The sequence below is a fragment of the Ischnura elegans genome, chromosome 9 (genome assembly GCF_921293095.1).
Source record: "Ischnura elegans chromosome 9, ioIscEleg1.1, whole genome shotgun sequence".
NCBI classification, from domain to species: Eukaryota; Metazoa; Arthropoda; class Insecta; order Odonata; family Coenagrionidae; genus Ischnura; species Ischnura elegans.
Window position 1 is genome coordinate 76889365 of NC_060254.1, and position 60948 is coordinate 76950312.

The 60948-nt window shown below is 35.9% G+C and overlaps 3 protein-coding genes and 1 long non-coding RNA gene across 6 annotated transcripts in view; 1 reads left to right on the forward strand and 3 right to left on the reverse strand.

Annotated features, from left to right (window-relative positions):
- LOC124164960 (diacylglycerol kinase beta) overlaps positions 1-10519 on the forward strand; it is a 651622-nt gene extending 641103 nt beyond the window's left edge. Inside the window, exon 21 of the mRNA XM_046542198.1 lies at positions 1-10519. This exon is cut by the window's left edge and continues 2497 nt beyond it. The gene's annotated coding sequence lies outside the window, so the exon portion shown is untranslated.
- A 5646-nt stretch (positions 10520-16165) lies between these two features.
- LOC124165256 (WASH complex subunit 1) lies at positions 16166-32632 on the reverse strand. Of its 2 annotated transcripts, XR_006866180.1 has the most exons (10): positions 32397-32632; positions 31853-32088; positions 29627-29764; positions 29402-29547; positions 27487-27704; positions 26182-26546; positions 23662-23793; positions 21376-21447; positions 18064-18317; positions 16166-16411 (listed from the first exon to the last, which is right to left on the reverse strand). XR_006866180.1 is itself a non-coding variant. In XM_046542577.1 (9 exons), exons 2-9 carry the CDS (start codon positions 32084-32086, stop codon positions 18153-18155), a joined length of 1470 nt encoding a protein of 489 aa, XP_046398533.1. In that variant the 5' UTR covers positions 32087-32088; positions 32397-32632; the 3' UTR covers positions 16166-18152. The 2 variants fall into 2 exon arrangements, 1 of the variants encoding a protein (XP_046398533.1); XM_046542577.1 differs by having other exon boundaries at positions 16166-18317.
- A 1976-nt stretch (positions 32633-34608) lies between these two features.
- On the reverse strand, positions 34609-57371 carry LOC124165255 (ATP-dependent RNA helicase dbp2-like). Of its 2 annotated transcripts, XM_046542574.1 has the most exons (13): positions 57161-57371; positions 53914-54162; positions 51725-51850; positions 51501-51612; positions 50655-50843; positions 50374-50553; positions 49830-50002; positions 49574-49684; positions 49417-49478; positions 49093-49152; positions 37815-38054; positions 37265-37478; positions 34609-36983 (listed from the first exon to the last, which is right to left on the reverse strand). In XM_046542574.1, coding segments are annotated over exons 1-13 (2565 nt in total). In that variant the 5' UTR covers positions 57163-57371; the 3' UTR covers positions 34609-36136. The 2 variants fall into 2 exon arrangements, with proteins under 2 accessions (XP_046398530.1, XP_046398531.1); XM_046542575.1 differs by lacking the exon at positions 53914-54162 and having other exon boundaries at positions 57161-57370.
- LOC124165257 lies at positions 39093-41594 on the reverse strand. The gene is made up of 2 exons (XR_006866181.1): positions 41558-41594; positions 39093-41513 (listed from the first exon to the last, which is right to left on the reverse strand). It is a non-coding gene; the product is annotated as an uncharacterized LOC124165257 (long non-coding RNA).
- Positions 57372-60948: the final 3577 nt, after the last annotated feature.

The following is a 60948-nucleotide window of genomic DNA, read 5'->3' on the forward strand; positions in this document are numbered from 1 at the left end:
GGTTGACTAATGACAAGACACACCACAAGCATTAGGCTGGCAGAAGACTTCCTTTGCTTTTTCTTGCACAGAGTGAGCTACATATTAAAAAGCAATGCATCCTAGGACTTATTTAATCTATTCCTCTTTTGGGTGTAGTTTATTTGGTTAGTTTGGCAATTCTCGCAACCTACTGACCTATTTCCCCAGCAAACTATTCATAATTTTACTTTTACAGAAAAATTGCTCTTTTTCTGTGAAATGGTATTTAAAAAAACATACAAATAGTCTCTCTACAAGAGAAGAATGCCAAAATAGGTTTTCTTGTCCATAAGTTGTAGAATCCACATGTAAGAGGCTTCATCCTAACATAAAATTTGAACCTTGGGGAATGTACAACCATCCAATCGTGAGAAGTCTCTATAGAGGCTTGACTGCAACCAATTTTGATTCCATGATCTTGGTAGAGATTTTAGAAATTCGAACTTCCACCAATTCACTTGCATCAACTCTATCACTGATTGGAAGCAAGAAAAACTCTTTTGCATCGCACCAATGAACAATGTCATGACAAAGAGCTAAAACAATCAAAGTGGGTTTTCTATATCCTTTTACCCCCTGGGTGCATTTAATTTACTGCCTATCCAGTCAACAATAATTCACTTCATTTGAGTACAGATTGTTGTAGATGAGTATACGTGCAGTCATACATGAGTTTTTTTTAAACGAGTATATATATATATATAAGCAGTCATCTCCGACAAAGTGAATGTACCAATCATCATTTGGAAAAGTAATTAGCAATCGTGAATGCAATGCTTAGGGTTTGGGGATTGGACAGGGTATTTACACAATATGCAGAACAAGATAAAAAAACTAAGAGCAAGAGAAAACTGTGGGGTAAGCAAACCATGAATGATAGCCTAACTTGAGAAAAGTGTAGGACACTCACTCGAAAGGTTTTTTTTTCTTTTCTTCGGTTATAAGACTATTGTAGGTTAAAATCAGGTAGCTTAATTCCAAATGTGACAATTACAATGAGTAAAAAATACACAAACAATTAAAATGAAATACTACAACTGCAAAAAATAATTAAACATTAGCAATACTTTTTCTTGGGATTTGAATTCAGTCTCTCTAGATTTCTTCATCCCATCTCGCCTGGTCATTTGACAATACTTGAAAGCACAAAATACGCATGCGAAAGACCTAGTCTCATGGATTTCAAGAAACACATAAAGTTGGCGGGCTCTCATAGCTGGTTCACTCTCTACCTCTCTGTATATACATTCCTTAAATTTCCATCAGAAATTATTCTCAATTTTCATTGAATAAGTTCAACTCTTATCCTATAAGCCTGTCAATCAAAGCACAAATTTCTATAACAATATGAAACAATGCCAAGCTAAATCCATTTCCTTGCTTCGGAAATGTAGAATGGCTAAGTTTTCTTGTAGATAATGGTCAGAAAATGTCATTTGACCATTCTAATTTTTCTGAGATTACATATACAATTAAATATTAATCAATCATGTGAATATAAAGTAGGAAGTAGATATCATTATAGTAATGCCGATTATATGGGCATCACAAACTTTGTCTATGCCTGAGAAAATTATTTCAACCTAAAAATAGGCTTACTGCATCCATTAACAAATTAAGCTCAGTCGACTGCAAGCTGATTGTGCTCCATAGTGATGCAGGAGAATGTCTAATGTACTCCATGTTAAAGGTAGAAAAAACATTGGCAAAGTTATTACAGCAAATCAGCCTAATACGATCATGTGTATTTGCATGTGGGTCTGATTTGTATATAAAATGCCTCTATCAAAAATAACACAAAGAAAGTGCTTTGTAAAACCCCAATAAAAGCCAACAACCTTTTAGTTCCTAAAATATAAAAGCTATCCTGAAATATGATATTCAAGTGAAAAACACACAATTAAGGAATATGTTTCACAATATGACATGAAACAGTCAAATCACTGCTGTATAAATTGTAACAAGTAAAAAAAAGCATAAAAAATACTATTTTTAATGGGAAAGGAACTTGTCTAAATTCCCTATACTTCAAGCTACCCTGCGGGATAAATTATTGAAACAAGACTAACATATCTGTGAACAACCAGTATATCTAAGAGTTTTATTTAGTGTCACACTTCACATTTAAAATTTGAGCAAATCCTAATTGTATCGATTTATTTTTTTAAGTTATTGGCTTTTTTTATTTAGTTTATTGGCTATTCAACTAATATTCAATCCAAAAGATGCACATTATGATTTATAAATTTTTAAAATTAAAAGTTTGGTGAACCTAAGTCAAATAAATCCTTGTGATTGAAAATAGTAAAAAATTTCGTATTTCCCACCTAGTTTTCAATCTCTTCAGCCTTAAGTTTCCGCTTTCTCTCCTTAATAAGACATTCCAGCACATTAGCTCTGATTCAGTCTCTTACATTAGGTAGCCCATCACCTGCTATCATTCTTGCAAAAGCTCAGGAGTCGAAGAATTAAAGTGTGGAGGAATAGCAACAGTTTTGGGAAGTTGGGGGACTTACCATGAGTGGCAGATATTTTAAATAATTCGCACAACAGAAGTAGGAGAAACTAAAATTTGGGAGCCTACGCAGAAAGTAGGGCCTAGAAATTACTAAATTTCATACACTGCAGTCAGTATACCGCTGTCCGAGTGAATTTAGAAGCATCCAAAACTGAGGAGGAAAAAAATTAAACAGTATCCCTTAAAAGCTCATTCACCTAATCTGCACATGAACCTGAAAGTTTGCCTTGGCAAATGAAAGAGGAGAATTTATTTATTTATTTAGTCCAAAAACAGCACGAGGCCAATTACAGAGGACATGCCTCTTCATAAGCCAATGTTATGTAAAATTTTCATATTCAGTGTAAGGGAGCCATTTTCTTTCCTTTGCAGTAACTTGTACTTTCCCAGAAATCTCTTAAAATCAGAACATGATTCTATAAAGTAAGCAGTAAGCAGATTCTATAAAGTAAAGCAGTTTAAAAGAGGATAGATCATTGCCTACACCACAAGAGAGTAGTAATGAATTTTCCCACACTAACATTTTTTACTAGGTGGAAAATGATAAACCCCACTTACAAGGCTGAAAATTTTTGTTCAATACCTTTAATCTTTGAAAAAATGATAATTTATAAAATAGATGCATCAAATTTAATGCCTTTCAAGTTAATTAATTTTATCATACAAAAAAGCATTTTGCGAGGGAAATTTTATTCCTCAAAAACCAGAACCATGGCCTTGCAGTACAGAATTCTGGCACTAATTAGTTAACTCATGGTTGCAGAATTTTTCCAAGTCAGCTAGAGCCAGGCTGAGATATGAAATTTGCTACCATTAATATCAATGGACCTACCCAGATTTGATTCTAAAACCAAAAGACATCGGCCTCACTTCACTTGCTCATTGACTTCGACTATGGGCTGAAAATGACTGATACTGTTCGATTTTCGCTGAATACAAATAGACATCAAATGATGTTGGATGACTCAAAAATTTATGTAAAGGTAGTTTAAAGTATGATTATGGCACCTAACAATAATGAGAGGGATGCTGATTTAACTGTAGATCAAAGATGAATGATCAGTGAAATCGATAATCTTAGGGTGCAAACGTGGGTGACTTGGTCAAGGTTCACAGCTGGCTACAGTGTGGTTGTTTATAATCAATTGTGTAATGCCACTAGGAGTTAACAAATATTAGCAGATATATAACTGGAAAATGTAGGATTTATTTTGGTTTGGCCGCTCACCACATAAATTATTTGTTCCCTAAACTCTTCTAATAAAATAAGTGTTCCTACACAAAAGCATATTTGACATGACTTAAATTTTTATATCACATCTGATTTGTACCTTTCATTTTATTTCTTTCTCCAGCATCTTTTCCACAGCTTTCCATTTATACCTGAATGAAAATGAAGAAAATAAAATTCTATAGAAAAATAATTTCCAAACTAACCAGAACCCCCAGCAACAAATTAATTCTATGAAAAATAAATGACAACAGCCTCAGAAAAGGAAAATACCGGGCCACATTTTTCTTTTGAAAGTTAGCATCTATCAACCAATTGCTATTGCTACTGCAACAAGTATTTCCTTTCAAGATACTTGACACAGTAGTTATCAAACTAAAAGTCTCCAGAAGATAGGGATTTTTAGCTTAAATAATACATTACATGGAACACCCCTCTCCATTATACCTATACAAGGCTGGTCATGACATTGAAGCACCGAACTTAAACTTGGTTTAAGAGGTAAAAATGCTATTCTTTTCCTTAATGCAGAAAATTATTTTTGATGATAGAATGGTGTTGATAAACTTTGGTTTGTGACCTCCAGAGATTTTCTTGTCTCAAAAAAAATACAATCAATGATCAATGGGGTGCATTGAGAATACATGTACTGTTTCCATTGATCACTATTCCGACTCATTCAGCGGCCTCTTGATTTAGAAGGCAGAAAATGAACTTCTAACAGCTTATGGCTGAATCCAATACTAATGAGCTTTAACCGGATACAGTTGATATAGAATCGAGGTGTTAAAAAAACACTTGAAGTATGTACAGGCTAGTGGTTCACCTCAAGAGAATTAGGGAGGTGAAATAAAATCCTGTTAACTGGAACCAATGTTATTGCAAAAAAAATGTTTATTTTATAAAATGTCCAAGATTGGACTTCCTGATGCAGCGGATATATTTGATAGCAGGTATAATTTTGGGTATCGTAGATGGATATCATATTGACAATACACATTTTTTTAATGAATATTCAGATGTCTCTCAATAGGCAGCCATATAATGCTTGTTAATCATATTTGAGTATGTAACATTTTGTCTGGTCTGAATAGACATCATAATTAACCTGCCAGATGATTATATTTTTAAATATCTGTTGCTAATGTTTTCTTAGGTAATAACACCATTTTAAGCAAGATGTGGAGGTGACAGTCAATTAATCTAAATCCATGCCTATTACTGATCGAGGAGGAGATACTAAGTATTTTAATGTTGGATAAAATTTGGAAGTGCATCACTGTTAAAATAAACTATTCTCATTGTTGACAATGGTAAAAGGGCATTGATCCTAAATGAAAACATACCTTCTGATTAAAAATTTAAATTAAAAATAAATCCTTGAAAACTGCAGACTCGAGTACATAAATGCCTGCACTATTTCCTTGAATAGACTCCTAGAGAAGTATTATTCCATGATTTTATCATGATGACCAATTGAAAAACTACATTCCCTTCATTGCATAGTAGGTTGTTTTCAGTCTGGAGCATGAAATTACATTCTATTTATCTGTCATTCTTAAGATTTTTGCTGTTGATAACTCATGTGTGTGAATTTTGTAGATGTTAAATATATATATATATATGTATTGTGTGAAAGGCATAGATTTTTAAAAAATTGATCTGCTAACTACAGCTATAAGATTGAAACAATGTGTACTTAAAACTTAGAACCCTATGTTTAATGAACCAAAATGAAAAGCCATCCTTGCTGTTAGCACCATGCTAAGTCGTCCAACTACTTAAAGAGCTTTATGCTACAACAGTAGTGCGCCATAGTGAGAATGGTCAATTTTCTCATACGGTAAAATCCAAAATATCATAATTTTTTTAGTAAATAAATTATTTATGTACTAATATACAATAAGCACAACATATTTAGATTTTTTCTCTGACTAGGCATTTTGATATAATATTTTTACAAAACTGAAAGAATGACTCAACATAGTTACTACATTGGAATCGCTATCATTTCAAGTACCAACTGAAAACTTAGTTACTGGGATCTACTGGGATAGATGTTCATTACATTAAATTAGACACTTACTATGAATTTTTCATTGAATTGCAATGCCTTTCTTAATGCATTTTAACTGAAACCTGAGAGGGACTTTCTCATTTTGAAACAACATATTTATATGCTGGTATTGTATATAGATAATAAATAACACCAAATAGGCAAAAAATAAGCCTTTGTGCAATTTTGAAGTTTTTAATACTTCATATATACTTATATTAAGGGTAAATATTTTTTTCCTACGAGTACATATAGTAACATACATTATAAATTTTATTAACAGTTGAAATTTGATGAAACTCGATATTAATGTGATTTTTGCACAGATTTATTGCATATGTAAATCAAACATTTTTGTACTCCAGCAAAAAATGTTTTTAAGAATGCATAATTTGCTGAAAGGCATTCCATTAAGGCAACATATCATAGTAGCCTACGTGTAAATATGTGTACATCTTGTTAATACAGTCATTATAGAGAAGTCAAAATCTGTTAGATTTTCTATGTCATAGAAGCTTTTGATGCCAAATCACATCAATTGGTAACTAATTAAATTGATTCACATTTTAACATCCACTTTAACTTATAAATTAAGAATATAATGTGCCATTTAATTTATTTGATAATTATTATTTATATTAAAATTTTTATGAAAAAAATGTATGCCTAATTTAAACTTTGTGGGGCAATGTAAGCAAGAACAAATAAACCATTAGGGCTGAGATTAAAATATGAATGAACATAAAATTCAACTTCAATGCCCATAGTGATAATGAATTCACAAACTCATGTATAATGTTGGATAAGCCTTAAATGAATTTATTAGATGATCAAAACAGCATCATAAAATGCAGATGAAGTTAAGCATTACTAAAATTCGACGAAAATCACGGTTTTCATAAAAAATCTCCATTAAATATCAGTATTAGTCTCGCCAAACTTCTTTCTATACATACAAGAACTAGTGCACTGGTTACATTAATCAATAGCTTCAAAAAAATACCAAACTAATAACTGAGATCATACAGCCTAGCCACAGAGGGTGCTCCAAACTCCCACCTCAACAAAATTTTTATGAGATACAGTACTTCTTAACTTCCCTCCCCCAAACCCTCGATATACATCCTAACTTGAAAAAATTGCCATAGGTAACTTACATAATAGGTAACTAGGTAGGCATAAATACAATTTCAAAACAACTTACTCAACATTAAAGATACAGTTTCCGGCATACTTCAGTGGAGATCTTTGATATTTAACATAAAGAAAGCATTTGTCTGTCTCCACAATTCTTTGTTTCTGCCGACCCACGTTCTGGCACATAATGCCACCTTGAAAATGGCATTACGTGCCGAAACCTGGGTCAGTAGATATAAAGAAGTGTGGAAATATATGTACAAGTACTTTCATTATGTTAACCTTACTCAACAACAACTTGCCTAAAACTAGCCAAATTCGATAACATTACTTATCAGAGTAAACAAATTTTACACATACTAAACATAGTCAATGCCATAGTTAATGCCTCAAAGTGTTTATTCAAGGACAAGAGTTCACAAAGAAAAAAGATGTTGTGTTTGTGTTCATTAACCATATACAGCCAAAGCTTGAATGAAAAGAAAATAATAATGGAAAAATATGATCAAGTAGCAATGACTATATGACCCACTTAGGATGCCAAGAGGCAGTCAAGTACCCAGAGAGGACTTTTGGGGGGGGGGGGTGCTTGGAAGGTATGAGAGTTGCCTATGTATATTGATATTTTTTTGCCAAATAGCATGCATTAGAAAACCATACATTTCAATTAGTCAGCTTTATTTCATCTGCATATTACTGAAAGTTAAATGCATCATTTGTTAACGGCAGAAATTATGAAATGTACAATATCAAAACATGGAGCATCGCAGAATAGATGCCTCTGGGCTAGTTGCTTCCCTAACAGATGTATTGCAGGTGGTTGCCATGGAAGAAAAAATTTTAGAGAAGCTAAAATCCCCTCATCTGGCTCTGAGCCTGCCACAAAAGGAAGATAGAGGCATTTATCATTGGACAGTGGTAAATAACTCAGTTTAATGGCCGATAGAAAAAATACCAACCAAAAGTCAAACTCACCATTCAAATAATGTAATTTTGATCATAACAAAGGGAGAAGATATTACCATTATTTCAGAAGCAATAAAACATGTTTGGAAAAACAAAGGTTATGATATTCCATAACCTAATGGCCATAGCCAGGCAGAAAGATTCATAATTTTTGCTGAAATTTCATTAAAAATATGTATAACAGATCAGCAAATACTGCTACTGAGTCTTAACAAATAGAAAAATGAAATAACTGGTCTGTCACGCAGACAAAAACACAGTATAGTGAAGCCGTGAGTGTCACAGAAAGTATGGTCATCCATATTCATTTTCTCCTGAAATATTTTCATTCTTATAGCTTTAAAAATTAGCAATATCAGTGCATTAACATCTCAAACATAATGCGTACTTCTGGCTAAGAATCAGGCCAGAAGAAACAAAACAGTGCACCATACATAACTGATACCCGAGAGAATAGGACATCAGGCCAAAAATTTTTTGACCATGCTCAACGTTGCAACTTAGCCCTGATTCAAATTTATGATTAATACATTCACCACCACGTGAGTGTCCATTTTCTGTCCACAGCAATTTGTGGACATGGTAGTTGTTTCGGCCTATCAATGTTTTATTTTGAATGAGATAACAGAAGCATATTTCAATATGCATGGACTTGCAAAAGTAACATGAACTGTGATTGTGTGTGGATGATGCTTTGCTTATATGTATATGTTTAGATTGATGTTTAGTATGAAGAGTGCTACAGATCTTTCACCTGCACCCACAACCCAAAGGCAAAGAAATCAATCAAACGTTCTATTTCGTGCTCATATGAATGATTAAGAGAAAGCTATTTCCTATGATGTGGCTGATATTTGGCCTTATATGTTGTCACATTTGTATGCTAGTAGTATAGTCTGAAAATTAAAATAAAATAAATACTGAGAGAGTATGAAAATAATGAGCATATTGAGAGGTAAAATACTGAACATGTGCCTCTAGGTAACTAGTCATGTGAACTACCTAGGGACGCCACCAAAAAATCATCTTCATTTTGTAAATAATTTCCTAATACTCAACAACATATTCCCGGCCAAAGAGGAATTCCCACGGAAATGATTTGAAAAACCATCATGCCAGTCAAATTTGTAATTCTTGAGTATTTATGAAACAATACACCTAACATTCGACTGGTACATGTTGAAATACTAATGCTGCTGTTGGTTGCAGTGTGCTATAAGAATAATTTCTTTAATAAACAAAACAAACAGAACATTGTTATTAATAAAAGAAATGTAACCAGCAAATTAAAAAAATGGAAATAATTAAAACTATTGCACAGGAAAATTTCTGTACCTCCTTCACAAATCTCAACTCTTTGGTAAAAGCTTTAACAAGTCTTCAGGAGAGGCTTCCAGCTATGTAAATAAATGAGAATAAGTGGTAGCCTCTTGCATTAATAGTTACCGTAGCCAATTTTTCTGTGCAAATGTTCTTCCAATCTACATAGATGCCTGAAAATGTTTTCAATTTTAATTATGGATGGGAAAAAATTATATATGAACTAATTTCCATATACTATAAATACCACCATGCAACTCCTAAAGGACTGAAGTATTTCCCACTATGCTTTTGATCAGGCTATAACATCATAATCATTATGGCCACGTAAAACTCCAAAATGCAATTCAATAATTCAAATGCAATCCAAATTATAAAATAAATGTTTCAAGAATACAAGAATGAGAATACAATAAAAATTGTCGCATAAAACCTACAAAAACTCAAATTTGATGATTTTTCATTTAAGAGGACATACATTTAGAAGCAGTTGGGAGATGATACACGCGTGGTAATTATATTATTTTCTTGGCTAGGGTGCTGGCTTACCATCCCAAGAGCCACAGTCTAATCCAGAAGAGGTGAATATTTTCATTTGTAGTCTTGGAAACGGGTAGGATTAGCAGAGCATTTGAAAGTGGAAAACTCAATAAACCAAATGACACATGTGACCCAAAACACTGAAGGATGTTTTATTATAAGTAAGCTCACTCCAATGCCGAATTTTTCTCTTCCTCTTTTTCATTGCTTGGATGATATATAAGCTACCCTACTTGCCCAAACTAAGTTGCAAAAATGACCGTCATTATGATGCTAGTTCTACAAACGCTCACCAACATCAGAAAGTAAATGAATGAGGCAACAACTTAGCTTAAGGATTGAGAGATGGTGGATGAGTATTCCACAGGATCATTAACATACAATCTGATAACTATCTTGAATTTATAAGAGCATACTCTCTGTGATCCCTTATTATACCCTGTTCTCCAAGGAAATTGCAACATGCACCCTGTGTAAGTTTTCAACCCATATCGATTTCACAGTACTCATATTTTCAAAACAGGTTGATATCTAGTCAAAATGTTTGCCATGGCCTTTTAAAATAATAAAAAACATATAATTATCATTTTTCAGGTAGTTGGACCATATTTTTAGCTAGAGAGATACACGTTATCATGAATACTGGCATAAAAAGAAAACAAAAAACCACTAACATGCCCATTTTTCATCAATTTGATGACTTCACACACAGTTCTCCAGAGATAGCAATTATATTGTTTGCAACCCACAACACAAATTTACCTTTTTTTTCATTGCTTCTCAGGCACATTTATAAAAAAACTGAAACTGGAAATGTAGAGGTTACACTTGGGATGTGACATTATGAATAAGAAAATGCACACCGAAGACAATTTAAATAAAACTACAGGAGCAGAAGCACATCACCCAACATCACAAACTTCTCCTGGACAATAAATGTATGAAGAGCCATGCATGTATTTAATACGAAGAGTGGAACATTACTGGCACACTCTTAACTACAGTTTTCATAAATTCAGACACTACTCAAGTTATGGTACTACTAATATAGAAATAGTAGACCCATGACTCAAGTAAAGGTAATAAAAAGATTTATCTTACCTAATCGAATCTAATAGAAAAGAAATATCTTGAATTAAATATCATTTTCTAAATACAGGCTGAGTTTATTTTTTTCATGATTTGTAACTTTGGAATAGGGTGGTTTCCTATTATTTTTTTATTGCCTTAATCGAAAGATTATTACTCCTGGAGTACGTATTTCACACTTTTAGATTTTTAAATGATAATATCTATTTTTCGCGATTAAATGAAAAGTGAAAATTTTCAAGCGCGCGAAAACGCGACGCGTTAGTAGGAATGATGGGAAATCTCTCCGTACGTCGTATTTCTGGTTCCCCCTCCGCCCGGTGAGGTGACCTTGAGGCGAGGCTTAGCGCTGATACGTCGCAGGCTGCCAGCGGGTAGCCTAGTGCCCTGCCGCCTGGTAGCGCTTGGCTTAAATAAGGATTATTAATACCTTATCAAACGAGGAAAACTTTCCGACCTTAGCCAGTTTTAATAAGTGATTATTAAGACATGTTTCCCTGAGCTCTGCGCCTCATGCATGCATTGGTAACCTCAGACGATGTATAACTCCTATCTTCTCCTATAGAAACTAGGTCCCTGTGACGTCACGTGGAGTGGCATCGCATGGGCGCCAATCTGGCCCTTTTCAAATGAGGATAAAAATGGACCATTGCCATTCGTCTAAACCGGCATTTATAAAACGAAATAATTTGTATATTATGAATACACTAATGGTGGGTAACGAATCGCAATTATTGCCTTTTGTTTTCTTTGATGAAGGAAACTACCCTATTACCACTGGATTAAGAATATCTATTTCATGTAAAATACCAAAATATGTTGCTTGGGTCAATCCCTTACACTTGTACTTAAACTATGTATACAAAATATAATGAATTGTAAAGAATTATCGGTATGAAATTTTAATTTGTGTAAGTGAACCAAGAATGACTATACATGAAGCCTTCCACTTACACCAATTTACTACTTCGAAAATCACTACGTTCGCCGACAGTTGGAAAGTGATCAGTGAAAGTTTGAAATAGAACTCAAAAATGAGTGTGAAACAGTAAATACGTCCAAACAGTCACAACTGGAACAACGATGCCTTTAATATGAGGCAACAAATCCTTAGTGTTAAACAATGTGTCACTGTGCAATTGTTGTACGCCCTGCTCAGGTGGTTGGTGCACTTTTGATGACTGCATAGAAACTTAACAGTTGAGGATATGAAGAAAGGTTTTCTCGAGGAAGACAGAATAAACCAATTCACTACAATGGGCCAAGATGTTCATCTTGTTGTGCGGTGAAATTTTTTGTCTCAGTCAATGATATTCCTTAACAAAATTTGTTATGTATCATGTGAAAAATATTTGTGCATCAATAAATATACATTACTGATGTTACTCTTCTTTCTATATTCACTCTCTAATGCCAAAGGTCTTAGAATAAAGCCTCCAAGTGAAGGTACCTGCCACCTATACAGTAGTGTTAAAGGACATGAAGGGGGATTTTCAAAAAATATCAGGGATAATGAAGCCTGAATTTTGGCGGAAGGCAAACCTCACAAAAAACTGCATGCAGTTACCGTATGTACAGCAGACAGTACAGCCACCTCTTAATTACTGCCCTCCAATCATGAGGCTTACTGATTATTCAAGGAATTTTCTACTTCCTGCACATGCAATTTTTAAGAATATCCTGAAGGGAAGAACAATGAAACTCAATAAAAGATCGAATTATCTCACCAAAATGTGCCCAAATGGGTCGGTAAATATGTATATGTATTCCAAACATTTTCCACATTACAATGTAAAACTCCCATGTTCCAGCCACATTTATTATATTCTCAATTATTCATGTTCTTTGATCATGCAGGACTCGCCTAACATTCATTAGTACAGATAATGGAGAGTTTACAGGGCTTCAATCAGCTCTGATTCAGTTTCATGCTGGCAACATACATTGGTGAACGTGGAGTGGCATCAGGGTAAAGTTGCACAGCTGTATTCTACTCAGGTATGGCAAGTGAAACAAAACAAAAATATTTCATTTCAACCCAGAGGGAAACGAAAATATGAGGCCTACGTTTAGTATTGTCCCCACACAAAATTAAAATCACCAAGGAGTTTTAGTTTTGACCCCAGACGAAACTTTACTCCCAGGAACTTAATTAAATTAAACAAAACTCCGCTGCTCATAGTTAAGTTTTGATCCAAGAAGTTGAGTGGAGGGGGAAAAGAGGGAATAGTTTCGACCCCTTTCCTGATGGAATATAAAGAGGTTAAAACGTTGAGCTTAAAAATCGAATGGCCAGTTTGCATTCATCATTCTCCTGTTTGTGGTAAAAAAATATGAGTGCCCCATGCATCTAGTGGCAGTAGGCTGAACCTCTACTCCATTCAACTATACTTTGTACTTGGTGTGTGGGTCGAAACTGAACTTTTTGAACGTGAAGCACATGGTCCCTGTGGTGCGAAACATTATCTGTGTTTCGTTTCGTCCCAGAGTTTAGTTTAGTTTTGACCTGAAGTAATTTTGACTGCGATTTCATTTCGACCCTGAGTTTAGCTCCCCGGGTTTAATTCTTTTTCGTTTTGTTTCTAGATTTCACTCCCGGGAACAAAACTATTGAAATTTTACTGATGTTGACTTCTGTTTAGTTTCGATTGTGATCCCTGATTCTACCTATCTCTCTTTTTATATTTTCTCCGTGTAAAAAATATAAAACAATTTACCGTTTGATATCAAATGTCTTCCACCTACACCATTCAAGAATGCTTTGAAGAAATATTTAATGGAAAACAACTACTATAGCCTGAAGGATTTCATGTTGGGCTCTGAGTAATCTTTGCCCATCAGCCACAAAAATTGTAACTTTTCCTTTAAACTGTAAAAATTGTAAATATTATATCACTTCATTTAATTGTAACTATGTATTACTTTATTTTGACGACTTCCAATGTCACCGGAACATATGTGATCTCTAGGAACAATAAAAATTATTATGTATTATTATTATTATTACTACCTCTCTGGTATCTCACTCACATGGATGTTACAGCAGTAAGGTAAAGACAATAACTACTGTCAGCTAATATGAAGCACTCTGGGGGTCATAAGGTAAGATGAGTTCCTGAGTGCAGGATGGGGAAACTATAGGATCGAAAAGTCTTAACGTACTAGGGCTAGATCATAGCATTCCATAAAGGCACAAAGCCAGAAATTTTCATTAGGGCACTTGGGTGGGATGCAGGTTGCCTGCAATATTTTGTTGTTAATAAATGCAATGTTAAATCGAATGCATCTGAAAACCATACTTTTTATTACATCAGTTATAAGATTTCTCCGAATATAGTCCCCTCCCAATTTGAGGCTTCAGTTTTGGGAAAAAGTTTTAAAAATGCGTCTGAATATAGTCCCCCCCTTTAATTTTACCACATGCATTTTTGAAAAAAAAAAGGATGGACTATATTCAGATAAATACGGTATATTTTGAATGCATGATTTTAAAATTTAAATTCATGGTTTATTATGTATTAGCAGGCATTAAGAAATATAACTACATATATCAAAAAACAGAGTATCAGAGTAATCTCCTCAACAATTTTATCCCGGATAGTCGCCGTAAGAGCAAAAATTTTACAGGAGCCGAAGCCTCTAAAGACCCCCTTCCCTCCCCGGCTATGTGCCTGATACCTTGTGAACTATTTTCTCTATAAGAATAAACTTTTCAAACCGAACTCCTAACTAGTTCCCTAACAGAGACTTTCCAAAAAACATTTCCATTTAGACCAAACCATGCAATGCCCTGAGAGACATTTGCTGTGACATTATTTTTCTCGTCCCTTTAGCAGGAACAGATAAGAGACAGACAGGTGCATCAGGAGAAAAAAAATCCAGATTATTACAGCATTGTGTTTTACTACAACATAAAATTTTTGGTTCATTATTTACATACAAAAGTATGGGAATATATTCGATGACTTAATATAAAATAAACTGCTGATGGCAATGTTGAAGTCTGGAGCCTCAGGAACAATGAGTTAAATGACAATTCAGGCTAAGAAGATGCTTTTGTCAAGCAGATGAATTTCTCTTTTTTAAACTTAAATTACTTTATTTGATGGCATATAGACACGCCCTCATTTCAGTATGGCATGCACAAGAAAAGAAGTCCCCACGAATGCAAGGCTACCCTACAACTTAAGCTGGTTCCTTTTAGATCTTACAGGATTGTATAAATCAAAGAAAGATATCAAACAAGCTTCTACTTATTAAAACAATCAAGCTCGTTCAATATCTCAGTCCCAACTCTTTTGATATTGCAGAAGCAAGCAAAATGATAGTAATATACAATATCATAAATAAATGATAAATAATGTCACATAATAGCAATGTGCTTAATAATAACAACTAAAACATTCTTCAATTGAATAAAAAATATATAATGGTAAATATTGGAGTCAGTATTGAACAATAACCCATGGACGTCGAACCTTCACACTTAAGGTGCAGGTGATATTTTTAAGCTATTATTTTGGAAAAAGGTACATCTTTTATGCGGTCAAATATGGTACTAACTTAACTAACCATATGGTTACAAATTAATATTTAACATCAGTCTTGGATACAATTTCTAATAATAATAATAATGTCTGTAATGATCACAGGTTCCACCAATTTCAATCATTTTAATATAATTGGACAACACATTAAAAAAGCACCCATGCCCATACCCACGACCATCGGTTTTGAAGGAGAGGATTTAACCTCACCACCTCCAAGGCCAGTATTGATGAAATAGATATAATGTAATTTTCTTCATGCTAATGCCCTATTTGAATTATTTATCTATTTTCAAGATGTATACAAGCATCTTAATATGTTAAAAAAATAAACCTTGTAAATCTTTAGTATTAATCTTGATATGGAGAATTAAAATGCAAAAAATTGAAAACAAGCATTTGGGCTGGAAACAAATACCATACTTGACGGCATATAAGAGGCACCTGTTTTCCAAAACAATTGATCAAAACAATTAAATAAATGATAAACAATGTCACATAATAGCAACGTGCTTAATAATAACAACTACAACATTCTTCAATTGAATAAAAAATATATAGTGGTAAATATATTTGAGTGCGGACTGTTGACATCGTGAGCTTAAACTTACGCGCAATATTGCTTTGACCCTCTTTATTTTCAAAGCAAGTGATCACTTTCAATTTCTCTTCTTGGTTTATGCTTTTCCTTGATAAGTTCTTTACTTTTCCATCCGCATTCCTATTTTTTGCCATTTTTCACTTGAGTTTTACTCCGTATGGCTCTATCAAAATCACCTTCTATTGCTGAACAACTGCCGTGCTGTATTTCTGAGACGAAGAGGGCCTACGGCTGCGGGGAAGGAATGAAGCCAATGTGTTTGAGACTCTCTCTCGGACCCTTTTACACATTGATGCTATTCATACGCAACTGGGCCTCTGCTCCCCAATGGCCTTGAAGGTTGTATGAGAGGACCCTTTACGTGGTAGTCAATTCGCCCGATAACCTATAACGGCAAAATTGACGTCTCAAACCATATTGCTTAAAAAACCTCATTTCCACCTGCTCCAAACTTAATTAATAACCTAAATTAACTGATATTATTCAGTTAAGGAGATGAGAAAAATTACTTCAGTAGGTCGGCTGTCCGGACACATGACGAGTAATGTTTTTGGTCATTGCATAGAAATGGAATTCGACCATTATATAAACAAAGAATAAAATATGAGGCAAGCAATACTATTAATATGTGTAAAATGAGAGTAGTTTCATGTGTACTTAGTGCAAGTTCACATTTTATCAAGATAATATTAAAAGTTATTTCATTAGGCTAAGCAGCGTTGGAATGTTTCCCCGAGAAACGAATTTGCACTATATCGAAATTGCACTAAGCGAGGCATGGGTGTATGTATTTCTTATTCGACTGAAGAATTTTGTAGTTGTTGTTATTAAGCTCATTCCTATTATTTGATGTTACTTATCGTTTATTTATTATATTGTATATTACTATCATTTTGCTTGCTTCTGCGATATAGAAGGAGTTGGGAGCGAGATATTGAACGAGCTTAATCGTTTCAATAAAATCAAGCTAGTTTGACATCTCACTTCTATTTATACGATTACATAAGACCCAAAAGGAATTAACTTTAAGCTGCTGGGGAGCCGTGTCTTCGTGCGGACTTTATTTCTTGTGTGTGCCATACTGTAATGATGGTACGTCTTATATGCTGTCAAATGTGGTAAGTGATCTAGGATTATTAACAGGTAAGTTTTAATTCAAATATTTATAAGAAGATAACATGATATGTAACCAAGAATAGTTGTTTTCAATTCATGTTTACTTAAAACATTACTTTATTTCACTTCATAAAAATGAAAACTTACTCGTACCTGGAATTCAGAACACTTGCCATTTCAGAGAGGAAACCATTGAGAGGGAAGTAATGACATAAAACTATCAATAACCCATGAATCAATGAAAGTAACAACAACTCTATAAACAAATATTTTTTCAACATCATAACAAAAACAATCAGAACAGTAAAGATCATGGAATATAAAATGGGAGGAAATCCATTCCAATTCATGAAATATCACATTGTGACTCTGATTTATTTAAAACATATTTGTTAAAGTTTTCAAAAAACTTTCAACATTTCATCTATAACCATAATTACTGAGGATGCATGCTTACCAAAAGGTAAAAATCATTCCATGATAGAGATTGGGTAAGGATTTGAATATTCAATCGAATCCATGGATTAGAGTTTCAAATTAAACCAGACTTTAAATTAATTCCGATTATGTATAAGCATAATTGGGGCTTAAATTTGAAGACTCAATGAAACCTAAGGATTTCAGATCTGACCCATCACTAATTCTGACACTTGAAATCTGAAAGATCCAATCCAATTTCAGTTCTAGTACAAAAAGTTACAAATATAAAAAGGCAAATAATCAAAATTATCATACACAAAATAGCAATCATACATTCCTACTGAAAATTTTCTTTCCGTACCATTTTCGTAAACAAATGCAAAATCTTCAGTAAATAATAAGTGTTGTATGAAAGTAACGTCATCATACGGTGAGCAAACACTTAGTAGAGTCACAGTGAAGTCAGCCCCAAGTTCTAACTCAAATGATTCCTTTACATACCACAATATGACTTAGGTATGCATGAATGGAATCCATGGTCCATTTCCTCTTGATTAAAGGAATATTCAAGGCACTGACAGCCCCATCTTTCATTCTTCCCAGTCAGCATCATCATCAGTGGCACTGGCGCTCATTTGAGGTCTAGGAGGTGGAGGTATCATCGCAGAAACTTTCTCCAAAGCACTACCTCCAGCAGACTGTCCTATACCACTGCCTCCAGAAGGCTTCTCCTGCTTATTGATCCCAGAAATACCCTAAGATAATGAACAAGAAACATTTTAAGTGGGAGGGATGTGAAGAGGTACAGTATATGTAACTATTTTAAGATCCTACGGGCTCACAGCCTCAAAAATCAAGAATCAGTGACAAGATTTCGTAACAAATTTTGTTGAGAACATGAAGAAACAATGATAGTTGTGTGATAATGAACAACCATTCGTGCTGATGATGCGAAACAAATAAAAAGGGGAGTATTGTAACGAAACTAATGGCATTCAGTTGTACGCATCGTCCCTCTTGATGTCTTGCCGGAAGTACTTATTAATTGCGTAGGTAATTGGTGAATAAATTGGATTTGTGAAGTAATAGAACATGTTGACACTCAAGGTTTTCTTTGTGAGTACCTTTCCTGGACAAGTGTGTCTGCAATTTGTGCTAAAAAAAATTGTGAATTACACAATAGAACATGTCGTCGCTCCCAATTTTCTTCATGAGGACTTATCCTGGGCTGTTGTGTTTAATACAGTAAAACCTCACCTTAACCAACTCCCGCAAAACGAAGAACTCCGTTCAACGAACAAATGCTATTGGTCCGGCCAATTGTCTGTGTAAACACTGTAGTGAAAAACCCCGATGAACGAACTCCTCTTTTACGAAAACTCCCGATCAACGAAATGAAATTTTGGCGCGATCGAGTGAAATTCACCTCTCAATAACAAATTTTTCCGATTAAATTTTTATTTTCATATGAATAATTTAATATTCCTAGCATTGTAGGGCCAATCAGAGACTTCCACTGAATGAGTCAATCAGAATCGTCGTTATTAATCGTAACCATAGCCTTCCGTGGTGTGTTTCCGCTGACCCTAACTTGCGGCTCGCAAATTGCAAAAAATGTTAATGCTGACTTTCGTAAATAACTCAATGTCCCAATATTTGCACGCTCAAAGATATGAAATCTAGAGCTATGTACTTCGATCACATTCTTTTGACGGTTGTTTAAGATACTTTACAGAATTACAACGAATAAATTCCGAGAAGCATTTTTTTCACTCGCCACCATCTTGGATAACTTCTTTTAATTACAGAAGATACTATGTGTGCGCTAGAAGATGAAAGCCAAAATTTACCTCTCTTAATTATCTTGAATATGACTCAGTAGTAATTCTTGTTTCATTCACATTGTTTATTTCAATATCATCTAAAAACTAGGAGAAACTTTTGCATTTGCCGCAATCTTGGATAAAAACATTCGCACTTAAGCGACGAAAGCCAACATTTTCCCATTGATCTAGACGTTATTTGAATTGAGTGCTTTATTCTAAAGGTAGGTCTCTGTCATACGATTGTAGCGATGTCCTAACGTGATGTGAAGCGGTGTTGATTTTCTCCATAGGGAAAGGTTTGCGACGGCCGTCAATTATTGCATGAAGAAGACGACAGTTGCCATTAAGTATGACATTCGGTCATAATACTGTGCACAATTCTTGCATAACAGTCGGAAATTGTTAACGCTGCATCCCAGGGGCCTAACTGAAAACGCTCCACTACCAATGTCAATGGACAAATGTCTTCAGCTATCTTTCTGGAGCTGATCCACATTTCAGGGCCCATCTTGCAGGAGCAAGCAAGACGTTGGGAATGGATAGCTGAATAAAAACAGTTCTAAGGACATATTTAATGCTCACGAAGCATTTTTTTTTATATAATTTGCTTCCTGACCGTACTCTAAAGGAATAGGCGGGCCGCGGGGGAAAAATGAGCAAAGAACGTTTTATAGTACTCCTATGCACCAATAGTGATGGCTTGGAGAAATTACCTCCGTTTTTAGTGGGGAAGTACGTGAAACCCCGCTGTTTTAAGAATGATAGAGTCAGTGAAGTATCCAGGAATTTCGTTCGGGGGGGTCCAAAATATGGGGGGGAATTTTTGAAAAACAGTGTACTAACTTTCGGCAGTTGTCTATCCGGTTCGCAGTCAACTGCGATCACGCGATGGAGAGTGATGGCGAAATCCGTGAATCCTGGCAGGGTCTCTCAAAAGACATGATGAGTTCACTTGGGTAGACTAAAATTTAGTCATCTGCGAAGCCAGTGAACTGAGGGTTGCAGAATATAATTTCTTGAAAACTAATTTTTCAAAATCGTGACGTATTTTACTTCGAGAACTTCTGCATAAGGCCTTACAAGATGTTTTCTTACCGGCAGTTGTCTATCCGGAATACGATGGAAATGATGCTAGTACAATGAATTATTTACGAAGCTCGCAACCGCAAATGTTGCATTGGAGTATTCTGGATTCGACCACTATGAAGAAATGCTGCCACCCACTGCCCTTTAATGGGTCGACGAAAGTTGCTAATCGTGTCGTTATGGTAGAGCGATCTAAATTTCATGATGAAGCTATAATTGGTGCCGTTACCTTAACTTTATATTAATAATGGTCAAATCTATCGAATTCTTATTTTTTCAGTGTAAAACTCGGGAATACATGTACTCTATTTCAAATATAGTGAATAAACGGATGGCCTTGCGCTCACCGCTACGCTGCATACATTTTTGAAAACTGATTAAAAAGCACGCGAAGTGATTGAATAATACGAACTGAGGCTTCCTCAATGTGGTCTATTGCCCACGATTTGCATTGCAGTTGAAGAAATCAGCACTGTTTTGAAGTATGCGAAAGTAGACTGAAGATAATGCATGCAGACTTGCTTCAATTTCCGTGCCCCTAGGATGATGCAACGTGTGTATCACCTCCGGGGAACGAACTCCCGATCAACGAAACGGCAAAATTTCCGTCCCTTGAGTTTCGTTTAAGAGAGGTTTTACACTATCTATGTGTTCATTCCATATGTTGCATAAAAATTAACGTTAAAATTTGGAGACTCGGACACATTGCAACATTTGTCTTCCTTCAAAATTTTATTACTTCAAACACCTCTGAGGAATGAACTCCTAATCAACAAACTGGCAAAATATTAAAGTATGAATTTCGATGAATATCCCAATGATTTCATCAAGTAGAAGTTTTACTGATGATAAAAAAATGAATCCAAAACTGATTTACTTGAGAGCTTAAATCCAAAATTACCTTTCTCCTCAGGGATAGTTTCGCATGCAAATCAGCCATTAAGTCTCCTCCACCAACTTCCACCTTAACCTCCTGGAATTTAAAGAGAACACAAAGTAATTCAAGAGTATTCATCATTTTTCAGGTGTCAAAATCCAAGTTCTACAGTAGACTCTCGTTAATACGAACAGCGTTGTTACGAAGTTCTCGTTGTTACGAATCAAATAGTTGGTCCCGTCGAAAAGGCCTATCCAAGCTGTAGTAAAAGAAACGTTATTACGAAATTTTCGTTTTTACGAAATTACGAACCTAAGTCCCGGTCCCGGCGGTTACAATATGAATTCTATTGCGAAGTTCAACGCACAAGTCAAGGCATTTAGGTGGATATTCACCACACTTAAGTTTCAATAATCGCGCCACGTTTCATTCTTCTCGTGTACTGTGCTTAAGAGTGTCAATCGTTCTAAATTCAGTTTACACGCTACATCATAAAACAAGCTTCATTCCTGTGAAGTCATAGTGACCCACTCATAATCGTTAGTAAATTGGATGTACAGTCAATCCTCTTCCTATGCATATTCCATTAACGAATTTTCAGAGATACGATCATTCAAATTTCGAATTTGGCCGATACTACGCGGTGTGGCGCTGGGAAACTCACTGTGATCACAATCTGGATAAGGTATCATTGAATCCGGTGTGAATTTAGGAACTGTTCAGCGTTTCGCCCATTCTTCGTCACCGCGGGGAGCTATTTTTTCGGCTCCGGATGCATCGCAGGCCACGCTAGATCAGTTCGTCACAATCGTGAGTTAGCGCATACGTGTAATGCAGTGTTGCATTCCGCAGGATAACAGTACTCCTCGATAACTTACATACAGTCCGGCTGGCGAGGGTTTTTCGATTTTTAAAGCAAATCGCTGTCCCCCAAGCGCACCTCACACCCTCATAGTCATACAACGTTGTCAAATGCATAAATGAGCACCGAAGTAAGCCTGATCAACCAAAATAAGCCCATTCTTCGAATCACAAGAACAAGTGATTATTCCTTTAGGTCCTTCACGCTTGTCGTCCCTTGTGGTTCTTTTCTTCAAGGAACACTTTGTAAGCGTTTCCCTTTCTTACCTGGCAGCCTTGCACCCTACCCAGACGTAGACCATTCTGTCTGTTATTTGACAACTCGTGGTCGGACTGTAATTTTATCAACCTAGGAACAAGGTCTTGGGACGCATCTAGTTTGAATATCGGAGTTCATGTATTCGGGATGATATGAACCCTCGATTACATCATGGCGTAGTCTTCTGTTGAAAAACTGGAACGAATTTTCCTGTTTATTTATATTTCCGCGTACTTTAATCACGTTCATAGTACACTACTTTTTTCGACGATTCCTAAAAGAAACGTTCTTACGAACTTCGTTATTACGAACCTCCGGTTTTTCGGTCCCGTGAACTTCGTAATAACGAGAATCTACTGTAACAATAAAATCATTCGTTCCCACAAAATAAAATTTAATTATAGTCTTAAATTCAATAGGGACGCTTTTAGCGGTGTTTACATCTGAAAAGATGCATGAGAAGTTTCAATTTTCTCAATTGATTTTGAAGAGTAAATTAAACACCTTGAAACTGTGACATTTTTTAGTGAACCCCCTCTCCCAATAATTTCTGGTACCCCCCCAGGAATTCCTCCGAACTTATCTGCAGAACTTAGTGCGAAAAGTCCTTAGTGGGAGAAGTTCTGCAGATAAGTTCGGAGGAATTTCTAGGGGGGTTCACTAATAAATGTCACAAAACCCATACCCAAGCATTTTCCTGAACGGCACTAGCCCAAGTGGCCCTTGGGCAGTAGCAATTTCACCCTTATAAGTTTCAACTACCTACACACATTTTCTTGTGCACAAACACCTGTGGGTTTAGCATGCCCTAATGCCTGATCCAATAGTACCCAATATTGGATTAAATTTTAGATTAACAGTGCTAAGCAATGAAAATAAATATTGACACAAAGGTCACTATTTCCTTATTAAGAAACTAGATTAACTACACTAGATAAAGAAAAATACTGCAAAATATAAACACATGAGAAGAAGGCAAATAGAAGGACAGCAGAATCAATTGCTCAAGGATGCTTAATTTATCTTTTCCGTTCAGCCAGAGTTCAGACCGATCGGAGCTTGGTTTGGTAAACATCGTGATTGATGACTGAACCAGATGACAAGACCAAAAAAAGGTTAATGCAGCAATTCTAAGAAATCAATAAGGTTATTAATATTTTATTGGTGATTTTATCCAACATTGAACAAACCTGTTTCTTTTTCTTAGCTTCAATTTTGCGATTTTGCACAGAACGTAGTTTGGCCTGCCCAGATCCTCCAGCTTTACGAATGGCTTCCATAAGATTGGCTCTTGCATCACCGGATCCTGTTGGTATCGCGGGCTGCAATGGATCAAGAAGCATATGATATATTTTTACTAATAATGGATTTAGAGTACAATTTAACACTACTACAGCCTTAAAAATGAAGAAGTTAAGCAATTTTACATGTGAAGTACTTGAGAAACAAGCAAACCATAAATATATCATGGACCTATACAATATACAGCATATAAAGGCAAGTTCAACTGAGACCACGATTTTCAGGCCATTTTTTCATTGGGACCAACGATTAGCTTCATAAATTCCACTTACGAACAGTTATTTTACCCTGAAAGCCTCATACATATAACTATATTCCAGAGATATTTTCTGTATTTAGCTCCAAAAATATTTAACCTACTACATACCTGATGAATATAAAAAGGAAAAAAAGTATGTTATTTTCAAAACACTGTAAAAAATGGTGGTTTGAATATGATGATATTGAAATTTTATTTAAAAATGTAAATTGTAAATTGTTTTACAACATGAATGTGTGAAGTAAATTAGTAAAATAATTCTGTACAATAATTCTGCTGTATACTTACTCCTGTAAAAATCTGCACCATTAACATCATTGCAATACTTCATTCTTTTTATTATATTTCATTAATATTTGCACAGTACAGGCAGTCCTCGACTTTCATGCACTCAAATTTCGAACAATTCACACTTTTTTAGATTCCAAATTGATACCTTTTACTTGATTTTCGTATGCTAAATTTGGACTTTCGAACGTTTGTCTGTATTTTTTTTTTTAAGTCCTATGAATCCCAAGATTCAACTGCTTCATATGGAAGCATATGCAGACAATACAAATGTATACAATCGAGGGCAGTGTTGACTTTAATTATGGTGATTTTTTTTAGAGAGAGACTGCTTGATATAGGCTCCTTTATCAAGAGAAGAAGAAAGCTGTAGTTTAGCCTTCATCGGTGAGAGTTTTAAAAAAAATTAACAAGACGCCATCACACAGCTGTCAATATCATTAATTTAAAAAAGTGCTTCTTTCCAATAGTGCTTTTCCATTTGAGTGCTGTTCAACTCATGTACAACATTTACCCCTTCAGCAACGATATTGCATGAAATATCATCCGAATTCCGTATGTCTTTTGTCTTTTTTGAATAACATGAGGAATATCTGCGATCCCGAGATACGCGGTGACAAGATGTCACCTGCTGAGGAATTTTGGTGTAAAAATTTAAAGGTATCAAGAGTGAGGGGTCAACAGTTGCATTTTACTATTGTTCTTGCCATGTTTTTTAAATTTTAAATGGACATTATAAAAGGAATGTCATCTTAAACACCGAGAGGAAGTTTCACTTGGTATCTGCAACAGAATAGGGTGGTTTCCTTCATCAAAGAAAACGAAAGGCATTGATTGCGATTCGTTACCCACCATTAGTGTATTCATTTTACAAATACAAATTATTTTGTTTTAGAAATACCGGGTTAGACGAATGGCAACGGTCCATTTTTATCCTCATTTGAAAAGGACCAGATTGGCACCCATGCGATGCCACTCCACGTGACGTCACAGGGACCTAGTTTCTATAGGAGAAGATAGGAGTTATACATCGTCTGAGGTTACCAATGCATGCATGAGGCGCAGAGCTCAGGGACACATGTCTTAACAATCACTTATTAAAACTGGCTAAGGTCGGAAAGTTTTCCTCGTTTGATAAGTTATTAATAATCCTTATTTAAGCCAAGCGCTACCAGCCAGCAGGGTACTCAGCTACCCGCTAGCAGCCTGCGTCGTATCAGCGCTAAGCCTCGCCTCAAGGTCACCTCGCAGGGCGGCAATGGGAACCAGAAATACATCACGCGGAGAGACTTCCCGGCATTCATACTTAAGCGTCGCGTTTTCGCGCTCTTGAAAATTTTCACTTTTCATTTAATCGTGAAAAATAGATATCGTCATTTAAAAAACTAAAAGCGTGAAATATGTACTCCAGGAGTAATAATCTTTCGATTTAGGCAATAAAAAAACAATAGGAAACCACCCTATTCTTGTTTTTTTAACCTTTTATTTACATTTTCTGCATAATTTCGAAAGACATTATATAATGTGAGGAAATTTATTAATTTATTATTAAACATTAATTTTTTATAAAATTTGTGCAAAAAATAAGATTTTAGCATGCATATTTCGCTTTTTTGGAAGTTAAACCCTAATTAGTACGGAACTCAATGGTTCGACTTTCACACTTTCGATTATCGTTCACATTTTCAATCTTATAAGTAACCTAGAGCTTCCTTATTAATGCGTTGTTCTAATAATTGTACATATTTGGGAGCATTAAAATTATTATTATTATTAGTATCAAAACTGGGAACTTCGTAATAAGGTTGCTCGTATCAACGAGAGTCTACTGTATGTAGATGTAGATACATGCAAATACTACCTTAACAGCAGCTGCTTCTGGAGGATCTGATTCTGCTGCAATCGAGGATTGCTGGCTCGGTGGAGCTGGCGGAGCAGGTGGGGGTGGGGGTGGGGGTGGAGGGGGAGGGGGAGGTGGTGGGGGTGGTGGCGGGGGTGGAGGAGGCAGGAGAGGCGACCCAATGACGGCCGCCTCCACAGCATCCTGAACGTCCATGCCCACAGACAACTGGACAGACGCACCAGACTGAGGACTCTTGTCAAAAGGCAAGGAATCTGGTAACTCTGGTACAAGATTTGGCAGCTCTGGAATCGCTGGGGTTGTCGTTACAGATGGAGCGATGACAGGTTCGGAGTCCATGCAGTACCGCAAGTCATCAGCAATTCCTGTCAAACATTAAAAAAAGTTATGCAGGTTGTACAGATGTTCAAAACGTTCAAGCCAAATTTCACTGGTCATCAAATTTCTAATATGTACAGTAGGAGCCCTAATTTACAAAGCCGAAGGGACCCAAATTTCTTTAATTTAGTATGTGCAAAAGGGAGTTCTTCTTTTTGTATTACAGGTTGCATGGATTTGTCACCAGGCACGTTAGTGATTATTCTCAAAAATGCCACCTCACTCACCTTCTGTACCCAGTTTTTCAGTAATAAAAGACAAAATTCCTATTTAGGCAGTTAAAATGTTCCTCTTGCAGTGACAAATGCACATAAAGCGTCAATATTGTCAAAAAGTGAAGATGAAAAGAAGTGACAAATGTTAAACTCTATCTTGGGACCTAAGCATGGCAATCGCACAACCTAACCAATGGACTAGTGCAAGGGATATCATTAGGGCATTCTGAAGCAAATACATTTCACCCATAAATGATTTTAAATTCAATTTTGTTTTAACTATTGGTTATATAACCCCATATGGCAGGTGATTCGAGAACAGGGCCTGATGGACTATTACACTACAAAGTTAGATCGAATTCTAAGATCTGCTTTTTGGGAACTCCCATAGTTAGGCATGACCTTGGAGCGGCATTCAACCTCCAACCATTGCAGCCTCAGCAGTCACTTCCCTTCCCATGCATTGGCTATAGCTAGCATTTGTTTATTTGCATAGTAAAAATTCAAACCAGCAAAAGCTGACCTTAGGTGGTTTGCCTATGAAAATGCTCGTCGGCTATAGCTGACATTCAGTGCGAAAGGGTTAAACACTGGCTCACATCTTATTCACTGGCATGACCTATCACAGGCCTAAGATGAACAGACATGATTACTGGCTGAAGACCTAGAACAGGATTGAGAGATTATCATGAATACAAAGGTTCTCATTTACCTGGTAAATCAGGAAGGTCAAGAGGCACATCTATGGATGGGACATCTCCCAATCCAGGAGAGTAAAAATAGTTTTCACCCTTGTGCCGCTCCATTTGTTCCCTTTGTGAAATTGACAATGGGGCTGCCTCCAGCTGCTGATCTTGCTCCTCTTCTTGCAGGGCCTGCCTTGTCTTTGTTATAACACCAAGAGGATCCAGCATTACATATCGTTTGTACCTAAAATTAAGTTTGAAAAAATGTCAACTGTTGCCAAACATTGAACATCATTGCTATCACCATCTACAAGAGTAAATAACATACCACGTATAACCAAAAACAAGCATACTGCCAAAGAACTGCTGAAATAATTAAGATAGTAAACCAAGTCAGAGTCCAAGGATAGATTTTTGTGAATATATTCAACCTCTAATGACAAGATTATAAGATCCATAGATCCATTTTCTCAATATCCCACTTCCAAGGATGTAGCAAATATGTTTTCCCTGCAGACTAAGCATTCCATTTAAAACTCCTAATCGAGCTTTTCTTTTTCTTGCTATTGGGATCATAAAATATTTCTTCAATGACCAAATGGTAAATCTTTGAATGTTAAATAAGCGAAATAGCTGTTTATGAATTATTTTCTATAGCCTAACAACCATTATGTACTTCAAATCATGCATGTAAAATTACAGAGATCAGCAATAAATCCTCAGAAGTCCATTTCCTACCAATTCATTGAAAATTAACATTGGTTTTTAATATCATACATCAACTCATAAACAGTATTCTGCATCAAAATGCACAGGGTATGAAGATATAAATAGTCTTTGACATGCAAAAAAACATACATGACTTTATGCAGTAAAAAGGGTAATATAAAATTTCCCAAAGTACATGCTAATTCCTTCAATTGACCTCACTCACTCAGGGATTCAACCTGGAGTTTGTTTCAGATAGGTTAGGATAAAGCCCACCCCCAGCCAAAGTCATGGGTAAACATTTGTTAGTGAACATCACAAATTCATGGTTATGGAGCAAGCCTATTTTTCCTGGACCACCTCAGACTTCGAGAATTTTATTTGGGGGAGTCCAAAGGTTTCACCAGGTAGCAATTTGAACCTGGAACCTTTTGGTTCGCTAGCAGCCAAGAGCTCTATACACCACGATACCACACTCTCCTTCAATAGGGTGGTTTCCTATTATTTTTTTGTTGCCTAAATCGAAAGATTATTACTCCTGGAGTACATATTTCACGCATTTAGATTTTTAAATGACGACATCTATTTTTCACGATTAAATGAAAAGTGAAAATTTTCAAGCACGCGAAAATGCGACGGGTAAGTATGAATGCTGGGAAAACCTCGTGTGACGTCGTTCTGGTTCCCGCTGCCGCAAGTGAGGTGACCTTGGGGCGAGGCTTTAAGCGCTGATACGACGCAGGCTGCTAGCAGATAGCAGAGTACCCTGCTAGCTGGTAGCGCTTGGCTTAAATAAGGGTTATTAATACCCTATCAAACGAAGAAAACTTTCCGACCTTAGCCAGTTTTAATAGGTGATAATTAAGACATGTTTCCCTTAGCTTTGTGCCTCATGCATGCATTGGTAATCTCAGACGATGTAAAACTCCTATCTACTCGTATAGAAACTAGGTCCCTGTGAGTCACGTGGAGCTGCATCGCATGGGTGGCAATCTGGCCTTTTTCAAATACGGATAAAATTGGCCATTGCCATTCGTCTAAACCAGTATGTATTTCTAAAACAAAATAATTTGTATATTATGAATACACTAATGGTGGGTAACGAATCGTAATCAATGCCTTTCGTTTTCTTTGATGAAGGAAACTACCCTATTAACCATCAAACAAAATACATGGAAAGAGTCAATACTTTCATGCACTACTTTTTATATTTTAAAATTTTAAACTCCTTACGGATTTTCAGAAGTGTTAAAAAGCAACAATGAGCTGATGGAGTTTATGTTTGCCGGCAAGCTTCCCAGTCCTTCCTCAGGTGCAATCTCTGCCTTCCCCAGCAAATGTCTCCGGCTGTTTTTGACATGGTAAAATTCAATTTTTTCCTGAAAATAATTTTTTGATTATTCAGAGAATATAATTTTAGAAGTAACTACCCAAAAGAAGATAATTTTGACTTTTTACCTGTATGTCTTCTATGTGGGTTTTTCTTCCTGTCATTTTCACCAGGTGTCTTTCCAGAGGGATAGGAGTACATGGGGAAAATATAGACACAAAATCTCTGTACACATCTCCAGCTGGATATTTGGAGGATGAGAAAATCTGAAATAAGAAATTGCCATTCCTCATGAATCAACAGAAAAGACTTACAGCCGGTAAATGAGCCAATACCACCTAAAAAGCTGATAAAATAAGGTTGCATGCTTATGTCAGACCTACATGCTCTAGTATTGAAGAAGATTATGAGCAGCAGAAAAAACTTTTGATTAATTTTAGACGATTTCTTCAATGGAAAACCAATTCTATATGAAGAAAATGTTACCTACAATCTTTAACCGTATTTTTCACAAGGTTAACCATACACAATCACCTCTGCTTTAATAGGCAGGTTTAACAATCTAGCGATTTGATCGATGGATTTTTCTTCTTCTTAGGAAAATCCACTAAAATTGCTGGCACATAATTGGCTTTGCATGGTTTCGCTGATGGTAGGACCCGCCCGCCTTTGTGACGGTGCAGGATTTCTCGTCCCTTCCCTATCCCCTCCCAGGAGGCGTCGTCGGGCTCCTATCGCGGCGGTGCCTCCTTCCTTTCTTTCCTTCCAGTCCTCCCCTTCTGAGGCGCAGAGGTGATAAGCTAACGCTTCCAGACCCTGCCCCCAGAAGTGTAACCTGCGAGCCCGCCCTATTTCCCGCCGGTTTCTTATCCACTGTATTTTTCACATATCTACCGAAATTCATAGAATGCGATGGTGGTTGGCGTAACATGGTGAAACTCCTTCATGATGCACAAAGGTTAAGAAAACACTTAGCTGTTTCACAAAATAAAATATATTGCGACCGGTTTCGATACAGCGTATCATCAGCACAAAGGTTAAGAAAACACTTAGCTGTTTCACAAAATAAAATATATTGCGACCGGTTTCGATACAGCGTATCATCATCTGGCGTAAATCTTGAAATTCATAGAATTTTTCTTCCTTATAGGAAAAGCAAATGCTCAATTATTACTGCGGCCTTGCATGCAGTTGAATACAACACAAGGGAACCCTAGATTTCTTTGCACCCGGGCATGCTTATGCTGTGATCAGTCAAGGTCAAACAGGAGAGGAAGGGAGTAGTAGAAATAAAGGCAGTGGGCAAAGTGGAAGCAGAGATAAAGGGAGTAGCAACCACATGAGCCACAGCTGCCAGCATAGGCAATTTGCTGGAGTACATGGAGCAGTGGGAACATGAGTAAAATGACTTAATCAGAGAGGCCACAACTTCTTCTGCATAATCTCCCAGCAATTTTCCATGATAATACCCAGCAAAATTGATCACGACAGGTTTTTAAAATGTTCATCGCAATAGATACCGTATTTATTTAATATAGTCCCCCCCCTTTTTATCAAAAATGCCCATAGTAAAAGTAAAGGGGGGACTATATTCAAACACATTTTTTTAAATTTTTTCCCAAAACTGAAGGCTCAAAATTAGGGGGGGGGGGCTATATTCAGAGAAATATGGTACTAAACATTAAAATGAAAAAAATTATTATAATAATTAACACTTTTCATCATACTAGAATTTTATTTTTATGAAAACATATTCTGATAATAATGAAAATTATAATAAACGAGAGGGTATGGGCAGAAAAATAAATTTAAAAGCCATTTGATTCCCTAATTCTCTAAGATTAAGGTGAGACTACTGGGATTCACTAAATAACTCATTCCAGGTGAATTAATTCTATTCCATAAAAATTGCCTTTCATGCATTTCAAATATGGCTGTGAAAGGAATAATAAAAGATTGGATTGCATAATAAGGGACCTATAATGTGGACTCAACCTTGGTCTAAAGAGTTTCCATGATATACTGCAGTAAAAACTTATCTAAGAAAACGAAACTGCTTATCATCAATCTGTTCACTTTCTTTTTTTAGTTCAATATGATGCCAATGCACAAGTTTCATTCTTGTTAGCAAGAAGCTGAAAGTGTAAGATACGCCATTGTTACAATATTTGGGCCTAGCATGGTTTACTTGAACCATTATTAGATCCTAAAGGTCTAACCATGGAGCATTTTCAATTAAAACACATATTGCATACTTGTATCAAAAAACTGGAAAAGAAGCATGACAAGGAGAAAACATAAAACTTCAAAACCCCTTAAATCACTAGATAAAGCGATAGCAACTCGTTACCCACCCTGGTTGCCTTCTTCACCCCCGCAAGCTTCTCAACTTTGGCTTTAGCAATAGAAGTTCTTTTCTGCAAGCTCTGAAGTTTCTCTTTTTTCTGGGATATTTGCAACGTGATCTTATTAAACACATCATCGACAATTCTGTGAAGATGATCCAATGCATCAGCAATTTGAATTATTGTCTCCTCCTGTCCCAGGTCTTGCTGGATGAAGGGTACCTCATAGAACTGAAGGGCCATTGCTGCACGAATGAAATACATTGATGTTACAAAAAAACACGATTTGAGCATGCTAATGTATTAACTGGCAATATTTACGAATTAATGTTCTCCGAGATACAAAATAAAAATTATTTCCGCGTGAATTTAAACGATAAACAAGAGTTAAAACTGTCAACACATCTCTCATAATTTCTCCGATACGGAACAAAAATACTTTGCCATAATTGAATGAAATATTGCTATAAACATATAAACTTTCCTCAAAACCTAACAACAAAGGTTAGGCTATCACAGCAATGACATAACCTCTCACAGAAATCACTTTTACCTTGAAATGTCAGGACCACACACAATGCTGTCTAAAATACTTCCCCGCAGACAAAAGTTTTCGGTCACGCAATCCCTTTGCAAAAGACCATTACGTGATTATGTGATCAAAGTTTTGAACGATTATACAGCGAACATCACATGACACCAAAGCAGTAGCAGCAGAAACACACACAAACAGATTCAGGTTGAGGCACGGAGCGAGAATGAAAACATTTCGCACCCGTTGATTCAAGTGTTTCGTATACACGCGCTACTTTCAAATTCTTCATGAATAATGCCAAGAACTGCGCCCCGTCTCAGCCCTACAAACTGAAGTTTTTAAATCAGTATATAGTAGTTAATAATCCTATGTGAGTATTTGGTCATTTATTTATTTCACGCAATATTAATACCAAATTCGTAACTTCATATCAGTGAGTATACTTTTAATTTCACAAAGTTACGCCTCAACCAATCAACCTCACTTCCGTTTGTGACATTCCCCTTTACTAAAATGTTGGGATATAAAAAAATAACTTTTAAAGAAGACAGACGTCTAAATGGTTGTATCTTGAGGCATGGTATCCTGATTAAGATAACAGTCGAGGGACTAAAGGATAGCAAGAAAATACGAGCGAGACCAGCATATCAGTTCACTTCTGAATTCTGCAGAGAAGTATGTAGTCGACAATGCAGTCATTTTATGTGTAGTGCAGAACTCAAATTCACAAGCTACCTTCGAACAAATCAAGCAGTGACCAGTTTATCAGCACAATCATTTACATATCAACTTCAAAAAAAGTTTCTATCCTTTTGAAATAACCAATGAGTAACTCATTGATTCACTGCACTCATTTGCAACAAAAATTATTCATAAATCACAAGTACTTTACTTGAGCCAGTGCTTGCCTTGCCGAACAAAAGAAAGACTGAATAACACAATAAATAAGAAACTTAAATTTCACCAAACTTGATAATTGGTCAAGCTGTTATCTTCACTGGATTGGGTCATGGGAATAGCTGCTCTCTCCCTACAACTGAATGTTGTTGAATCAAATCCAACACAATCACATGGACATGGTCTCCTCAGCTCACATCTGACAGTGGGAATCAGTCATGTGGGTAACTCGTGATAAATGGCTCAGAGACGAGCATTAGGTAGCTGAAATATGCAGCAAATGGCAGAAAAATCCTATTAATAGGAGCCATATCGATATCCTATGTTATTCTTATAGTTTCTGAACTGTCTGAAGCTCTAATTCAACTGATATTATTTTTCTAAACTTTTAAGCCAAACTTTATTCCCTTTTCAAATTCATTCCCACTGCATATTTGCTTGGGTAACTATCTGTACAAATTATCATGTTTCGTATGATACTCTTCAAATTCAATTGCATTATCAAATAAGCCTTTACACATAATAGGAACTTTCAGAAGATAAATTTTATTTTATCTCTTCTCATTTAAAAGACTACACAAACATCAACGGCAGATAAAAAAGGAATGTTTAACAAAAACCATTTCTACTGACCAATACTAAGTACAGGGCCTATTATCAATAAAAATCCACACGAGTACCATTATTAATACACAAAAATACACTGAAAATCACATTCATATTCCATAGCTAAGTGGAGACGTAACATGAAAAAAAAAAAACAATTCAACAAATTATTGAACTGAGTCTCTCTCATTAAAACCTCACATTCTTCCACATTATGACTTTGATAAGTACATAATTAAAATGCTACATTAGTAACAAATTATATCGTTCTAGTTAACTTTTTCTTTGGAACAAATACATATTGATCCTTGAAATATTCCAACCAAATTCAAAAAAATTGTAGAGCCTCAAAGATTCAAACCCATTTTAAAATGTCTAACATGCACAGCCTCAATTCACTTCGTAACTAGTGCAATAATATCCCAATTAAAATTTGAAGTATCAAGATGTAAGTGTAGTCAGGAAGTAACTTTTAATGCTAAGTCACGAGAAAATACAATGCACTCCACTATGCAAGCATACTCGTATTAAATCTCTCCGGCAAAAAACTTCAATCACAGTTCTTCTGTAAAGGCCACCCCTCTTTTCTGCATTAAATAAGCGGTTAATAATGTATCCCTTGGAATCATTAATACTACACCGTGAGAATGTTTATTGCACATTTGAATATGTAAGCCTCTTAATACGAATACGACCAATCAGAAAGGTAAAAGAAAAACTAATAGTCTCAGTTTAAAAAAATTTATTTCAAAATGAAAACTGAAACCAGTATCACACGGGGAACATTACGGTATTAAGACTGGACCCAGAGATTGGTTCTTTACTAGTGCCATAAATAACAACAAAATTTACACTCCATAAACAGGTAAGGATTTGGTTTTGACCAAAACAAAGGAAAAGATACATCCTAGTAAACTAATAAAACCATGCATTTTTCACCTCTTCAAAACTAAAAGTGGTCAACTGGAGAAGTAATTGCAATCAACTCAACCATTAGCAGATATATTGAACAGGATTCTTTCACAGCAATGATATTCACTGCTTTAATAATGGACTGTGACAGAATTTTTCATCATAAATAATAACTAGAATGTAAAATATAGATTGTTTAAGTGTCTATTATCAAACAAATATGTAGCTTCCTTGAAGTGCAAAAATGGTTATTTAAATAACAAAAATCATAAGATTCATAAAAATTAAACAAATAAAAGGCAATTTCATCCTTATAAAGTGTGTCCTTAAATACAAGTCAAAGTAACAGGCTCTTATGACAAAATAATCACACATATTATGGAATATTCATTAATATATTTATGTATAATTACTATGTATGACAATAGAAGTACATAATATCTGAACAAATTAAATAAAAATGGCGAAGATCACAAATATGCCATCAACAATTTGGAATTTATAAATATTTTCCAATCAGTTGCAATTTGATCTTCCTAATTCTATAAATAGAAAAATAGTACGAATATTAGTCATTTTAAGTGAAGGTGCACTAACTAACAGCAACTCTGACCTCATCACATACCAGGTTTGGTACTACAACATACCCTTCCACAATTCACTTTCCAACTTCAAGATAAAATGAAAATGTCAATGCTGAAGGGTTAATGACTCACAGTGTCCGCATGATCACAGACTAAACTCTCAGAGAATTGACTCAGTTGAACTTCTTAAGTTTACCTTGATTCTCCAACGTATTCCTTCTTCAGAAGCCAATTCACTTAAGGCAAATTAAAATGTCAGCAGATGTGATAATGAAGGCTTTGAAATGTACAGAAGTACAAAATTCTACTTAAACAGACAATTTACCACCAATAGAATTTTCTTAACAGTCTATCCAATAATTTTTACAGGAATGGACATTAATTCATGACACTGAAGAACCATTCCATGCAAAAATATTGCTGGAATCCCAGAGAAAACACAAAAGCTAACAAAATTCAGGTTTTAGTAAATTTATCCAAATAGCAAAACCACCACAAAATCAAGATTTCCTAAGATATTACACCAGAAACCTGTTATACAATTATGTGAAAATTTAATTACGCCAGTAATTAGGAATAGTACGACATAAACTTGCCAGCAGAAATGAATTTAAAGTTCTATGAAATAGTACACACGCAATAAAGACTTATTGAAAGTCACCACAGCACTCCAAACATGATACAATTAATTATCCCTCAACAACGCATTGCAACATGTCCAAAATAACTACTAATCTTTGGTCCTAAGTGATCCTATCCTTATCGCTTGTAGGCATATCCATTACCAATAGCAGATTGTGCGCTCTTATAGAAGGATGGCTGAGCTGCTGGTGCAGGCTCTGGTGGTGGTGGAGGAGGAGGAGAAGCAAAGTAAGATGCAGCGATTGATGCATTGGTTGCAGCTGTGCTGTTACTTTGTGGTGCCGCTGCTCCCCCAGGATAGTTTCCTCCACCATGGCTCCCAGAATTTGGCATGGAATGATTACGAACATGACTCTGCTGATACTGAGGAGGAGGCTGATTGGGTTGGAATTGTGCAACATGATTCTGCTGGGCCTGATGAGGGGGTTGGCCATGATGGTTGGGTTGGTGGTTCGCCAGGAGGGGCTGAGCCTGGTGATGCATCTGGTTCTGGTGATGTGACTGATTCGGCTGATGAGTTTGGCTTTGGTGATTCTGGTGATGATGCTGGTTCTGATGACTGGGCTGGTGATGTGACTGATTCTGATTAGTTAAGGACTGCTGAGGTGTATTTTGATGATGGGACTGGGTCTGATGGTGATTCTGATGGCTATTTTGATGCACTTGATTTTGGTGGTGATACTGATTTGGGGTGTGATTTTGACTCTGAGAATGCTGACTGTTGTGGTGGTTTTGCTGATGCTTGGGAGGAGGATGCAAGAACTGCTGGTTTGTAGATTGCGGCTGATTGTGATGGTGTCCTGGAGTTTGAGTAGGTTTAGGCAGCAAGGGTTGGTACTGTGGAGTTGAATTTGAGTTTTGGTGGCGTGGAGTCTGACTTGACTGCTGCTGGTTGTGGTCCTGATGACCGTATCCATAGTTTGACAACATTCGACCAGGTTGACTGCTTGAGCCAGTATTACTTCTGCAAAGACCACACACAGAAGGAAGACAATTAGGCGACAATTTGCAGTGCATATCTGATGTGATACTACCATGAGACAATCAAACATTGCATATCAGATACCAAATACTTGAGCAATACAAAAAAAACTAGTACTCTCCACTTAAACCTCCAAATTAATCACTCAATGATTTTTTTCCAAGTATCTTTGAAGTGTTACTCAACATCCAAAAATAAAAATTTTAACTTAAGGTTAAGGTAGACGATGAATATAGGCTAAACATGAATAGACTAATTCTTACTTTGATCCTCCACCTCTTCCAGCAAGCAACGCTGCACCAGTAGATGATGGATTTGTAGATAGAGGCTGAAAGTTGGCACTATTGCCAGAGTCACCACGATTGCCAAAGGATGAGAATCGGTCCCTGCCACCAATACCACCTCGCCTATCCCTGTCACGGTCCCTCCCCATTGTTCCCATTCGGCCTCCACCTCCTGCTCCCCACCTGTTGCGACCTGCATGGTAAGAAAATGTTAAGTAAGAAAACTTTGGGAAAAAAGATATGGAAAACTTCTCCTGGAAGTCACATAATGAGGTAAATTCCACACATGCAATTAAAAAATACCCTTCCCAAAAGAGCACGACCACAAAAGCATCAAAAATAACATTTATCCAAATTGTTCGTAGAAACAAATTGCTAGTCACCAGCAGGAGCTATTTTCTCCTTACCTGCATCCGCACTAACAAGTCTACAAAATAAATTCACCCAAGTCGCACAATTTAAGGCTAAGTTTATGGTTGATAATTAAGAATTTCTTGTAATCACACTACAAATAATAAAGATCACTTACTTCGACCTCCAAATGAAGAGCGAGCCATGTCAGCCATCTCGAATAAGTGAGGATTGACAACTTGATTAGCTTCCCGCAACACTGCAATAAGATCAGATGCTTGTCTTGCATTTCCTGGAGTGAAAAATGCATATGCTGTCCCTGTGCGTTGAGATCTTCCTGTACGTCCAATGCGGTGAATGTAGTCCTCAGAGCAAGATGGGTAGTCAAAGTTTATGACAAATTTCACATCTTCCACATCTGTTTTTCAATGAAAAATACGAATAAGACAACAAATCCAATATTTCCACCAACAACTGTAACATTAAGGGAAAACTAGATTCTGAATGAAATTAACACCACCAATTTTATAAAAATGTGATATGCTATCATTCCATTAGAGTCAGATCTTTGAAATGATTATGAGAAGACTCAAAGAAGCTTGAAAAAAGTAAACACCTTTGTTTCAAAGTACAAATTAAACAAGAATGTAATGATAAAATGTTTCAACTTACTTTGAACCATTCCAATTACCTCTTGAGTCTTTGCAGTCCTCATTTCCCGCCTAATTTTACATTATCAATACAGAAAACCTAAAAAATTCCTTTCACAACAAAGGTTAACGTTACCACATATAGTTATTAAAAACACTGAATAACAGCACTACACCATAACCTCAAAGTTATAACTGAGATTTAACAAAAGGACCTGAATTAACAGGACATTTATTTCCCTTTGTGCACGAAGCAAGCCTATCTCCAACCTTCTCATCCTGCATTCTTAAAGAAAAGTATGCCACAATACATATTCAGTAATAATTCTCGTCCATTGACAGTTTCTCTTCCTTGTTGTCACATGCTCTCTTAGACAAATACTGATGAGAGTAAAACAATTTTTTGTACAAACTTGTTCATCAGATGTGAAAATATTCTGTTGAATAGCACCATGGATTAATTACATTTGAAATTTTTTTACTATGATTGTATCTCCGAAGTACAAGCTATAAAAATATTACACCCAATGGCAGCTTTTCACAGTTATATTTTTTGCACAACTCTTTCATATGAAAATAGATCAATCAAAAATTAGTCCTTCAACCTCAATAGCTAAGCCACAAAAAATGAAGTTCCAGCATTAACTTCACCTTAGTCCTGCCATTTGCACAATTATTATCACAAATATTACAAGGACTACAAATGCTATGCCAAATTACTTTTCCCACAAAATAATTCTTCAACGGTTGCAAGCATTAAATCACTCCAATACAAGGTTAATGGGCACTCCACTCTTACATGGAAGTTAAGAGACAAATTCTCAAATAATTCTGGTTTCATAAGACTTAGAAATGCAATTTAAGAAAAGCAATACATCCAGCAGAGAAAAACCCTATCAAAAGAAAAACCTTACAGAAAGAAACTAGCTATCATAACAAACCGACTCTAGCGATAACACAATGCCAATACCCATTGAGTTCTAAACACTTTTCGGGGAAAAAAAATTAAAATAAATAAGTCATGATGGCATCGAATTTTTCACAGCAATACATACCTAATTTCCATTAATAGCTAACTTTATGATGTGTATATGTAACATCAACATGGAATACATTTGCAGTATGGCATACTTAGCACCAGATACATAGAAGGTAACTTCATCTTCACCAAAGAAAAAGTAATGTTTGACCAAAATCAAAACTACATCCCTAACCGTCCTCACATTTTTCTCATGATTTTCTAGTTAGAAATTGAGCATTAAGTTACACAAAATTTAACAATCATTTTTAAATATCAATCTGAGTAATATAATTATTAATGAAAAACTAATTACAGCAGAACATCCCATAATTATTTGCCATATGCATGCGGTTCCTTTTGGTACTATATATGTATCTAGAAAAAGTCCCATTGAAGGACTCTGGCATCATAACTTTCTCTGCACTAAATTTATCCGAAATATTGATTTAACGTGCAACATATTAATCAGGATTAACTTTAATGCAATAATTAAGTACAAGCAACTTTGCACTGGCCCCTTAGTATTTTACCTTCGAAGTTAAATACATGAATTTAAATGAAATCGTACAAAAACTAAAAAGGCTCTTGAGGATAACAAGATAAGCTGCAAGCGACACCAACAGAGGAGCACACTGATATTAAAATTTTAGTAGAATGCAAACTAAATAAATTAGGGTCATTAATCAGGGTAGTGTAGTTGCAATGGGTAGAGCACAAGGCTGCTTATGAAGGGTCCCAGGACCAAGTATCAGGAGAGGCCACGTAATAATAAATCAGGTATTTCTAACCACATTAATAAAACCATCTGTCTTCCTATGTGCACGATCCACTTTTATCACATGGGTATATATAGATGTAGATATAGCATATATAGATGAGTATGCACCATATGATTTGACCACAGGTCTTTGCAATCCCTTCACTGTTGAAAACTGGCTTCTTTAAATATTGTGCATTTGCAGGATGAAAGATAATTAGTTTATTAACCTAATAATTGCAAATTGATTAAATGCCAAATTTTACTCTTGACAATAATTATATTTTTAAGGAAATGCAACAAAATAAAAAATTAATAGATACTAGGACTCCACATACATCTATATGGACCTAATTTTTACACCATGTATGTACCGATAGCAATGATTAAATCTAATTCAAATACATGGTGCAATAAAAATCAGAAGTCACAACCATGGCAATCCTAAACACAAATCACTTGGCCATGTTCGATGTCTGAATGCACAAAAGGTTTGATATAATAAGTGCTTGAAAATAATGACTATAGCAACTTTTAGGCATCATTGAGACAAGAATGGACTGGAAATGGGCAGTTACAAAAAAAATCTAATGACTGGAGGCTGGTGGACTTATTTTCTGCTGAGCACATTGGGCACTGACTCATTGACATCTATGGTGAAAATTGGTCCTTGACAATTAAAAATTGAGTTCCAAGAATAAGAACATGCAACACTAAGATTAAATATCAAGAATGCACCATAGTGCTGGGACCATACTAGATTTACAATTTTACTTCCATCAGGCTCAGCTTCAGCACCGTGTTCTAGACTACTCTTGAGTGTTGGTGGCATCCAACTATATACAGGATACAAGCATCATTAAAAGGCTAAAAAATACATTCAGCAAAATTATCATCAAACAAAAATGTGCTTTTTCCTCTCATCTCTAAACCTCTCTAAGTTTGGGAATTTTAGTTAAAAATAACAAGTTGACAAATATTTTATTTCCATTACTGTGTTACCGCCGATTATGAAATTTGCGGAAATGTACCTGAACCTGAGATCACCATAAGTTCCTTTATCTTTTCTTCCACTTTAAACACACAAAAATACAGATTGTAATCATCGCTAAAAAAGGAAACAATTTGTTTCGTTCCTTAGGTGGTAAATATTTTCATTCTTTTTAAGTACCTCCTCCTTTTTGTAATACCTAAACCATTTCACATCATTTTCCTGCCCTTGATTTCTACTTATCCACAGTTAATCATAAATATTATTAAGTGGTGATAATTTTAGAATAAAATAAAATCACTGTTTTATTCCACACTTCATTGTAAATCACACGACCCCACGACACGACACGATGGGTTTCAACGTCTAGTGTTATCATTAGGTAACAAGGCCCATACATATCCAATGAATGGAAAACATTTTTTTCCACACATTCTTTTCAAATCAAATGATTAAACCTGATGATAACACTAGATGTTCTTTTCAAATCAAATGATTAAACCTGATGATAACATTAGATGTTGAAACCTGGGTCGTGCTCTTTAAAATAAAGTGTGGAATAAAACAGTTATTTTATTTTATTCTATAATGAAGAATTCCACAAAATAACACCTGAGACCGTGTCTTATATTGGTGATAATTTCTTCCGAAGCATGCTCATTACAAAACTTGAGCTGAAATGTCTTCCACAGGGTTTTAACTTGCCATGATATCCAATCACTTATTAATGCAGCTACTTTCTGTTAACACAAGCCAAAAACAACACTTTGGATAATGTCTACGAGTTTACATCAAAGGATGTGACGATAACTGAAGACTGGCACCTTGATTCTGTAAATATCATAAGTCTGTCATAACTTGAAATACAAGGTCTCTGTCAATACATTGGCATCAGTGCAGATAGATTACGTAACTTCTGTCTGACTTCAATAATATTTCACCCATTGATTCTTAACATAGCAGAGAGAGTGGATGATAGCCAAGACAAGTCAATACATTTTATTGTTAAATAAAGAATTAATGTCATTAATATTCGGTAATGGTGCATGCACATGCGCTCATTACATTAATATTATGAATGAATACCATTAACAATAAATATGATTATCTACACAAAAATTGAGATGAATTGAAGAAATAAATCACTTCCATGAACTTGGCCCACATAGATGACTCAAAAGAATGATGGCTCACAGAAACATATATGCACTGATAGAAAGTTTCTACTGGTGCATCCCACTTTTTAATGGCAGCCAACATGACTATTTTTCGCTGTATTTTCAATTACCCATCATAAGCCCTAGGACTCTTCCTTACAGATTAGCTCGAATGCAATAGCTGTCAATTCTCCCCCACGAACACTAGCCACATAAAAATGCATAAAACATAAAAATGACTCAGTATTATTTAAGCAACTCTTCCAATACATGTTAGTGATGAAGGATCGACGTAAAATGTGCGGGGAAGGCTTCAAATAGTGCATTACACTTCTTAATAACTACCATCATGAGAGAACTAATTTCTCACAGTGCTAATTGCCGACCCGTCAAAGGCCTTAGGCAGCTTGTTCACATAATAACTTGAACGCTCTAGCCGTCAGTTCTTCCCCAAGAAAACTATCACCATTCATAAGCTTACCACATTTATAGAAACAAGGTGCAGGTAATATAATATCTTCACACAATATCCTTGTCATTCTTTAAATGTACATTAAATAACAACAAATTAGTAAACATTAATTCATCAAAATGACATAGTAATGTATTAAGTGACTTCAACGAAACTTAGGGAACTATTGGCCAACACATTCCCCTAGTAAGTGATGACCATTACAAAGACATTGAAGAAAAACCATAAAACAATTATAACAATGCATGGATATTCTAAATACCACATGAAATGAGGATCTCCAAATTCCACACTTAATAGGCAATAACAAAATGCCCCCAACCATCCGGAGAAAGCTCCCAAAACTTAAAAAGGATATAGTGCAAAACACTCAAAAAATTATGAAAGGAATTTCAAGCAAGCTCAATAGGCAAAGTAAATAGTTCAAATTAGAATGATAGCATACAAAACACTCGAAACACATGTAGCACCACGTAAGGCTGAAATTATTTACTAGAGCATTCACACTTCAATTCATATCAAACGATGGATTAATTAACAATTAACTTAATATCCCATAAAAACTTAAGTGAAATTAATATCAAATACACTTAACCAGGAATTTCTCCCGAGAAATACACAGTATTATTCTTATCATACATTATTGAACAACATTATAGGATTAAAACTTGCCATAACAACATGAGCATCAGGAAATTAAATATCTGAGTTTATAAGACTTGAGTTTGTACCATTTTCATGAGAGAATTGCCGTCCATTAAACTTTGGCCCATTTTTCATTACAAATATTAAGTCACTTACTGCTACATTCTTATCATTTTCACCCCGTATACCCTCATTCTAGCTATTCCAGTACAGCAAATATCAGAAAAAATGTCAGTATCACACCCTCCTCAACTAACACAATTAAATCATTCCTACTGCATCAAATCTCATATTTTAGCATACAAATATCTCAATCGCTTTTAATGCTGTTCAATAAAATGTATGAGTTTCATATTTAATCCATACTCACTAAAATTCCATGAATATGAAGTGCCACCTCCAAATGAAACAACTTAAAAATAACATGGGCAATTGGAAAATTTTAACAAGATGAATATTGCTCTATGTCAACTTAATAAATAAATTTGTCTAGGGAAATTTTCTCACTATTGATAGCAGTGACATTTAAAATTCACATGCGAAGAACTTATTATCTGTAAGCAATTTTGTAATTTACTTACATTAAAAACAACAAGTTTGCGTACCAATTATAATCATTGCAATAGTTTATAAAGGAATTATTAAATTCCTATGTAATCAGTCTCAAATCATCTTCCAAGTCTTTACACTTTACACTTGAAATTATAAGGACTTGTAGCTCTTTAACACTAGCATGGAAGATCACTAAAATAGATCATAATCATAAGAACCAAGCAGGACACTGATGGCAGAAACCACAGTAAAACAAATACAATCATGCCTTGCGTTGCTTAAATAACAACTATGTAAATCAAGCGACTTTCATAATCTATTTACTTTTCAAGCAGTGACATTAATATCTATCATAATTTATGCCTCCACCTAATTCTATAAAGTAATATAAGATACAGTAAAATCCTGGAATTGAATTGAAGTGCTGATGTAAGGTGAGTATAATTTACCACAAGTAGCCCATGAAAATGAAGATAAATTCCCTACTTCGCCTATTGCATGACTGTACCCATCTATATGGTATCTAAGTTATCAACTACATGGTAAAATTGAAAGAGGAGATTTCAAGTTTTGCCAGACGAAAGGCAACATGTTTGGGGACGGAACAGTTCCTTAGCGTGTCAACCAGTTCTTCCATATGACCACAGATAGCATGGAGTCTTTATCTGAGAGTAGGACCTTGAGACCTGAACAGTGCCAGACCCTGCCCTGCATTCCAGCACATAACCCTGAATTTCCAGGCAAAGCATCCAATGGTAGGAAGAAAGACATTGACAAATCAAATAAATACTCCCTCAATAAGAATAGAGTAAATGCACTATGTACCATTTTCCATTCCGCAGGTACTCATAATAGGGTAGTTTCCTTCATCAAAGAAAATGAAAGCCATTGATTGCGATTCGTAACCCACCATTAGTGTATTCATAACATGCAAATTATTTGGTTTTAGAATTCCCAGTTTAGACAATGTTAATCGTCAATTTTAACCTCATTTAAAAAGGCCGGATGCGATGCCACTCCATGTGACGTCACAGTTTCTATACGAGTAGATAGGAGTCTCACATTTTCTGAGCTTACCAATGCATGCATGAGGCACAGACTTCAGGGAATGATCTCTTAATAATCACCTATTAAAACTGCCTATCGTCAGAAAGTTTCCTTCATTTGGTAAGGTATTAATAATCCTTATTTAAGCCAAGTGCTACCTGCTAGCAGTCAGCATGGCAGTGGCGCACAATATCCTCGCCCCAAGGTCACCTCACACGGCGGAAGCGGGAACCAGAATGTCACACAGGCTTTTACCGGCATTCATACTTAGCCGTCACGTTTTCGCGCACTTGAAAGTTTTCACATTTCAATTAATCGCAAAAAATAGATATCGTCATTTAAAAATCTAAAAGCTTGAAATGAGTACTCCAGGAGTAATCATCGTCTTAGGCAATAAAAAATAATAGGAAACCACCCTATTGGTAGACAATTTGAAATTTTGTAAGCATAAATTAGGGGTAAGCTAGTGAAAAGAGAAATATCTGGTACAAGAAAGAAAATACAAATGCTGCAAGAAAACATTTGAATGAAAACTAAGCATTTTTCCCTTATGCACTGAAGTCACCACTCTTCTTCCATACAGCGTTCATTTTGAATAATTACACTGCAATTAGGCTTTCCAAAAAATTATAAAAATGAAATTAGTCACAAAAAAGAAAAATACAAATGACACAAGATTCTAAGATATTATGGCAAAACCAGTTTTTTTCAAGTCGCCAGATATCACATTTTTCTGATTTTTCCATCTTCTATCAGCTCCTCCTAATTTTCATAGGTTGGCCTACAATAAAAGTTTCACAGTTTTATTCACCTAGGTTAGATAGGAAGAAGTGCAAATTAATTCCCTCTGATAAATATATTTCTCTCACAAACACTTGCTGTTAATTTGTTTTACCATAGACTTTTCGTATTTTCCGAGTATTAAGGACCAACCTATTTCTCTGTAAATTCTTGTTTCACCTAATATGTATAGTTTGTATAAAACCCTGAATAAGAACCTAAACTGAGCTACACAAGGCATGACTGTAGAGCAACATAAGCACAAGTCTACTAATTCACATCAAACCTCTCTCTCAATAAAACATACGGCAAAATAAAATTTAAAATGCATAAATAAAAAGAAAAAGCAACAACTACTAAAGAAAAACTTAAATCTCAAAACAATAAATGAGCTATACAGTACTTAACTTTTAGTTATCACATTAAAATACTGGCCAAATCACCATTCAGAAATAAAACATGCCCTCACCAATCATTAACGTAAACTATGTAACATTAATGTAATATATATATTAAAAAACCAATTCCTTGTGGGGAACATGAGAAACAACTAACATTTTTCTGGTGGGCCAACTCATTGACATGAGACAACAGAGCATAGGTGGGAGCAACTGGACATCTGACGGCCCTCACCCAGAGGCACGGAGACTTTTGCAATTCTACGAGACTGCTGCCAAAATTCCTAGACATGTCAACCAAGCAACAGGCAGAAGGGAAAGAAGTCCAGACAGCTCAGTTGTGCATTCATGGAGGTGCAGAGGGCCACGATTCAAGACACACACCACCTCTCCCATCATCCCTCACTGACCGATGCCCAAGCGGCTCGGTGGTTAATGCAACTTCATCCTCCCTCTGCGCTTGGCCTATTAGGCTCTCCCCATCTCTGTGCCTCTGCAAAGAGAAAGGCAGGAGTGGGTGCAGTCGTACCGATGTGGTAGTAGTGTAGATTGCCTGCCTGTACCACCATCAGTGGCACAGGACTCCAGGAACCACATCCGAGAAATATAGCCGTAGTGCCAGGCAGTGCAAATGAGAGGCTCATCTTGATGATCTAAAGAGTCAGATGCTGAGCCACATTACCATACGAGAGCAACCCTGAGGTTACTGGCATAAATTAGGCATTGAAATCGGCAACACATTTTCATAGGATGGTTTCTTTCGAGTGAATTAAAGCGACAAGTTAAACTCAATTAATAAAAGTTTAAAATTATCAAATATCCATTTATATCTTCCAATATTTTAACGAAATCAGAGATTCTCAAATATTTTCACATAGCCTCTGATTAAGAGTGAACAATAATCATTGGCATTTTAAATTCAAACCAATCACAAAAAGAAGAAAAAACGCCAAATATTTTTTCTTCTAAGCCAATGGTAATTTAGATTTACTTTATTCATATCTAACACATAAGCAAAACGCAAATGTGATACACTTATTTACCCCAGCTCATTCACAGAGGAAGCAACTCAAGTAAATAAACGCTTTGACTTTTCAACTATTTCTTTAGAGGTATAATTTATAATTTTGTAGTTATTCCAAGCTAAAAAAGGCCTAGAATCCGAATGGCTACCATTTAAATCAATTAAGTACTAAAAAAATATAAGCAGCCAAACCATTATCATGATTCACCAATTTTCACAATGCCTCTATGGCATGTTATGCAAGAATTGACCACGGAGAAAATGATTTCTTTGAAGACGAGTCTTCTAAGAACTCCAACACAACTGGGCAGAAGCTTCACGAACACAGAAGTGAACATCAGACAGTTTATGTCAGAAATATCATTGATTCCCATGCAGATTACATTTTTCCAGATAAGAAATCATGCACATTAGTTAAGTCAATTCCAAAGGAATATCTTGAATTTAAGTAACTGGAGACAGGATGTTAACACCATAAATTAAGGTGTCACAGAATATGATCATCAGGATCAGGTATCCCAAAATATTGAATATGAGAAACTATTAGAAGCCAAAAAATAAATATCAATTGAGATATGATTTTTTAAATCCGTCTCCTCAGAAATAAAAATATTTTATAATTGAAGATACCTATGATTTAATGAAGAGATTATTAGTTCTCCAGAAATTGTGAGAGGAAAAAAGTGCAATATTTTGCCACTCACACGATGCGAAAGTACCATCCATTCAGCAATGCCCATTCCATTAGTAAATGTGCTCCTTTCAAGCCTGTTGTCTAATATACAATTAAAAACCAAAATATTTCCCCACATTCCCATCATGGAAAAATCTCATGACCATGTTCCAAAAACGTACAGAACCTATAAATCCATCCCATCAAAATTCAACCACAATTAAATGAAAATTGATATAATATAACTCGAACATTGCCAGTGGCACACGAGCCTTAATTCCATTGATCAGAAATGACCCATCTGACTAAGCCATAACATTATCCCAGAAAAGTTGAGAATTTGTATTAAATGTCAAATCACAATTTCAGTAAGAGCTAGGATATAGCCAGGAGCTTATTACTTGGCTCGCCAGTTTTAATTGTGGGCAATAAATCCACGATCAATGCAGCACTGGATCAATTGAACACTGCGATTATTAAATGCTGTAATCTTTAAAGAAAGCATGGCTTAATAGAATGCAATTTACATATTTCTTACAATGGAATTACTGAAATAGCTAACAGTTCCATACTGACAACCTCAAATCTTCAATTTTTTATAAGAAATTGTCAACCAAAATAAAAGGAAGTCCATATAAACACTAAGAATCTCATCTGCTTAACTTTGGAACATGGCCCAAGATAAATCAAATATAGCATGACAGAAAAATTGTAATACACTGCACTGGCATCGGTTTAATTCTCGAAACAGGACGCTTGAGCGTTGTACGACCGCAAGCCTCTCGAGGCCACCCATCCTTGTGCCACATTCCCTGAGAATGTTGCCTCCCTCCTGAGTGTAATTCGCAATCGTTATAGTTTTCAAGGAACTCATTTTTACATCAGTTGCTCCCATAATGCATTATCGTCAAATCCCCGTTGCCGACCCACCCGTTCTCACAACTTGGGAAGGATCAGCGAAACGAGGAAAATTGCAGACTCTCTCCAACCAGCTGTTTTCACTAACAAATATTATTTCTACAAATAGAAGGAAGAAATAAATTTCACAAAAATACAAATACAATGACTGTCACACGATGACATGTGTAAATACAGATGGAGCATGTTGAGTTTATCAGAATGGTGATTGGTCTGCTTCAGCCCAACAAGGGCAATTGATGATGACATAATATGGAAACCCACCCGACATTGTTTGAACGGGTGGTCATTATGGCACTAAAAATATGCATGAAAATATTCCATAAGGCATGGCACTCCTTCATGTCATTGAAAAGTACCCCACCACTCACCCAAACCGCGGGCAGCAACATCTGTTGCTACCAGAATTGGAGATTTCCCAGATCGGAATTCTGTAAGAAAAAAATAAGAAATCTTTAAAATACAACATACATATGAAAGCCCACAACCTGAAAATCAAAATAATCCTTAACCCAAAATGAATTTTCTAACAATATATTTTCAGGATAATAATTAAATATTCCCTTCCGAATTTCTCATCAACAACATGGATTTCTATGCAACAAAGTAATGGTAATAAGAATAAAAATAGAGAAGGACTGACTAAACACAAACTAAGTTAATGTGTACTGGGATCATAAACATTTGGGCCAAACCTGTTAAAACCCAATCTCTTTCTGGCTGAGACTTATCACCATGAATGCTGATAGCAGACCACCTGAAAAATGAATAATGGAAATATCAAGTGAACACTGCAACACTAAGGCAACACAAAACACAAGTACTTGAAAAAAATATATCATAGATGCATACCCATCTCTCCTAATACACCTTGTAATGTCATCTACTTTTCTCTTGGTTTCAACAAATATTATAGTTTTGTTTTCCTTTTCTGCACCAATTTCAGCCAAAAGTTTTAGAAGCCTGAAGAAAAAAAATCCAGTTTTATGGATGCACTACTACTATGGATGACCCATGAAAAGAAATTTTTAATTCCAGGGTCTTGTGACCTAAAGCAATTCTAAGTAAGAAACATATGGGCAATATTTTATTGCACTGAAAAACTTACTTTCCTTCTTTCTCATACTCCTGGCAAACATCAATTATCTGCAAAATGTTGTGATTAGCAGCCAGCTGCAAAGATCCAACATTGATTTGGATGTAATCCGTCAAAAACTCTTCTGCCAATTGGCGTACTTCCTTTGGCCATGTTGCACTCCACATAAGTGTCTGCCTGTCAGGCTGGATAAAACAAAGGTACACATTAAACAACTAATTAAAAAGAGCAAGCTAGATCAAAGAGAATAAGAATAACACTTCAATCAAACAAAAGTTTAAACTACCAGAGGTGACATTTATTGAATAGTTAAATGTTAGTAATATAAATGAGCTTTTAAAAAATATTTTTAGCAGTTACAGCTACTTTTTCCTAAGACAATTTTAAAAGAACTTAAAATGTTCAACAAGGAATCAGTGATCTCATGTAGACTAAATTAAAATATTTGAGACTTCAATTCTTGACCAAGTTGTTATTTTCTTCTCGCAGGGATGGTTACATTAAAAGTGTTTACATATTCCTTCGGAATAACAAAATAAAACTACATACAACTTACCCGAATTTGCTCCACTATCTTCCGGATTTGAGGCTCAAAACCCATATCCAGCATACGATCAGCTTCATCAAGCACTAAATATGTGCATCGGCGTAAATTAGTGGTATTTCTTTCCAGAAAGTCAATGAGTCGACCTGGAGTAGCTATGACAATCTCAACACCTCTCTCCAAGTCACGTGCCTGTTAAAGGAATAATAATATGCATTATCCCAATAAATTAACAAATGCAGAAGTAGATTATGGCATTTAATTTAAGAATTCATCGAGAATGTTACCCTTACCTGAGGCCCCTTGGGAGCACCTCCAAAAACACAGGTATTTCTAACATGGACAACAGATCCAAACTCATTCGCCACCTGTTGTATCTGCTGAGCCAGCTCACGAGTAGGAGCTAAGACAAGGGCAATAGGCCCATCTCCACGAGCAAGTCTGGGTTGATGATTAATATGGACAATAGCTGGGAGGATGTACTGAAAAGAGATCAAGACTCCCTGTAATGCCAACTCACAAATTAGCGTAAAAAATAATAATTATGCACTCAGTTTCTCATCCCACACACCAGTGGCAATGATTTAAATTAACCATGTATCAATATTTGAAGAGGGAGTAAATGGGGTAGGGAGAAGGTTAGTGGAATCCTAAAGAAATCAGGGATGACTAAAACAAACTACCATTGTTTACCCGTAGAAGTGGTGGAAAACTTAGAATTTTACAGGCACAGAAAAATAGAAATTAATAAGTTTCAACAAGATACAAATACAGAATCTGGCAGAAACTCATTATTTCAAAATCTAATGAAGTAACAACTCAGAAAAGTGAGGAACAATATTTGTTATTATGTAGAAGAAGGTTTTCGACCCTATGGTTGAATCCTTACACCTATCCTTCTGAAACATGGTGATGCATTGTGAATGACTAGTAGCAAGTCTGGAAGAGGAAATCTTTCTAAAAAAAAGTCACCGGAGATAGGGGTTTTATCATATTATTTACAATCCCTCGATGGTGGGACATATCAACACCAAACTAAAATTCTTACAATATTTGCAGTCATGGGGGCAGGATCACCAGATCATCGCACTTTTTTGAAATTAGGAACAGCCACTAAAAATAAAAATAGTCTTGCTTACAGCTAATGTCTTCCCAGATCCTGTCTGAGCAATTCCCACCATGTCACGACCACTCATGGCTATAGGCCATCCTTGGGCTTGAATTGCAGTAGGCTCCTCAAATCCTTGTTTCCTAAAATATAAGAAAAAATTAGGAATCATCTAACGAACAACTATTCTTTAATTGTAACTGCGTAACCCTTAAATCAGGATTGGTAGTTGCAAAAAGCTTAAAACCATCATACCTTATTTCACGCATGACATAATCAGGAAAATTTCCTTCTTCAAAAAACTGATTTGGATTAGGAATATTGTTTCCCTTCACGGTTATTTCCATGCGGCGACGGAACTGGGATACATCATTCATAGTCCTGGAATAACAGAAACAACAAAATCAACAAAAAATACATTCACTAACAATATACTGAACCTTAGACAAGCAATTTTGCTGTTTAAAAAAAAAATAATTAATACAGATGGGCTAGGCCCCTTAAAATCTGATATCAATAAACAGTTATGAAAGAGCACTTAATTTATCGCAAGGACTGGTGTGATTAATAACCATGAAATTCAAACAAATCAGAGAGATGCAAATGCTTAAATAAAAGACAATTTATAATTGATAAACCTTTATCAATGATTTATAGTGCTGTGTAGTCTTGTTAACATAAACAAAGCTATATTAAACCTGTGAAGGATATGAAACAACATGTGATCAAAATCTACAGGGTGACAACAAATGACAAAAACAATGTGTGGTTAAATTTGGGGAATGAAAAGTGTAAGCCAGTGTGCTACTCGCATAAAACAAGACTAAATTTATGACAGATATTGATGGGCAATAAAATCTCATAGAAACATGCATCCACCATGTGCACTGCATAATAGATCATCAAGGTTATCTGAACAGACTATACTAATCGTCGATTGTTGAATTGCCGCATAAAAATATGGCTATTCAAAAAAGCAATTCAAGCTTTGATGAAGATGCATGGAACCCAGAAAAATTTGAGGTGAAAGAGAGATGATAGAAAGGAAATGGAAGAGGTCTAATATCTAATTTTTTGGGAGATCCAGGTTGTTTTTTTTAATTAACTACAGTGGATAGAGAGTATACTTCAGGAGAAACACCCATTTCTTTCTCATGAAGCGAGTCCTCTCATGAAACTAAGCAAACAGATTTCTTTGAAGTGAATTTTCTAGCAATATCAAAATTCTCAGCTATTGCTCTTCTTTTTGGGCTTAAAGAATACCAACTTAGTATTTCATGTGATGCAACTTGGGGATAAAACCTGTTTAGGAAAATCGAATATTTTGATCCCATATATGGATCCACCTACTCCACCAGAAGTGCCTAGCTGAAAGAATACGACAAGTAGTCCCCCAAAGATTCTAGACATAGATTCAACCCCTGTAAATTGATCACTGTCAGCCAGTAGCTCCATAGGACTGCACTATTTTAATAATAAGAGTCTACAATGTATAAAAAGGTACACAATCTACAAAAATGAAAAAATCAACTTAGGTAATATGCTTCAGCGAGAGGCTCAAGTTCAAAGCGAAATGGGCAAGAAAAAGACATCGTACATTGCCCAATGTAAAAAGATTCATCCAGAGTGAAGCAAAAGTTTTAAAAAAATGGTAATTATATCACACCAGACTAAAGAATACGTCCCTAACATATGACACTATTTAAATGTACCAAATTGAGTCACAATTCATTTTAAAAAGGCACTTACGTGATATAACACTCCACTATTACCAATAAAAGACAATAGAGAATAAATAAAAGATACTAACTCTACCAAAAGCAATGAAACTCCTATTAGACAAGGTGTCTTTACAAAATCATTCAAAAGACATCAAAATTTCCTGAGAAAGATGTGCTCTTCCATCACTACAGAAAGAGCACAATGTCAAGTTGCCTTTGACTTAACAGCAGTTTGACAGAACTAAGTTCCACCTTCATCAGCATTTTTTTGCAGAAATATTAAATTGTGACACAATCTTGGATAAAAGATACAACACTATACTTAAGGTAAAATCCCAGTGAAGCATTTGCAAGGCCATTTTCTATCCTTGCATAGATGGATAATGCTTAAATGCCCAAGCACATTAGCAAAAACAAACTACAAATTAAAAACCGGCAGACGAGCCATGATACATAAAATAGACAAAAATTTGTGATGGTGCAAATGCCACCAATTTCATAGCCAATAATGGATTATGAAGACTCATTTAGGCCAAAAATGTCAAATGCTCTTAGGGATATGTTAATTAAGCAATCACAAAGAGAAGTATGACCATGATGAATCAGCACCACAATGTATAACATACTGAGGGGAAATAACTGAAAACATTAGCCTCATTTACTAATATATCACTGGGTGCCCTGTACTTTCAGGATGCCTGATTGGGAGGTGACATCCCTCACCTGTTGGCCACACTGGGATGGGGTACATAGAAGTCCTTCCGGAAAGGCTGCAGCGAACTCATGTCCCAACGAGGCTTCCTCAAGCGCTCCCCAGGTTGCTTACCCTTCAGACTCCCCCTGTTCCCAAAGTCCCCGAGACCACTACCACCGCCATATCCTCCACCACCACCTCCAAAACCTCCTACTCGACCCCTATTATCATCTCTAAACCGACTCCCACGATCACGGTTCTGGTCGCGCTCACGAAACCTGTCCCACATTTAGGGATCATAAAAAGGAAAGAAAAAAATTTAAGGTGCATTCAACACTAAGAAGGCACATAGAAGTTCATTAAATGTTCATCAACCAAGCATATTTTCCAAATCCTTCACTCTATCAAATTTGCAATCGAGAAAAAAATCATCACTCAAATTTGCAATAGTGAAAAAGTTACCCATCAAATTGCCACACTAATGCTCCTTCCAACTTATTTATCTTTCCAGAATACTTTTTTCTTTACTTTTACAATCAGTAAATAATTATAAAGAAATTTTTTATAATGTGGCGAGAAAAAATAAAAATGTCCATGACACATTATGTGAGGTAAAACAGCCTTTTAAAGTCTACACTTCAACAAAATAGAGATAGATCAAAAACTAATTAATGAAATTAGTATTTTTACTCTTTTATTGGTAATACCAGTTTTCACCTACTTGACAAGAATAGGCACAAAATATCACAAGTAATGAAACTGGTCAAACCAATAAATTTTCTGTAAAATCAAAAAGTATTTTTAGCATTTTCAAGAATTAAAAAATAAAAATAAAAGAACATAGCACACCTAAATCACCTAGACTTCAAAAATACATTCAAATAAGTGTTCACGGAGAACCAATCTATATCTAACATTAAAGAAACTACACACATTTGGATGCACGACTAATTCACCACCTAGTCACGTGAAACACTACTAAACGTAGCCCCTAAGCACGAAATGAATTTAGGTCTAGATAATATTACTGTCCACAAGATTATACTTTTAATTCCTTCTGATTCTCATCAGCTTCATGCATTCAAAGTTATACGTAAAACTCAGAGCCACCTCTTTCTTTAAGTAAAATTGAAAAGGAGACACATGAAATCCACACCACATAAACTTCACTGCCCAAATATATATATAAGCTAAACATGGCATCAAAATGTACAATAATCATTACACTCAGTTTTAATTTATTAAAGCATGAAATCGGTCTACCCTATACAATAACTATTACCCCTAAAGCAGAAATTTACCAATGAGAATTCGATATTTTTCTATTTATTACCACACTAAATCCAGATTTCTCCCACAATATCAAATCCCTCTGATGATAAAGATTTCATCCACCAGCTGCTTTTTGCCTACTCATTTATATCCAAGGAAGTTTTTAAATAGCTTATCAGGCATGGATACGGAAGTATTTTCCCATCCCCATTGATGTCCAGTCTCTGCCATAAATGTTACAACCCAGAAGCTGAAAATTTTTGAATTTTTTTGCAAGTTCTGAATTGACTCAGAATTGGCAATGCTGTTGAACCACGCCTCCACGTGGGAGAACAACAAACCGTACGTGTTGGGAGGGAGGGCTTTTCCTTCTGTAGCTGGGAATGAGTATATAGCTCATCGCAGAAGGGAATTTGACAAGCAAATTCATTTTAATGATCGAGTGCACAATAGTCTTGGCCTCTTGGCGAGCATTTATTCCTGAAGGGGTTGAGTTGCGAAGTATTCTGTAGCTGACATTTCCTCAGCAAAAGCATTTTTGTGCACACCATAGGTATTGCTAGGTAGGACCTGACAAATACTATTGAAGAACCATTTTGTTGCAAACACTACGAAAGTCGTATTAAATTATCAATAATGCCCTCGCGATCGCAGTTATGTTGGATGCCTGACTGCTATGCTGCTTCTTCCACAAATAATATTTCAGCAAAAGCGACCCCTTTGTCAAGGATTTATTATGATAGCATACATTTGTGTCAAGGGTTTAGCTGCGAATTTTCAACTTTAAAAGCATAATTCTCTACTTTTTCTTATGAGAAATATTTCTTAATATGGGCTATCAATTAGTCCGAACTTGAATATTGTAAATTTGCACTCATGAATGATAAATCCATTAAGTAATTGAAATTTTAAGAACACTAATCTATAACCGTAAGGAACATCAAAATAAAGATGAATAAAAAAATGCAAATGCCCATTACTTCCGACTGTAAAAATTGACATGGGGATGTACGATATGGAATCCTTGGGCTCTGAGTACCTATCGAAATGCAAACAATACCATTAAGGATAGCGCCACGGCGTAGAGTGAAAAATACGCCATGTTTTACCTAAAAATCAAGATAGATTCAGTAAGTTCCTCGCATGCTCCCGACTGTTTACATGACAATAATTCGTAATCAATAAATTGAAGGAAAAAGAAGCACCGCACTACTCAGTCACCGAAGTAAAATTTCTTGGAGAAAGATGGTTTTACAGGAATAAGTAATGGCAACAGTATAGTTTTATCGAATGGACTATTTTCTTCGGATCTTCACCAAACTTAGATTTATCCAATTATTTACCGCACATTCAAAAAATTGAAACCACCAGTACCTTCCCATAAACCATCCGTAAGTGACAGTTACACCCATTGCACACGATTGACGTCACGTCGTAGACGATTGCAACAACAGCACCGTCAGCGAAGATTCTTTCAACCATGACACCTCCACCCATTTTTCTGAGGTAGTCGACAAGAGATTACGTCATATCATAGTTGCACTTCGAAGCTTCACAATGCAATGAAATGCACAGACCTTTGATGCGACAAACAGAACAAACCACTTCCCTCATCAAGAACATACTTTTTCTTCGTTTCGATTTTGGTTGTATCGCACGAATATGGAGAATTTCGGGCAAGATAGTTACTTGATATAGAAAATACGAAATCTTAAATCGCGTCAACCAATTGATGATGTAAATCAGAAAATCTACCTTCAAATCCTAGCACAAATCGAAAAAATACGAGACATTGGGTAAATAGCGCCAACAAGACCACGTAATTATTTGGCGAGTAGCTTTACACCAACCGCTACGAACTGTCCAAATAACACTTTTAAAGAAGACCTCCAGTTTTCATTACCCGCAAAAATAGTACGTCGCCAAGTTTTTACTGTAGTACTCTCCAATTTCCTCAAAAAGCACAACTAAAATGGCAGTAACATACATGGTAGATGTACTCACATTATCACAGAAAGTCAGGAACCAGCTGTAGATGTCAAGAAAGCTCGAATTTTTTCACTCTTAGCGACTATGAGGTCGAGGAATATGTAATTGGTAAAGAATGTGGATATAGTAGTAGAAAAAGGCACCTAATTGTACAATATTTTCAATCAACGATCCAGCTTCTTCATCAACCCTTCGACGAATTCACAATATGGCGTCGAGGTCTGACGTAAGCAAAAATATGGATCCGTTCGCGTAATTGGCTGATCGAATAATCGATTTGGTCTATTCTTCGTTTTGGATTCAATTAGGAACTAAATAAGGAATATTTAGAAATTTAATTTGCATTTTTAAATGTGTTTACATTTATGTCTACAATAAATGTACCTTATACTTTTTTTTCTTTATCGTAAGGCCTACATTCAGCTGCATTCCCATAGCCGCTAAGCTGCAAAATGTGTTCAACAATAGCAAATCAACAATCATATAATAGCAATTTGATTGAATACAAGCGACGGACGGACGATACAAGTGTTGTAAATGTCTATCTCATATATGTCTTGAGCAATAACAATTGTTATCAACAACAAAAGGAGATAATGACCTTGCGAGCACATCCTGTAGTTCCCATTGATTCGATTGTTTCCTCCATTCCTCATCCATCTACACCATTGAGAGATGTAACAAACTCTATGATAGTTAATTGACTGATGTTGATGGCTTGACCATGAATCAGAATGCATTTGTTCAAAAAACATTTTATGAAGATGAGAACTTGTCCTCATAGGAGGACATGTAATACCATGGTAAGCACCCTAGGTATTTATTGGAATCATATTAGCTAGAATCAGGGGTGTCTAGTGAGGAACTAGAACAAATGCAGCCTCGATTACTCATTTGCTGGATTATATCTGCCAATCATAATTGGCAGATATCATCATCATTGGTGAACAATCCTAGGATTGGTTTGATGCAGCTCTCCACTCAGTTCTCCTATCAGCTAATCTTTTCACATCTACGTATTTCTTCTCTTTCACATCCTTCTTTACTTGTTCCATATATTTTGTTCGAGGTCTTCCTTTTCTGTTCTTGCCTTCCACTTGTCCCTCAATGTTGTCGTACGATTGTCTTCTTCCGGCCATCATGTCTCAAGATGTGGCCTATAAGGTTGTTCCGTCTTCTTGTTAAGGTTTTCATGAGGCTTCTCTTCTCTCCTACTCTTCTTAGGACTTCCTCGTTACTAACTTGGTCGATCCATTTGATCTTCCTCATTCTTCTGTAGCACCACATTTCGAAGGCCTCTATCCTTGCTTTCTCCGCTGCGGTCATTGTCCATTCCTCACTTCCGTATAGGAGCATACTCCAAATGTAGGTTCTTATAAATTGTTTCTTTACTTCCATATTTAAGTTTCCCAATGTAAGCAGATCTCTCTTTTGGTGGAATGCTCTCTTTGAAGCGATCGCCTCAGCTATTCTGCTGATAATTTCTTTCTTATCTACTCCCGTCACCCCATGTTATCTTGCTTCCCAAATAACCGAATTCATCCACCTCTTATCAGTTTTTGTTTCCCTATTTTAATGTTAGTCTTGACTTCTTCTCTTCTGCTGCATACTAATATCTTTGTTTTCTTCGTGCTTATTTTCAGATGATATTCACCCATTACCCTACCCATATTAACCAGAATATTTTTCAAATCCTTCTCTGTTTCTACGATAACGGCTGCCATCGGCAAATCTTAGCATGCTAATTTTTTCTCCATGGATATTCACTCCCAATGCCTTTTCTTTGATTTCATTAATGGCTTTCTCAATACAAACGTTGAAAATTACGGGTGACAATGTACAGCCTTGTCGCACTCCTTTCCTAATTCTTGCTTCTTCACAGCTGGGCCCTGATTTTATCACCGCTACTTGGTTTTTGTATAAATTGTGAATGATTCTTCTGTCATCGTAAAGCACCCCAATTTCCTATAGGATTCCAAGCATTATGCTCCAATCCACATTGTCAAATGCCTTCTCTAAGTCCACAAACGCAACGAATATTGGCTTGTTCTTTTCCATTCTCTTCTCTATGAGCAGTCTAAGGGCCAATATTGCTTCCCTTGCACCTTTGTTTTTTCTGAATCCAAATTGGTCCTCATCCAAGAACTCTTCTGCTGTTCGTTCTATTCTTCTATAGATGTTCCTTGTCAGTATCTTCGACGCATGTGTAGTTAGGCTTATGGTCCTAAAATCTTCGCACTTCTCCACTCTTTTCTTCTTAGGAACAAGGATTATAATGTTCCTCTCGAAGTCCTTTGGTATCTCACCTGTAGAATACATTTCGCTAATAATTTTGTACAGCTGGTTCAATGTCTTCTCTTCTGCATTTTTAATTAGATCTGCGGGAATATCATCAATGCCAGATGCTTCATTTATCTTAAGGTCTCTTACTGCCGCATCAAATTCTGATCTTAAAATTGGGGCTCCCATGTCATTGGCATCCACTTCCCTCTCATTTTCGACAGCATTCGTTCTAAGGCTGCTTCCTTTATACAAATCTTCCAGATATTCCTTCCATCTCTTTCCTTTGTCTTCATTTTCAATTATTAGTTCTCCGTTTTTGTCCCTAAGGGTATTACATCTAACGCCCCTTTCCTTAAAGTGGTTCCTCACTATCCTATTGGCGGCCTCTACTTTTCCATGTTTAAGATTGTTTTGTACGTCTTCACAAATATTTTTCATCCACGTTTCTCTAGCCTTCCGCGCTTTACGACATATTTCGTTCCTTATTCTCTTGTTACAATTCTGTCCTTCCTCTGTTTTCGCAGCCTTGCATTTTCTTCTTTCTTCAATGAGATCTAATACTTCCTGCATGATCCATGGTTTTTTCATAACGACTCTTCTTTTACCAAGAACTTCCTCAGCTGCTGCCTGCAGACCACTTCTAATGGTTTTCCAACTCTCTTCCACTGGTTTATTGGCCGTATACTCCCCTATTCTCTTTTCTAGAGCTTCTTTAAAAGCCAGTTGATGCTGAACCTCCTTCAATTTTTCAACCTGCCATACGTTTTTCATGACTTTCTTCAATTTTTTAAATTTAAGTTGGCATTTCATCATAACTAAGTTATGGTCACTATCGATATTTGCCCCTGGATAACTTTTGCAGTCCTTCACCTGGTTCCTGAATCTTTGTTTCACTTGAATGTAGTTGATTTGGAATCTTCTAAGGTCTCCTGGCATCTTCCACGTGTATCTTCTTCGCAGGGGATTTTTGAATAAGTGTTAGTAACCACTAGCCTGTGCTCAGTGCAGAATTCAAGTAGCCTTTCTCCTCTTTCATTTCGGTTACCTAACCCATATTTCCCAGTTATTATTCTGTCTTGACCTTCACTGATGACGGCGTTCCAGTCACCTAAAATAATAAGATTTTCTTCCCGTCTTACCTGCTTGATAACTTCCGCTATATCTTGGTAAACATCTTCTACTTCTTCATCTTCATAATCTGACATAGGCATGTAAACCTGCACCACTACAGTAGCTACGGGTTTAGTATCTACCTTCACCATTACTATCCTTTCATTAAACTGCAGGTAGCTTTTGACATGCATCCCGCCGCTCTTTCTAAGCATTATGCCTACTCCAGCATTACCATTTAGCGATCCTGTGTGTATCATTCTGCAGTTTCCACTCCAAAAGTCTCCTTCTTGGGGCCACTTCATTTCATTGATGCCTAATACGTCGAGGTTCATTCTTCGCATCTCCACCTTCAAGTTCTCTAGCCTACCGCAGGTACGAAGTGATCTAACGTTCCATGTTCCTATCCT

What these genes read in the sequence shown, in the direction of transcription:
- LOC124165256 (XM_046542577.1), bottom strand. Translation starts at nt 32,086, where the DNA reads ATGGCCCTTCAGTTCTATGAGGTACCCTTCATCCAGCAAGACCTGGGA. An exon ending in GGGTGAAGAAGGCAACCAGG is followed by an intron (nt 29,765 to 31,852) that starts GTGGGTAACGAG and finishes TTCTTATTTCAG; the next exon opens with ATTTTCTCATCCTCCAAATA. An exon ending in CCCACATAGAAGACATACAG is followed by an intron (nt 29,548 to 29,626) that starts GTAAAAAGTCAA and finishes AATTATTTTCAG; the next exon opens with GAAAAAATTGAATTTTACCA.
- LOC124165255 (XM_046542574.1), bottom strand. An exon ending in AGGTGTATTAGGAGAGATGG is followed by an intron (nt 49,479 to 49,573) that starts GTATGCATCTAT and finishes TTCATTTTTCAG; the next exon opens with GTGGTCTGCTATCAGCATTC. An exon ending in GGAAGAGGTGGAGGATCAAA is followed by an intron (nt 36,984 to 37,264) that starts GTAAGAATTAGT and finishes TGGTCTTTGCAG; the next exon opens with AAGTAATACTGGCTCAAGCA.